The sequence below is a fragment of the Salminus brasiliensis genome, chromosome 16 (assembly GCF_030463535.1).
Source record: "Salminus brasiliensis chromosome 16, fSalBra1.hap2, whole genome shotgun sequence".
Classification (NCBI taxonomy): Eukaryota; Metazoa; Chordata; class Actinopteri; order Characiformes; family Bryconidae; genus Salminus; species Salminus brasiliensis.
In genome coordinates this window covers 13,805,192-13,877,280 of record NC_132893.1, presented here as the reverse complement: position 1 = coordinate 13,877,280, position 72,089 = coordinate 13,805,192, and positions in this window count along the sequence as shown.

Genomic DNA, 72,089 nt, shown 5'->3' with positions numbered 1-72,089 from the left:
CCTTATTGGCTGGTAGGTGTAACATAATGCTTAAATATGTAAAATAATCTAAAAAAATAAATAAATAATAATAATTATTTCTGGACTTAATAAAGTTTTTTTTTTTTTTTTTTAAAGTGTCTTTATTTACATTATTTTCTCAACTTAGCTTGGATCTAGTTTAGGTATTTATTATAAATAGGTTATCTGCTATTTATTTATTTTTTAATTAAGAATTAATTATTATTAGCTCAAATCTGCTTAATACTATTTACTTTTACTAAAAAAATGTACTTTAATCAGGCTTTTATAACCTGGGTTACAAAAGGCATCCGGATTAAAGTAACTCGAAGGTCTAAGAATATGGCAGCTCGTAATTCATAAGGCAAGCTGTCTAATTAATTTACTTATAGTCACCTCGGGTACAGAGTGTCGGAGTCAGTAGAGCGCCTGAATTGACTCAGAATCACTCATTGGGATGACGGCGGCCGCCTCTGTCTGTTTCTGATCCTGTCTCTGAAAACTCTGGACCCAGAGGAATATTGGGATCTTGGTGGAACCTCCAGAACTGTGGTAGTGGGATTTGCTTCTCTGCACTTAAAGAATCAACTCGATCAGTCAGTCTTAGGAATGTAGAGAAACACTTTAATCCTGAAGTAAACAACCGGTGATGAGGCTGGTGTGAAGTTGATAGACTCCATTGTTTCACAGTATCAAAAGCCACCATCTGTCTGTTCCTGAAAACAACGTATACATAGAATATTGAAATATCTGAAAAGATTCCCCCACAATATTGCAGCGTCGACGTACCAGACAAGAACACCAGATTCACCATTTGACTTTTTTTGTGACATAGATGGAATTTGGCTTCCCCCTGTAACTCACTCACACACACACACACACACAATGAGCAGCCAGGGCCTTGCTCAAGAGTGGCAGTTTGCAGAGCCCAGGTATCGAACCCACAACGCTGTCATCAGTAGCCCGGAGCTCTAATCGCTGAGCTGCCACTGCCCCCTACAGCTGCTTATCGTTACCAGATTTTCACCATTATTACTGGGCTTTGAACATCAGGGCTGTTCCTTTTTGTTCCACATGTTGCTCTTCTCAGAACTACCCATACCAGAATCTTTGTCTGACTGTTCACTAAACCAGACTGTGACACAGCAGTTTGCAGTTTGGAGAAGCCTTTTCACTAAATTAATTATCTATATACAGCTTGATGATGAAAATAAACATTCAGTCTACAACAGCAATATTCGTGGTGACTCCTCAAGGGCTTTATCTGTTCAAAAGGGGCTGGCTAAGGCTGCTTAGATTACTTAAAGAGAAAGAGGAAAACCCCTCCTACCTAAAATTGGGTGCAGTGGTGAATTTAATACTACTTGGCAACCTGTCTTGACTTAAATAGACAATATGGACTCTGAGGATTAATTGGCTCGTTAGCTCCCAGTCTGAAATCTGTTTCACTATTTAAAATTCTGCAGTCATTTACATTTACTCTTTTACCCTTTGCGTTTCTTTGGTCACTTGTATGTGCTTTTATAACTTCATATTCAGAAATTACCTGTATTTTTACAGTTAGAGTTTTAAGTTCATCATAAATGTAAAAAGACTTCGCTTCCAGGGGTCTCTGTGTGAACTGATTTTATGACCCCCACCAATGTAATAAACAGACCTACACCCTTGATTTAGTTTCACAGAGATCTAGTGAATTAAGGTGGTTCATTTCAGATGGGCCTGGACATGTACTGGCTTAAGCAGGGGGACACACAAGATTGGAGTCTGACTGTTTGACCCTGTTAAATGTATAAAAAACACCTGTCCACAGCCCCAAACAGGTGCCATTAATACAGGTAACGAGTGGAGGAAAGTAGAGCTTCTTAAGAAAGGTACAGGTCTGATAGGTTACATGTTAATACTGTTGGAGTCACAGGCAGCCTCAAGCCTCATGTTCCATCGGTGGAGTTTCGACTGCCTCTACAACAGCAGCTGGATCTGCCGTTCAGGAGATATTACTCCTCCGCGGCCACCATGTTCCTCCAGAGTAAACACAGAGACAGAAACGCAAACTTAAAAAGATTATAAAGTAGGGATGGCCGCTTGGCCAAATTGATACCATTCGAGTCACTATCGACGTTCACAGCTATGAGTAACCAGGTTCATACTGCATGTGTGGTCGTGTGGTCATTATAACTTGGTGCTAACTTTGCCTTGCTAATTTGTTTGACTCTGATTGAAGCAACATTTTCAAGGCAAGAACGGAGTACAGTCTGCAGATCATCTGTTACATGCTCTAGATCTTTAGGGGGAAATGAGATGGAGATGGAGAAATCTAGAAGTTTATTAATGAAAACACTTATTGTCCAGCATTTAGCTTCAGAACCTGAGGCTTGGGTTGTGCATAGAACTGAATCATAAATCGTGGTGACTCCGCCACGACAACTTCTGCATGAGTAACTGCAATAGCTAAACCTGGGAGTCGTCGATGCATTCAGAACAAAACAGCGACAGCCTCTGAACTCTCACCAAGGACGTAACAAACACAGCCAAAAATACGGTACCAAGTTCCCCATTAAAGAGTACAATCCTTGTTCACAGTAACTATGATGTTTCACATTATGCAGTAGAGAGCATGAAGATCAAGGGTAAGATTGATAAACTGAACTGTGAAGTCTGCAGACAAGAGAAATCTGCTCAGAGTAGAAACAGAACCTGATGCTCGAGCAAAAGCAGTACTTGAACTAGTACATACTGACCTAGCTGCTCCTATAGATCCAGTGTATGACACATTTACTCTGACCCCTCTCCCAGAAGCTGAGCATGCAGTGAGGGGAAGGTGGGTCTAAGATTTAAAACTGTAGATGGACCAGAAACGTGATCTAGATGAAAATGGCTTTACACTGAAATCAGGAGGATAATACTGATAATCTGGGTGTATGATCATTTACCAGTTTTCCTACCCTTAGGATGGAGGCAGCAGTAACACAATCCTCGAATATCATTAAGAGTCGCAGTATTGAATAATGATGTTGTAGCAAAAGAATTTATTTCAATTCTACTAAGATTTTTAAAGCAAATTTTCTGAAGCTCCAAATACAAACAAATGTGGAGGACAGACAGTCTCCATACTGCAGGGTTTTTCTGAGATACTATAAGGGACACTGATGGATTACTTTTTAAAACAAGCAGAGAAATGACAGAATAAATATAAAATCCAGTAAATCATGTAAATAACTTACCTGCCCACTATGTGACGCATCTGTCCCGCAGCCAGCAGTGGAGCTCAAAAAGCTGGGTAAACGGCTCGCTCACTCATCGATAGGTGGGCAGGGGGCAGAAGACTATGTCCAGAAGCGTGCAGCAGTGTTCCAGTAGAGAATGATGGTACTGAAGGATTCACGCTGCCAATTCAATTCTAAGTTTATTTATATAGAGCCTTTAACAACAAATGTCACAAAGCGCTTCACAGAGATCCGGGTCCACACCTCTTATGAGCAAGCACCACAATGGTCCAAGGAACCCATCTGCCTTAGGTCGACCCGCACAGCACAAACAAATAACATTACCCAAAGAACTAGACAGAGATAATGAAGAGCTCTAGATAATGTAGAAGCAGGTTATGAGGTTCATGTTAAAGTCCATACTGAGTAAAGGGACAGGCCTGATTCTGGAACATGGATAAATGGACACCTCCAGACAGGATGGCAGGGCATCTCAGTGAGTGCGAGAGTGAGAGAGAGACAGACGGACAGACATAAACAATAAAACCCACCAAACGTCACACACAAACAGCTAACTGATCATTTACCACAGCACACACAGCATCACCAACACGCCACACAGTCTGGAACTTCAGCAGTTTATAATATGCAAATTCCACACTGACGCGAGATCTGACCAGTGTCTTCAACAGCAGCACCGGGTCAGTCACACCTTCACCTCGAAGGCTATTCCGCCTTGTAAGCCAGATGGATAATTTTGCCTGTCCAAACAGAAAGTTCAGTAGGCAGGATCTCTGACGCTGAGAGACAGAGTAGGGTGGACCCAGTATGAATATGTCTAATCTGAAAGGGTCCCCAACCTTCGCACACACCCCTCAGCAAGTCCAGCAGGGGTTCCAGGCACATGCACCCAGCAAGCACGTGCTCTACCGTCTCAGGCCTCCTACAATATGGACATCAACAAGGAGGTTCAAGTGAGCAGCATGCTTGTTCGTGGCCAAGGCCCCATGGATTATCCTCCACTGCAGGTCCCGAATTCTTTTGGGCACAGGCAGTTTATACAAAATTCGCCACCTGAAATTTGCCATGCTGTGCTTACCCAAGAGACCCTGCCACCAGTGCTCTCTTACCTCCCTCAAGGCACCAAAATTCCTCATCTTCACAGCCACTCCATACAGTGCCTTACTGCTGACAGTCGAGAACTCCCCTCGGCTCGGAGAAGAGAAGGTCAGGAGGTTACCCCTACCCTCCTGCCAGTCACCAACAGCCGCAGACACTTGTAGCCATGGAAAGGGAGGACTCTTCTCTTTCGACAGTTGGTCCAACATCCCTCTGGATGCTGGTGACTTCCAGCAGCCTCAATGACTTCACACCAGTCTGCCGAGAAGAGCTGCAGTGTGTTCCATCCGCCTTCACCTGGAATCAGCAGGTGGCCCAACTTAGTGTCCCCCGCTGACATGAAGCAGTTCCTGAAGCTCGGTGATAGATCCATGTCCATCCTTATTTCAGGATTGTGAAAGATAGGTTACTCCCACCCCCAGGGGCCCACTCCTAGTCCTCCATCCCAAGAAAATTTGAACATCTCCAAGACATCGTCCAGCAAGGTTCAATCCTTCCAGATTCATGAGGAACAACTGGAGGTCCAGCCCCCTTACCCCCAATCCTCCTCAGCAGAGCACACGCAGACTCACTCCACTCCACATCATGGTACAGCAGCCTCTGTGCAGCCTTCAACCTGAAAGCCAAAACCCCACTTTCAAGGTCCACCAAACCTTGCCCACCCTCATGAGTAGGTAGATTGAGCACTGCAACCTTCATCCAGTGGTATCCAGTCCAAAAAAAAAAAAGTCCATCCTCTTCCTCTGGACCTCAGTCAGCAGACCAGATGGAGCATTTAAAACAATCAATCAGTGCCACAGTGTTGATGTCACTAGGTTCAGCACCCTACCAAGTATGACACTTGAGGGAGCAGCCATTTTCACTCCTCCAGCTTTCTAACCCAACCCCATCCTGAAACAGTGACCAACAGGCCGACTCAATCCCCTTCCCACCTGAACCAGACAATAAACATTAGAATACAACAGCTCAATGTAACTGACCAATTTCGGATTTGGGGAGCAGTTTGTCACGAAGTCTCGAAAAGGTAGTCATGGTCCACTCGATCAAACGCCTTCACCTGATCCAAGGAAATCAGGCAAAAGTTTACATCAGTAAGGTTGGAAAGATTGATCAGATCCTGTATTAAAAACATAATCCATAATCCATAGTGTCCATAATCGAGCGCCCTGGTATACAGTACGATTGGCCCGTGTGCACAATGGATGACTTAAGATGATTAAGATGATCTTTAAGGCGGTTGGCCAGAAGCTTCGAGAAGATTTTGTAGTCACAGCACAGAAGAGCTACTGGACGCCAGTTTCTAATGTCACACAGATCTCCCTTTTTTGGGAGAACGGACAGAACCGCCCAGAGGCCCAGAGGCAGTTCTCCTGCACAATGCATTCACATAACATTTCATACAGGTCAGAACCAACCAATTTCCAGAACGCTTTATAAAACTCCACAGGCAGACCATCCACCCGCCCTCTGGAATGTCGAGGTGTGAAGTTCATGTACTGAGATTGGTTGATCCAGGCTACACTTCTGATCCAAGGACAACTTATGCAGGTTTAACAGCAAGGATTTCATGCATGCAGTATCACCTGGATCAGCTGTAAATAAAGCAGAATGAAACTCAACCGCCCTCTCCTGCATTTCCCCCACATGGGAAGTTAGTCTCCCATCAGACATGTCCAACCCATGTATCTGTTTGGGTTCATTACAGCCAAAAACAATCCAAAAACAAAAAGACGTAGGGGCATCCATTTCACTGAACAGTTTAAAACAAGCTCTCAAGAGCACCTTTTGCTCTCTCTTGCAGAAAAGTTCCCAGTTCTCTGCGCAGCGCCGCCAAGTCAGCTTCAAGGTCCAAAAGAACCCTCCTCCTTCCCATGGTGGATAGGGCTGTATATTGTTGGCAGAATAGTTAGATTTGAGCTTTCCCAACATCCCACCCCTGTCTGAGAGAATCATAGTCCCCTTTCCTTAACCTCCACATTTCCCAAAACTGCTGAAAAGCAGAGCAAAAGGCAGCATCTTGCAAGAGCTGTAAATTAAGCACAGTTGCTCTGTGCTGCCGTACACAGTGGACAACTGAACCAACACAAAATGATGGTCTGACAAAACCTACAGGAAAAATTGAGGCTCTAAGCAAACTATTAACGTGGTCTTTCAGTAGATATAAGCCATCTAAACGAGCAGCACTGACCCACCCCATCCACCACTTTAACCCAAGTAAATTGTTTTAGAGGGGTTTTTCAGCCTCCAAGATTAAAGTACCTACATCTGTTAATATCCCAGCAGATGAAGCATGAGGCTCTCGTCCCGCTCTATCCATTACGCTATTAGTTGTGCAGTTCCAGTCACCACCTAAAACAATAAAAGCATCTTGGGAAACTTGACTTCTTTTTGTAAGGACGTGAAAACAGCCACTCTCCCCCCCCCCCCCCCCCCTAATTAGGTGCATAAATATTTATAAACACATACATACTCCACCAATTAATATCCACATCAACCCTTAACAGTCGTCCTTAACACACCTCCTTCACCAGAGACAAAACTAGGTGGGGAAGGATACAAAAAGCTTTCAGATTTCCGTCTCCTCCCGTTTATTTAAATCTAAAAAACATCTAAATTCGTAGGGCAAGCGGCCTAATTAATTTACTTACGGTCATCTCGGGTACAGAGTCTCAGAGTCAGTAGAGCGCCTGAATTGACTGAGAATCACGGTCATCAATAGCCCGGAGCTCTAACTGCCCCTACATCTGCTTATCGTTACCAGATAATCCCATACCAGAATCTTTGTCTAGCTGTTCACTAAACCAGACTGTGAAACAGTCCCTGAAAATCTGGCTGCAGTTTGGAAGAGTCTTTTCACTAAATGAATTATCTACATAGAGCCTGATGATGAAAAACAATGTTCACTACCTCTACCATTGATAAGGCCTTTTCATCTTGGAGAGAAAAAGGAGGAAATGTCTTAAAGGATCCGTTTATTGATAAAAAGTTTGTATCCTTTGAACTTAGAACTGAATTTAATCCTCAAGCTCATTTTTTCAGGTATTTGCAGCTACGTAGTTTTGTGTCCACAGACTTTCTCGTCATTATTAGATACGGTTCTGAAAGTCAACCCACAGATAAAAAAATGTAACTGGCACCATATCTGTTACTGAACTCATTTCATATTAAACCCTTACAAGTATTAAAGCAGCAGTAGGTGGAGGATTCATCTGTCCATCAATATATTTACTGAATGGTGGTAAAATATTGTAGATAACTCTCCTCATCTATGTGTTTAAAACACATTATAATTCAATTTAAAATAGTGCATTTCTTACTCTGGACTAAGACAAGGCTGTCAGAATTGGTTTAAAACATGAATCTAATGTGTGATAGATCTCAAACAGAATCAACACAGGCACACGTTCTGGTTTTGTCTAAAAATGACAGTCTTTTGGAATTATGTCAGGAGTCTTCAAACGGCCAACCCAGCCTTCCCCCACAACAGCAATATTCGGGGTGACTCCTCAGGGGCTTTATCTGGGGAAATCTTGTTCAAAAGGTGCTAGCTAAGACTAAGGAAACGCTTGTGGGAAATCCTTACTCCAGACCCGGTCCTTGGAGGAATCACTGTCTCCGTGTTTAGCTTGTTCTTTCTGCTTTCTATCACTTTCTAGCGCTTTTCCTCGTAACTGCTTTTAGATTGTGTTTACAGTCCACAGGTTTATTAAAAAAGCGGAGTACCCCACAACAACAACCTTATTTCGGTGCCTAAATCAGCTGAAAGCGGTAAGTTTGTATTTTATTATGGCTGTTGCTGGACTTTTTGAGTGTGAGAAGTGTGGCATGTTTAGTCTAGACCCTTTTCCCACCGCTAGTGATAATGATAGTGTTTGCACTAAATGTGAGTTAGTTAGCTCTCTGGTGGAAAAGGTGGACCAGTTAGAGGTGTGCATCATGGGGTTACTGAAGGATAGAGAGCAAGAGTTGCCCCCCGTTGCCTCAGGAAGAGCTAGCACCCCCCCCACTCCGGCGTTAGAGCCCTCACAGCGGGGCGAATGGGTGACGTCTCGGCGGCATAGCCGGAAAGCTAAGGCTAATGCTAGCGCAAAGGCCGAAGCTAGCCCACCGGAACACCACGCTCCCCCCCCCGATTCGCGTGTCAAACAGGTTTGCCCCGCTCAGCGAAACACCCGCTGAGGAGCCTGTTCACAGTACTCTGGTAATAGGAGACTCTATTGTTCGACACGTGAAAATAGCTCGTCCTTTAGGGGCTCCAGCAGTGACCGTTAGCTGTTTACCGGGAGCCAGAGCGCCGGACATTAGCGGCAACCTTAAGCGAACAGGAGATATTCGAGGATAGTGATTCATGTAGGGGCCAATGATATCCGTCTGCGGCAGTCAGAAATAACTAAGGATAATATTAAAGAGGTGGTTAAACTGGCCCAGACGATGTCCGATGCCGTAATTTGCTCTGGTCCCATCCCAATGAGGCGCGGCGCTGAGTCCTACAGCCGACTCACAGCGCTGAACCGCTGGATGTCCAAGTGGTGTTCCGAAAATCATGTGGGCTTCATAGATAATTGGTTAAAGTTTGAGGGCAAGCCTGGTTTTTTAGGTAGGGATGGTGTCCACCCCACGCGGGAGGGTGCTGCCTTACTTTCGTGCAGCATAGCCCATAGTCTGCTAGTTAGTCGGCAGAGGAGTGTAAAAGGCTGCTGACAATCCAGAGCCGAGACCAGGCCGCAGACAGACCGGCTAAACCGACCGTCTGCAAACTGCTTTGAGGCGTCACCCAGGTTTCACTGTATTGAGACTGTGTCTGTGCGCCGAATTAAAGCCAAACAGAGAACATCTAGATCAGCTCGTTTTAATAATTTAATCAGTGTTAAAATCTCTCATTTCAACGATAACAGCAGCACCTCAGACCTAAAGCTCGGTCTACTTAACATTAGATCACTATCCTCGAAAGCAGTGATCGTAAATGAAATTATATGTGATCAGAAACTAGATGTTTTCTGCCTAACCGAAACCTGGATTAGACCTGATCAATATATAGCTCTAAATGAAGCCACCCCCGCAGGCTATAAATATGTACATAGCCCTAGATTATCAGGCAGAGGAGGTGGAGTATGTATAATCTACCAGAATACACTAGATATTATTCATAAACACTGTAACACCTTCACTTCTTTTGAGCTTATCTACATTAATATATCAAATCCGGCCACAAATAAAAATGTTTTCTCACTGATTAATATTTATAGGCCTCCAGGGCCCTACTCTGAATTTTTAAAAGAATTCAGTAATTTTTCTGCAGACTTGGCAGTGTGCAGCAACAAAGTTATAATAGTAGGAGATTTTAATATTCACTTTGAAAAAGCAGACGATCCATTAACAAAGGCGTTTGTATCAATTTTAGATTCTGTTGGCATTATACAAAACGTAACTGGACCCACACATTACTGTAATCATACCCTAGATTTAGTCCTGACCCTGGGTGTTAGCATTGATCAGCTAAATATTCTACCTCAAAGCTCAGTAATATCAGATCATTATCTAATCTCCTTTGAGCTACATCTTAGGCAAAATGTAAATTCTTCTCCCCAACACTGCCTAAAGCGCACAATAACACCAATGACAGCTGTACAGTTTACTAAAAATCTCCCACCCCTATCAACCTTAGCTTACACTCCGTCAGACCAAACGGAGCTCGTCAAATTAAAAAACGATCTAGAGAATACCCTTCGATCAACCTTAGACAAAGTAGCACCGTTCAAAAATAAAATGATGAGGCAAAAAAGGCTCGCACCGTGGTACAGTGATCAAACTCGTACCTAAAAACAAACAGTGCGGAAACTAGAGCGTAAATGGCGGACGACCAAACTACAGGTGTTCCACTCTGCGTGGAAGGACAGCCTTAGTCAATATAGAAAGGCACTCATTAAAGCTCGCTCAGTGTATCTGGCCTCGCTGATCGAGAAAAACAAAAACAAAAACAATCCCAGAGTTCTTTTTAATGAGATCTCTAAACTTACTAAAAGCCAGGCAGATACTCAACCCCAGATCCCAACATCTTTAACTAGTCATGTTTTTATGGACTATTTTAATAATAAAATAGAAAATATTAGACAACAAATCCAACCCTGCTTATTAAATCAAACATGGCCGTCACCTGATGTAGTTGCTTTAGAACAAAACTTCGTTGTAGAACAAAGGCTGGAAGCCTTCTACCCACTTCCACAGCCTGAACTAGAAAAAATTATATCCTCAGCTAATTGTACAACATGTACACTCGACCCGATTCCCTCTAAATTGCTAAAAGAAATTCTCCCAATTATAATCGGACCTCTTTTAACAATTGTAAATTTATCCCTTAGCCTTGGGCATGTACCCCAAACCTTTAAAATAGCAGTTATAAAACCTTTAATCAAAAAACCAAATCTTGATCCTAGCGTATTATCTAATTATAGACCCATCTCAAACTTAACATTCGTATCTAAGGTATTAGAAAAAGCTGTGGCCCAACAACTCTGCTTATACCTGAGTAAAAATTACATGTATGAAAAATTCCAGTCTGGATTTAGACTCAATCACAGCACAGAGACAGCCCTAGTGAAGATTACGAATGATCTCCTTCTTGCCTCTTCTTGCCTCATCAAGGCTACGTATCTTTATTAGTCCTACTAGACCTTAGTGCAGCCTTTGATACAATAGATCATTCTATATTACTAGAAAGATTAGAGAAAATGGTTGGAATCACAGGGACAGCCCTATCATGGTTCCAATCATATCTAACGGGACGCTTCCAATTTGTAAAGATAAATGATTTATCTTCAAACTACGCAGAAGTAAGATATGGAGTTCCGCAAGCCTCAATTTTAGGACCACTATTATTTATACTATACATGTTACCACTGGGCTCAGTTATAAGCAGACATGGCGTTAATTTCCATTTCTATGCAGATGACACACAGCTCTATATATCAGCCAAACCTGACGATAAATTTAGATTACAGAAAATGGAGGACTGTGTAAAGGATATAAAACTCTGGATGTCACATAACTTCCTTCTCCTCAACAGTGACAAAACCAAAGTTCTCCTTTTAGGTCCAAAAGACTCATAATAAATAAACTATCAGACTTAATGTTAGACTTGGCTGATTCTTCCATCATTCCTGGTTTAGCAGCTAAAAATCTTGGCGTCACATTCGACTCAGATTTATCATTTGAGCAACATATAGCTAATATTAGTAGAACAGCCTTTATGCAGCTTAGGAACATTGCCAAACTAAATAACTCCTTATCACTACAAGACGCAGAAAAGCTAGTACATGCTTTTATTACCTCAAGGCTAGATTACTGTAATGCACTACTGTCAGGTTGTTCCAGCAGGAACCTCAATAAACTTCAGCTGGTGCAAAATGCTGCAGCCAGGGTCCTTACTAAAACTAGAAAATTTGACCATATCAGTCCAGTTCTATCAGCACTTCATTGGCTCCCAGTTAAATTTCGGATCGAATACAAAATTCTTTTATTAACATATAAAGCCCTACATGGCCTCGCTCCTGAGTACCTGCAGGATCTTATAGTATATTACGAACCATCAAGACTACTTAGATCTCAGGGTGCTGGCCTTACGCGTTCCCAAAATTCAGAAAACCTCAGCAGGGGGAAGAGCCTTTTCTTATAAAGCCCCCCAGCTCTGGAATAACCTTCCAGATAATGTTCGGGACTCAGACACAGTCTCAATCTTTAAATCTAAGCTGAAAACTTATATGTTTAGTTTAGCTTTTGGTAATTAATGTTTCTTAGATAAGGGCTGCAGGTCCAGGGGTTCGCGGACCCAGGGAATTGTAGTACACTGAGATGCTGGAGCTGTCGTCTCGCTGCTTACACGCGATCACTCAGGTTTGTTGACGGTGGAGCAGACAGATGCTGGTGTTCTCAGGGTACCCCCCCCAACCCGCCACCACCCATGGCTCACCCGCCAGCTGCTGCTGCCTGTTTGGTGGCCGTGCTGAAACCTAGATGGACTCGTGCCTGTCTGACACTATTAATATCACCACTATTAACTTTCTGTTGTATCTGCTTTGGTAATTTTTATCATTAATGTTTAAAACAGTCTGGCCAGAGGAGGATGGGTCCCCCTTGTGAGTCTTGGTTCCTCCCAAGGTTTCTTCCTCCAGCTCTGAGGGAGTTTTTCCTTGCCACTGTCACCTTTGGCTTGCTCACGGGGGTCTTTGACGCTTCATGTTATTCCTTCTTTCTTCTCTGTCTCTGTTCTTTATTAAGTACTAATTATGTGAAGCTGCTTTGTGACAACAGTTGTAAAAAGCGCTATACAAATAAATTTGACTTGACTTGACTATTTAGATTACTTAAATGGAAAGAGAAAAACCCTCCTACCTAAAACTGGGTGCAGTGGTGAATTTAATACTACTTGGCAACCTGTCTTGACTTAAATAGACAATATGGCCTCTGAGGATTAATTGGCTGGTTAGCTCCCAGTTTGAAATCTATTTCACTATTTAAAATTCTGCAACCATTTACATTTACTCTTTTACCCTTTGCGTTTCTTTGGACACTTGTATGTGCTTTTATAACTTCATATTCAGAAATTACCTGTATTTTTACAATTAGAGTTTTAATAAATGTAAAAAGACTCTGCTTCCAGGGGGTCCTGTGCGAACCGATTTTATGACCCCCACCAATGTAATAAACAGACCTGCGCCCTTGATTTTGTTTCACAGAGATCTAGTGAACTAAGGTCGTTCACTTCAGACGGGTCTGGACTTGTACTGGCTTAAGCAGGTTGGAGGTTTGGAGTCTGACTGTTAGACACTGTGGACAGGTGTCTTTTATACAGATAACGAGGTCAAACAGGTGCCATTAATACAGGTAACGAGTGGAGGACAGAAGAGCTTCTTAAAGAAGTTACAGGTCTGAGAGCCAGAAATCTTGCTTGTTTGTGGGTGACCAAATACTTATTTTCCACCATAACTTGGAAAACAATTCGTAAAAAAAATCCTACAATGTAATTTCCTGGATCCTGGACTTTGTTAGTACTTACTTAGTTGAAGTGTACCTATGATAAATTACTGACCTCTCTCATCTTTCTAAGTTGAAGAACTTGCACAATCAGTGGCTGACTAAATATGTTTTTGCCCTACTGTATATTTAACATCCCAAGCTCAATGCAGAAATGCTTGCACTCGGAAAGATGGAAGAAATTATATAAATTCAGATTTTTCAACATTACAATTAAAAAACATGCAGGGGCCAGAGTCTCAATACTGCAGAATGTGTCTATAATACTATGAGTAACACTGATATTACTTTTTAATACAAGTGAAAAGAATAAATAAGTCAGTCCTGGCCAGGCGGCTCAGGTGAAGCTCATCTGTGTTAGAGAATCGGACCCAGCCGAAAGCTCAGCACAGACTGACCTGTCCCACAGCCAGCAGTGGAGTGTGAAGAGCTGGGGAAACTGCTCACTCACTCATCGTTAAGTGTTCAGGGGGTAGGAGACGATGATCCTGGTGTCTGGCTTTTTCCAAAAAGTGTCCAGAAGCGTACGGCAGTGCTTCTTCAGGGCCACGCTGCATCAGTCAGAAAATAGTGGAGAACAACGGTGCCAAAGCCACCTGGTGACGCCCAGGATACGGGCACCTAGAAAACAGGAGACCGCGACATTACTCTTTAGGGTCGATACTTTTTAGTGTTTTACAAAAGAATCTCCAACAGTGAGAACACCACCCTGAGGAGTTGTCCTTGGTACCGGAGCAGGTGAAGGCAAAGTTGAAGAGTTGAGGACCTTTGAACCAGTTAGCCTCTGCTTTTCCTAGCCATGCTGACGCTTCCAGGTCATCTCAGGTGCGGGAGTGGAGACGCTAGTGCTGGAATTAAGATGGCCGCATTAGAGGAGTCACAGGCAGACTCCAGCCTTGTCTTCCGTCGGTGGAGTTTGGCTGCATCTACAACTGCAGCTGGATCTGCCATACAAGCTTGACGACCTCCGGGAGAGTTCGTTTCTCTGTGGTCGCCTCAGAGTAAATACACAGACAGAAACTCAGTAACACAGAGCAGAGAGCACAAGGATCACAACACCTGGATAAGATAAGAAGACAAAGCTAATAAAAAGAAGACATGGCCACAAAAATGGGACCAACTTTGTCATTAAAGAGTGCAATAGGCTTTATTACCTGAACGTGGTCAATGATCACAATGCTGATGGTTGCAGTGTGTTACAATATTCTAACAGCATGAAATCCTTGTTCACTGTAATTATGATGTTTCACATTATGCAGTAGAGAGCATGAAGATCAAGGGTAAGATTGATGAACTGAACTGTGAAGTCTGCAGACAAGAGAAATCTGCTCAGAGTAGAAACAGAACCTGATGCTCGAGCAAAAGCAGTACTTGAACTAGTACATACTGACCTAGCAGATCCTAGAAATTGTTGTATTGAAGGAGACTGGATTGAAAATGAGGCTGAAGCATGGAGCACTGGGCATTAGAAATATGACAGCGTTATGGGTGAAGGATGAATAAGTGAGGAAGAATTGAGGACAGGCTGAGGAATAAAGACTCTGAAATAAACAGAATACATGCACAATATTAAATAAAAGGTCAGAAAGGCTCCAGGTCTATATCGTAGTGCTACTAAATGACTTCATTCAGAGAGAGATGTGTATACGCTCAACAGGCAGGAGCTGATAATTACCACTCAAAGCTTCTAGCAAGACACCAGCTTTAACATGCCTCTGACCTTTTCCACAGGTTAAACTATGGGGTTTTAGCGCCCCCACAAGGACGAAAAGAGGATCAGCAACAGCCTCTGTGCAGCAGTTCAAAAAACACCAGGACGTTGACCAAGAACACAAATTTAGCACAAATCCACAGAATTACACCATCCATACTAACCTAAAACATTCAGTAGCGCAAAACATGAAGAAATAACAGAAACCATGAAGATTCAGTAATACATATGCAAACACTGAAGCTACATTGCTAAGGAGAAAGCTAGCATAGCAACAGAACTAAGCCATTCCCAAACTAAATGAACAGCAGCTTACTTTGTGTCTCAGACTCTAAATTAAAGGCACCCACAGTCACACAGCTTGAGCAGTTTCTAAAGCTCAGTCTTCCAGAGGAGCTACAGAGCTCGGTCACACCGGCTCGTTCACCCTGCACACTGCTACAAGACCACGCTGCTGATTGACAGCTGAGGCTCCTGATTGGCTGAGACTCCGCATTATATACTGACCAATGCGGCTGAAGCTTGGTGAATATTAAATGAGGTCACTGATTTAAGGAGCTTGTGGACAGATCCAGGGTTGGAGATCCACTCAGACATTTACTGAGGATTACTCAGATGCAGTCTGTGAACCTCCTGAAAACTAAGGGTGAAACAGTTAAAGCTACTGAGCGATGTTTGGCTGATTCTTCTCCATATGGATCAGTAAAATGTATTTGTTCACATAATGGTTCAGAGTTCACAGCAACACATTTACAGTTATTGCTCTGTAAGCAGGGGATAAGGCGTGAGACCTCAGCAGCTATATATACAGTGGAGGAAATAAGTATTTGATCATCACTGATTTTGAAAGTTTGTACTCTGACAAATAATTAAACAGTGTATGATTTTTTATAGTAGCTTTATTTTAACAGTGAGAGATGGAACATCAAAAAGAAAATCTAGAAAAGGAATAATATTTAAATAAAAATAATTGAGGGAACTAAGTCTTTGATGAAAAAACATGACTAATGTTGGCTCCCACAGACCACTGACACACCCTAATCTCAGTGAAGTCGTTACCTGCATGAGAGACACCTGTCCCAAATTGTCACCTGTGTAAAAGGCCAACTGCCAAAAGACTCAGAGACACTCCAACATCTCCACCATGGGCAAGACTAAAGAGCTGTCTAAAGATGTCAGGGACAAAACTGTTGACCTACACAAGGCTGGAATGGGCTACAAAGCCATAAGTAAGAAGTTGGATGAGAAGGTGACAACTGTTGGTGCAATTATTTGGAAGTGGAAGAAGTACAACATTACTGTCAGTCGACCTAGACCTGGAGTCCCATGCAAGGTATCACCTCGTGGCGTCTCACTGATCATGAGAAAGATTAAAAATCACCAAGAACTACACGGGAGGAGCTGGTTAATGATCTCAAGGCAGCTGGGACCACAGTCTTCAAAAAAAACATTGGTAATATCCTGAGATGTAATGGTTTAAAATCCTGCAGTGCACGCAAGGTTCCTCTGCTTATGAAGGCTCATGTCCAGTCCTGCCTAAACTTCACCAATGAACATAATGAGTCTGAGAGAGACTGGGAGAAGGTGCTGTGGTCAGATGAGACCAAAATTGAGCTTTTTGGCCTCAACTCAACTCGACATGTTTGGAAGAAGAAAAATACAGAATATGACCCTAAGAAAGGTATTCAATGAAATTAAAGTTAATTTTTATTTCTCATTTCATGTAATTTTCTCAGTTCTTTTGATATTATATGTGTCACTGTTAAAATAAAGCTGGCATAAAATTATGAGATGTTATATTTATTTTTTTTATTAAAACTTTTAAAGTAAGTGGGGGGTCAAATACTTATTTTCTCCACTGTACACACACACACACACACACACACACACACACACACACACACAAATTTCTGAAGCATGAGGAAAACGCATAGCCATCCTAGACTTAATATATTAAAGGTTACATTAAAACGCATGTGATCTATAAATGGATAAAAAGACTAAATGGCTACGCTCTGACTGGACTTTTAGATGCACAAATGACATGTAACCTACACACCTCAAGGACAAGAAATCTGACATTTTGTGGATTATACATGTTGACCGAAAGCGATTTGAGAACCAGCTACATGTGTATTAAAGCTCCCACAGTACCATGAAAAGCCTTAGGTATCTACCTTACCAGCTATCTACACTAAACGATTAAGAAACGGTTAGCAATGTGACTGAAATACTCCCACACTTTAGACGCATGCAGGCAATTTTTTGTAGATGCAGCTTTGGATAAATCCCGGGCTCAGTAGGCGCAGCCATCTTTGCGACTCATCAATGCATGTAATGCAAATCAACGTAATCTCGTAATTTAATGCCCATTACATCAGCGCGTCGCCCCAGCCCCACTCCTCAGCATCAGCCAGTGAGGACATCATAAAGGAGGAAGGGTTGTTCATGGGTGCATTCTCAATCACCACATGAGGAGCTGTCAAACCTGTAAGCCAGTTGCTCAATCCGGAGGCCGTTACTAAAAACATACAGACATTGTTCAGCAGTGCAGACACAGAATGAGGACATTTGACTGTGACTCTTTGTTCTAGTGTCTGCGGCTCACATGCCAACAGTGCCAGATAAGTGGCCTGTACTGCTCTTAAACATGTACCCACACAGGCTACAGAATCTAACTTAGCTGAATGATAAGCTACTGGACGCTGCATACCACCATGTTCCTGATTCAGACAGGATGTCATAAAACCAGTGCCTTCATGCCCAAAGACAGGCTTGCTTGGATCACAAAGACCAAGAGCTGGTGCAGATATGAAGACTGATTTCAAATTTGCAAAAGCAGTGGTTGTGTCTTCTGTGTGCATAAGAGGGGCATGTTGTCCAGGGATACCTTAAAGCAGATTGTATAGTGGTTGTGAAAGAGCAGCATAAGAATTCATTCAAGGTCTACAGTAGTTACAGAGGCCTAAGAAAGCTCACAATTTGTGCACTGCGGTTGGTAATGACACTGCATTAATTGCTGATCGTCTAGCAGGTAAAATTCCTCTGGAACCCTGGGTAACCCCCTGTCCTAAATATTGCACACCAGACCACCACAACTAAGCTTTGTCATGACTGGCATAGTGTCCCTTGCTACCCAAAAATCTCATTCTCACTGCTCAACAAAACATGATGATTCAGATGACTGCAAAATGTATCCAGCCTGTTTTGAAAACCGTGACACCCGTGTCCATTGATACTGCACATTCCCCACAGTGAATGCAAGCCATGGCTGGCTTTGTGATGCTAATGGAACTAACCAAACAACATTGGCCATATCAATGACAGAAGAAACCCTGTGTGCTATGGGAATGCCATCAAAAATGGTGGATGGGTCAGTAACTAATTGAGTTAGCTTGTCTATATGCTGATACTCTGTAGTCCACAGTTAGCCGCCAAGTTCCATTAGCTTTACGAACTGGCTACACAGGACTGTTTGAGATACTGTTTTGACCAAGATACCTCTATTCTTAAGCTGCTCTGTGATAGGCTTGATACCCTGCAAAGCTTCCTTGTTAATAGGATATTGTTTAGCACAAAGAGGTTGATGGCCTGTGAAAACAACTGGATCCATATCTAGAAGACCACAATCATCCTTGACAGACCAAATAGGGTGATGAGCCAAATCAGACAGTTTCAAAGAGGCAATGTTCCAAACACAAGAATCAGTATTAATAGACAAAGAAATGTTTTTAAACCTTTCCTACCCAAAATTGGTAAATTAGTTTAAAGCTGGGGCAGACAGAGATATTAAAAACCTCTGTACATTCTTGCACTGCCTTGATAAGCATGGACCATTGTTCAGGTGAAATACCCTGGAAAGATTTCCCCATTGTGTCCTCCTGTAGAAACCTGTCACTGATAATTACTGCTTTAGAGGCTAGAGATTGTATATTTAACAGCCCAAATTCAAAGAGAGAACTGCTTTTACTGAATTGTTTTTAAAAGCAAATTTTCTGGGTGTTACAATTACAAACCATGTGGGAGACAGACACAGAGAAATGACAATAAATTACTATAAAATCGAGTAAATCACTTACCTGCCCACTATGCATTTCACTAACCTGACTGGGAGGGCCAGTCAGTCCTGGTGTAGCACCTTCTTGTTGTTCCTGGAGAGAACGATTGATCCCAGGCAGCTCGGGAGAAAGCTCATTTCTGCGGTAAAGGACCAGCCACTCCCGAAAGCTCTCCCTACGAATTCAGCGCTGATACACCTGTCCCGCAGTCAGCAGTGGATCATGAAAAGGTGGGTAAACAGCTTGCTCACTCATTGGTAGGTGGGCAAGGAGGGCAAGGAAGACAATGATCATGGTGATCCTGCTCTTTTTTCAAATGATGTCCAGAAACAGAATAGTGGAGAAAGATAGTGCCGAAGCCATACAGGAAACGGGTGCCTGAAAAAAAGGAGATAGTGGTGTTACTCGTTGAGAACTCGTTTTAAAGCAGAATTTCCAACAATGAGAACATCGCTCTAAGGTGTTGTCCTCAGTGACAGAGCAGGTGAAAGAGAAGGCAAAGAGCTAAGGACCTGAAACAAGCAGAGGTGAAAACCAACTGTGGTGGAGATACCCTTGGCTTTTTTCTGGCCACACTGACGCTCCATCATCCATTGGTGCAGTTTGGACGGCCTCTACAACAGCAGCTGGTTCAAGCTTGATGACCTCCCCGCAGAGCTCGTCCTTCTCTGGTCGCCATGTTCCTCCAGGGTAAACACAGAAAAAGAAACAACGGTCAGTGAGACAGATCACTGTACTGTAACACAGGGAGCAGAGAGCAATAGGATCACAACAACTGGCTCAGATAGAAGAAAATCTAATATTAAACACTATAAAATAGGGGCAGAGAAATTCAAATTCTGCGTCACCATTGCCGTTCACAGCTACGAGTAACTGGGTTCATAATGCATGTGTGGGCATTATACCACAGTGCTAGCTTTTTCTAGCCAATTTGTTGGATTCTGATTGCAACATTTTCAAGGCTAGAACAGAGCACAGTCTGCAGATTCTGTTACATGCTCTAAAGGTAAAGGTAAAGGTGCATGTATTTGTCACTGTACAGTGTACAGCGAAATGTGTCCTCCGCATTTAACCCATCTGGTAGTGAACACACACTCACACACACACATGTGTTAGGGGCAGTGAGTACACACACACACCCAGAGCGGTGGGCAGCCAACTCCAGCGCCCGGGGAGCAGAGAGGGTAAAGGGCCTTGCTCAAGGGCCCAACAGTGGCAGCTTGCCGAGCCCGGGAATCGAACCCACAACCCTGTTATCGACAGCCCGGAGCTCTAACCGCTGAGCCACCACTGCCCCACCCCCTAGATCTTTAGGGTGAAATGGGAAAATTGAGAAATCTGGAAAGTTATTAACGAAAACAGTAGCTGTCAAGTATTTCGCTTTAGAATGAGTTTTGGGTTGTGCATAGAACTGAACCATAAAAATTGTGGTTATGCCCCCACGATCACTTCCACGTAAATTTTATCCATAAAAACTGTACCAACTTCCCCATTAAAGAGTACAATAGGCTTTATTACCTGAATGTGGTCAATGATCACAGTGGTGATGGTTGCAGGGTGTTACAATATTCAAACAGCATGAAATCCTTGTTCACTGTAACTATGATTCACATTATGCAGTAGAGGGCATGAAAATCAAGGGTAAGATACACTGAAGTTTACTGAGGATTACTCAGGTGCAGTCTGTGTACTTCCTGAAAATGAAGAGTGACACTGTAAAAGCCACTGAGCGAATCTTGGCAGACTCCTCTCCATATGGAACAGTAAAATGTCTTTTCAGATAATGGTACAGAGTTCACAGCAAGGGATTGTCAGTCATTGCTCAGTAAGAAGGACATAAGGTGTGAAACCAACACCTTCAATCACATCAAAATGATACAACAGAGAGAAATTGGATAAACACAGGCTTGTGAAATCTCTTATGTGTGTTACAGAACACCAAACCGAGACTGACCAGACAATGGCAGTGGAGGATTTCCATGGGAAAAGCCAACAGCTGTGTTCAGACTCCAAAAGAGGTTTTAGAATCTCAAACTGATGCTCAAGATGGTGCGCAAATAGAGGGAGACATCGCACATGTTATCTATAAGGGAAAAAGGAAAGCACCTCAGTACTTAGCTGACAGTTTCAGATATTGAAGATCAGACACTGATCAGTAATACAGGGTATGTAACGTACCACAGAGCTTTAAAGAGGCAAGGTGTTCACCATCACAGATATCTCATTGAAAATTACACATTTACTCTGACCCCCCCCCCCCCCCCCTCCCAGAAGCTGAACATGCAGTGGTGTTACACCACCACAACTGCAGATGTTACACCAATACACACTTTGATGCAGATGACCGCACAGTACTACCTTCACCTCCACCAGATGGACGTCACAACACACTCTGATTGTGAAATGTATGTGAAGCAATCAGAGGGATTTGAAAGAAAAGTCAAATACAGGTGAAAAGCTTGTCAGTTTAGATTAAAATGGCTTTACACAGAACCCAGCTGTGCACTGGTCTACAAACACACTGAAATCAGGAGGATAATACTGATGATCTGGGTTGAGGATTATTTACTAGTTTTCCTTCACTTCGAGTGGCACAACACAACACAATCCCGGAACATTGCAGAATTTTCAATGATGAATGTTTGCTTATTTAGATGTTCCATCATGAAGTACAGTAAGCCAGCTGTGATGCTGTGAACCGATTATGCCCCCCACCAACATAATACGCCATTGATTCGGTTTCACAGAGACCTAGTTAAATAAGGTGGCTTAGCAGTCATAACTTGATTGACAGTGACTGCTTTAGGTTTTGATTGGGTTTTACAATATTTACAAAAAACAAAAACCATCCTGAGCCCGGGGAAACAATGTGAGCTGTGCACATATAGACAATAGAGAAAGTTTGTGTCTCTCAGTGTAATACGTATAATAACACTTCCTCATTGTCAAATCCAAATACAAGGAAAACGGAATGTAATACAACAGGATGTCCAGGTGTAAAAATGAATATCTGTAAGGAAGTTGTGGTGTATTTATTGGCCATGCAGATGTTCATAGGCCTGAAGGAATGGTATGGAGTTGAGGAATGATATGGTGAGGCCCATGGGGTAGATGTGGAAAACTGTACATAAACCGAACTAACATAAGATGTTGTTTAGATTGGACATCTCTTTGGGTGTACGTGACATAGATTTAACCATGGTCCAGATGTGTCTGTGGACCATGTATGTAATGGTGGGGGCTAATGAGTGTTCCTTATGGATGAAATGCAAACATTCTGCATATGGGAACAATCCAACAGAATATGACGTGTAGTAGGGTATAAAAACTCAAGGCATTCCTATGTCGGGGAGAGAGAGATCGAGGGGCACTCAGAATTGGCAGACTCTCTCCACACTGTACATTTAATTGGAATAAAATATTTCATTGTTACAACTAAAAGACGGTGGTTATGAGTCTTCTTTCTTAAAAAAAAAAGACCTCCTTCGGAGAAAGACGAACCGAGACAACAAAGTTCAGTTCAGGCCTTTTCCAAGTACAGGGGACCAAATTCTGCTGAAGCGTTCTGAGTTCTGATGCAACTCACAGGTTAGCTTTTCCATATAGAACCATTTGGCAATCTGCTTCAACCACATCCTTCTGGAAGGAATATCTGATTTTGAGCAGAATAACAGAATACACTTTTTAACTAGATAAAATAGAATATGTAAAAGACTGATGGAGTCATCTTCCAGTGAGGGGTCTACAGCGTTTCAGAGTTACACTGCTGGAGACAAACTGTATGCCAGTTTTTTTTTTGTACGGGAAAATTAATTTCCTTCCAGTAGTTCTGCAACTTCACACACAACCAGAAAACATGTAAAACTGTGACCACTTCAGAAAAGCATTTAAAACACATGTTTGAAGTATTAGGGAATCTACTGTGCAGGCAGACAGGTGTAAAGAAAAGGTCCAATTACAAATATCCGAGACCCCAGACCTCAAATGTCAATCCTAGATCCCTCTCCCAAGTTAGTTTCAACATGGGTCCATGTTGGATAAAGTAATGTAAAGGGGTGAGATTCTACTTTGAGCTGTTTGAGGTGAGCTGTTCCTCCAATTCGTTGAGTTGAAATCTAAACTTGCCACTTTTCTGACAGGACTGGGTAAAGTCTGACTTGAAGAAAATGATAAAGCTCAGTATTAGGGAGTCCAGAAAGTGCTTTGAGTTGTTCAAATAAGTTTAAAACTCCTGCTGTGAATAAACTAGAAAAATCCTCTATGCCCCTTAATGTCCAATTACTAAGCCCAATGTCAAGCCCAAGCTGAAGGGATAGATCTGGATTTAAGGAGAGTGGTGACCATAAAGAGATACAATTAGGGACTTCAATATATTTTCTAGCGTCTCTCCAAGAAAGCAACATATTGTACACCACAACGTTATCAGAGAGAAACCCACACACAACCAATAACCCTAGGATATACATATAATTACAGCTAGCATCATTTATAACGTCCATGTTATCTGTTGTATTGTCATCGTTTGTGATAACCACCCCCTTAGTAGACACCTGGTCCACTCCAGGATGATGAGGGAGGAGCGTACGGCTTAAAAGGGCTGTGTGGGAGGCAATAAGGGGGTTCAGCTTGTACAGAATAGGCTGAAGCAGAAGTAGATGCCTGTGAAGCTTTGCAGCCCTCAGATGAAGGCCGCTGTACAAAGTGTGTAATCTAGCGCTTTGGTGTTTTGTTTTTGTCAGAAGAGGAGGATCTTCCATTTGCGTTTGAAGACAGCGAACGACTCTGCCGTTCGGACGCCCAGGGGAAAGTTTGTTCCACCACTTTGGTGCCAGAACAGAAAAAAGCCTGGACGCTTGTCTTTTGTGGATTTTGAGGGATGGCGGGTCAAGCAGAGTCGTGCTTGAAGCTTGAAGGGCTCTTGGTGCGGATCATCCTTTGACCACTGCCATCAAGTACGGAGGGGCTGGTCCGTTCTTGGCCTTGTAGGCCAGCATCAGGGTTATGAATCAAGTTAGTTTCAACATGGGTCCATGTTGGATAAAGTAATGTAAAGGGGTGAGATTCTACTTTGAGCTGTTTGAGGTGAGCTGTTCCTCCAATTCGTTGAGTTGAAATCTAAACTTGCCACTTTTCTGACAGGACTGGGTAAAGTCTGACTTGAAGAAAATGATAAAGCTCAGTATTAGGGAGTCCAGAAAGTGCTTTGAGTTGTTCAAATAAGTTTAAAACTCCTGCTGTGAATAAACTAGAAAAATCCTCTATGCCCCTTAATGTCCAATTACTAAGCCCAATGTCAAGCCCAAGCTGAAGGGATAGATCTGGATTTAAGGAGAGTGGTGACCATAAAGAGATACAATTAGGGACTTCAATATATTTTCTAGCGTCTCTCCAAGAAAGCAACATATTGTACACCACAACGTTATCAGAGAGAAACCCACACACAACCAATAACCCTAGGATATACATATAATTACAGCTAGCATCATTTATAACGTCCATGTTATCTGTTGTATTGTCATCGTTTGTGATAACCACCCCCTTAGTAGACACCTGGTCCACTCCAGGATGATGAGGGAGGAGCGTACGGCTTAAAAGGGCTGTGTGGGAGGCAATAAGGGGGTTCAGCTTGTACAGAATAGGCTGAAGCAGAAGTAGATGCCTGTGAAGCTTTGCAGCCCTCAGATGAAGGCCGCTGTACAAAGTGTGTAATCTAGCGCTTTGGTGTTTTGTTTTTGTCAGAAGAGGAGGATCTTCCATTTGCGTTTGAAGACAGCGAACGACTCTGCCGTTCGGACGCCCAGGGGAAAGTTTGTTCCACCACTTTGGTGCCAGAACAGAAAAAAGCCTGGACGCTTGTCTTTTGTGGATTTTGAGGGATGGCGGGTCAAGCAGAGTCGTGCTTGAAGCTTGAAGGGCTCTTGGTGCGGATCATCCTTTGACCACTGCCATCAAGTACGGAGGGGCTGGTCCGTTCTTGGCCTTGTAGGCCAGCATCAGGGTTATGAATCTGATGCGGGCAGCAACAGGAAGCCAGTGAAGACAACGCAGCAGAGGAGTGACGTGGCTGAAACATTGAAGGTGACCCGTGCTGTTGCATTCTGGATAAGTTGACAAAAGACTGAACAAGCACCCGGGTGTCCTCTCTAGAAGGGTCGAATTCTCTTGATGTTGTACAGGAGAAATCTGCATGACAGAGTTACAGTTGCAACATGGCTTGAGAAAGATAACTGCTCATCCAGGACTACACCAAGGCGTCAAGCTTCTGTAGATGGAGTGGCCGGTGAGTTCTCAAAGGAGATGGGAAGATCGTTTTGAAGTCCAGCAGTTCCCGGGATGTACAGCAGCTCTGTCTTGCTGGGGTTGAGTTTGAGGTAGCGAGCTGCCATCCAAGAAAAGACATCAGCGAGACATGCTTAGATGCGGGTAGAAACCTGTGTCAGACGGTGGGAAAGAAAGGATGAGTTGAGAGTCATCGGTGTAACAGTGGTAAGAGAATCCATGAGATTTACCAAGAGAGCTAGTGTAGAGTGAGAAAAGAGGACCAAGAACCCAGCCTTGTGGAACGCCAGGAGCGAGGTGTGGAAAAACAAGAAGCGGACGTGTCCTGACTAATGAGCACCAAGCTTCTATGTTACCCAAAGACAAGAGTTTTTGCAGAATCTAGTTAAAAGTATATTTAAAAACCAGCCTACCTTACAAGCTAAAGATGAAATCCAAGTAAAAAAAAAGGGTGTGAGGAGAAATCATTCAAAAGGTAAATAAGCGCTGAGCACAGATCATCATGGTCCAGTTGTGCAGTTAGATTGGTAGAAATCTGATGCCAATAAATAAATAAATAAATAAATAATAAACCCAAATCCAAATCCAATCCAAAATGTATGTAGAAAGGTGCTAAGGTCACCTAAGGAAGACAAATCCAAAGCTGCATATGGCTCATGCCATATTAGAGTTTGTTTCCCTAACAACTGTTAATGCCAAATTAATATATGGTGTGAAATTATGGGTCCAAAATATAGTTTACAGTATCTAGTGGAAACATCACAAAATAAGACCTTGTAATTTATATGGGGCTACAAGAACGGCATAAATTATGAGCACTTTGACTCAGGCATGTTGATCGAGGTTTTAAGGTAAATGTCTGAGCATACATTTCAAAATCTAGAAATACATGACCACCATCTTACTTACATCTCTGTAAAGTGGATCATTTAATTCTAGGTCATTTACCACTCCAAATATACATGGATAATACCTTAGAGTGTATCCCAATTTTTTTTAGGAAGGGCAAAGGTATCATAACAGAACTAAATAAATAAGATGCCTTGTCAGTGGACAATTGTGGCAAATCTAAGGAAAGGAAAAGGGGGGCAATATCTAAGGTTTCCTTTGGGACATCTGATTTATATAATTCTGAATAGAACCTGTAAAAAGCTTCATTGCTTTGTGCATGTTCTGTAAGTAGTTCTCCATCATGAGACCTTATTGCTGCAATATTTGAAAATTTCTCATTACTGAGTTTTAGCACCATGAGGTGACTGGGCCTGCTTCCATTAAAATAGACATTATAATAAGGTACATTAATTATAATACAACCCTTATAATAAGGAATTCTGAATAGAATAATATTGAGCTCATTTTTAAATAAAACTTTTTTTGTATTGCAATATCACCAGAAAGTGTTGATTGCACTTGAATTTCAACTTGAAGCACAAGAAAGGTCCAGATTTGTGTGTCTTTTCTGTCACCAAGATACAAAAGCAATATAATTATTCCTAAAGAAACCATTCACTGTTTCCAACAAACCTTTGATCGTCCACTGAACCCTGATTAAACAGAAGAAATTTGGTTAATTCACTCGTAAATTCAGAGCCGAAAGATTTGTGCTTGCAGATAAAGTATGTTGCTTAGTGCTCGGATTAAGATGTTGCAAGCAGTCGAGTAAAGACAATGTGGTAATACATAGCTTAAGCTCAGAGCTAGCGGCCAGCTGACTGAGAAATATCACCCCCTGACCTGTTTAATTAATAAATGATTATATATCTGCTCCCACCACTAACCGAAATGATCATATCTGCTCCTACCACTAACCGAAGGTCCAATATATTTGTTAGATCATCTAACAGAAAAGAACTGGTATCTCTTAGAGTTGGAGCGTAAACTGAAATAAAGGCAATACTTCCATTTCTTACTTTTGTTGTAATGTATGTTATTCTCCTTTCTTCACCCCTTCCTTGGTTTCAAATAGTAATCTCCCAATTCTTCTGTACATAGATAAGAACTCCTTTAGTTGTTATTTGCAGTTGCATAAGAAGCAACTCTATAGAATTTATTGCATTTGGAAATATCAAAATCTCTTAGATGGGGCTCTTTAATCAGACCAAGGTGAATTCATTTTATGAACGTTTAAACCATTAAAATATTTCAGCTCAAGACATTCAAAACCATAAAGATTAAAAATAAACTCAAGTATAACAAGACTTTTAATTTCCAGAACACAGCTTAAACATCAAATTATAAGTGAACTGAACCTCGCACCAGTTAGTTGAGGTGAAAACCAGCTGTGGTTTCAGCTTGTTTTCAGCTTGTTTTCATTTCCCTAGATTTTCATCATCTTCTTTGTCTTCATTAAACTTTTTCTTCTTTTTCTGCTTTGTCTTTTTGTTTCCTTTATCATTTTCTTCTTTGTATTTTCTATTTGTCATTTTATTTGTCTTATTTTATCTTTTGTCTTTATCCTTTTCTTTGTCTTTTTCTTTGTTTTCTTTGTATTTCACGTATATCAGACAGGCCTGATTCTGGATCCTAACAGAGTACGTTAGATTACCTAATAAAACATCTAGAAGAAGAAATGAGAGGAGAGATGAGTGAGGGAGAGTTCAACTCCACAAAAAAAAAAAAAAACAGGTTTGGACTCACAGAGCTGATGCCTCTGTTGGGTTTTGCTGCTACGTTCTTCAGTGTTCTCCCACTCTAACATACTGGTTCCAACAGCGACTGGAAGTTCCTCTAAACGGAGAACTATTTAAGGTCCTGCAGGAGGTCAGCAGGAGGACACCTACTGACCCTGACCTGCTGGAGAGAATGGCACACTGCACTGGGCCTCGCTGTGACGTCACGGATGATGTCATAAAGGAGGGTTCCGACCCAGGTCCACCGACGCAGCTGCACTGGGATCAGTGCCAGGAGTTCACTGCTGACTGGACTTTCCCTTACCAGCAGCTCTGCCTCTAAACCAGTACAGACCTCCCAGTAAGACCAGTGCAGGCTGGGGTCCGCTGGTTTAGTGGAGCAGAAGAGCTGAGAGAATTATTTATTTATTTGTCTATTTAGTCTTAAAGGAATCGTAAAAGCTAAAATCTCACATTGAGAGAGAGAGAGAGAGAGAGTGTGTGTGTGTGTGTCATTCTGCACTGTGATGCTTTACTGTGTGGGTTTAATAGTGCCCCCTACAGGAGCCTGAACTCACCTCTCTAAAAAATAAAAGCTTAAAATCTCACAGAAACCTTTGTGGTTCTCTCAGAAACAAACCTGGTTACAGAGTGAAGACCAGAGTGAGGAGTAAGAGAAGATCAAACCCATCAGATCTTTATTATAGAGAATCTGCTTTTCAGGACGTTCAGATTCAGCAGTGATTCAGAGAGCTGGACAGGTCAGACAGGGTCACTGCAGTGAAATTGTGCTTCACTGTAGAGAAACCTACCCACTCTGATTTCTTTGCAGTGATCTTGAATGGAACCAGAAGTTGGTCGCCATGACTACAAATCAGATGTAGCCATTTTATTTCCTATCCAAACCTACCAGAGAAGCTACACGTGTCTTCTGCGTTTTATATGGAGAGAGGATGATGATGGGGAAAAAGTGTCTGATCTGAGAACAGTACAATTTTCTTTCAGGACTATTTTTTGCAGCACAACACCCTGCAGCATGTATCCCTCCACCATTTTAGTGAGATGTAATGTTAAGGATTTTACACACGGAGCTGTGTGTAACAGCGGCCCCGGTGGAAAATCTTCACCTGCCTCACTAATGGAGATTTGAACAGAAGTTGATTTGTGATTTAAGATTATCTGTAAGTAAGTAAGTAAATGTAAGTAATATTATATTTATGTATGTAAGATTATATTTATGTAAGTAAGATTATCTGTATGTAAGTAATATTATATTTATGTATGTAAGATTATATTTATGTAAGTAAGATTATCTGTATGTAAGTAATATTATATTTATGTATGTAAGATTATATTTATGTAAGTAAGATCATCTGTATGTAATCTTAATGGGTTAAATCTAACTTGTACTTTAATATTGTTTAAAGTTTGCTTAGAAATCACCTTAGTTTTGCTCATATAATTGTTTTTAGCTTTACAGTGAAGTGACTGGCTAAAGTAAGTTAGCTGAGGCAGAAAGCATAAAGGTGGATAACATGTCAGTCTGGACAATTTATAATTTCTTTTTTTCTTCTTTTCTTTTCTTTTTTTACCATAATATATATTTTTCTTTTTTCTCAATTCAATTTAAGTTTATTTATACAGCACTTTTTACAACAAATGTCACAAAGCAGCTTTACAGAGACCTGGAAGAAAACTTGAGATGGGGAGCCCATCCTCCTCTGGTCGACATCAGATAGCACAATAATTGAATTAAGAGAATATGCAAATTTGCGGTTAAGCCATAAAAGATGAAGGTGAGTGAAATGTTAAAGTCCAGGCAAGTATTCATGGTCATGCAGTGAGAAGAGGATGAATCCATGCCAAACCCCAGAGCAGGACAGCGGGCAGCAGGGTAGTGGAGGAAAGAAAAGAAAGGAGGGAAAACACAAGTTAGGAGAAGCGCGGCAACATTGCGATGGGTGGATGAGGATAGTGGATGGGTGGATGAGGGTGAAGAGGGTAGTTGGGGGAAGGGTTACAGTGGGACAAGATCACGGTGAGCAGAAAACACTAAAGGATTCAAGCCAAATTAAAACATCTTAGAGAAAACAAGGACAGAATACTCTAAAATATAAAAGCTTAAAATCTCACAGAAACCTTTGTGGTTCTCTCAGAAACAAACCTGGTTACAGAGTGAAGACCAGAGTGAGGAGTAAGAGAAGATCAAAACCATCAGATTTTTATTATAGAGAATCTGCTGTTCAGGACGTTCAGATTCAGCAGTGATTCAGAGAGCTGGACAGGTCAGACAGGGTCACTGCAGTGAAATTGTGCTTCACTGTAGAGAAACCTACCCACTCTGATTTCTTTGCAGTGATCTTGAATGGAACCAGATGTCGGTCGCCATGACTACAACTCCGATATAGCCATTTTATTTCCTATCCAAACCCACCAGTGAAGCTACACGTGTCTTCTGAGTCACGGTGAGCAGAAAACACTAAAGGTTTCAAGCCAAATTAAAACATCTTAGAGAAAACAAGGACTGACTACACATTTATACTCAAAGGACTGGATACAATAAAATGTCCTTCTCTAAACACAGGCCTTCTTTGGCATGGGACTGTACAAATGACACAGGCAGAAAGAATCAGGGTCAACACAGTAGAAACAGAATTGTGGCCAAAATACACAGGAAAGAAACAGACTTATTTACCACTCAGATAATAAGGCCTTGAATGCACAGGATAATACAGCAGCCACCAAGCACAATCATTGCAATCCATATGATGAGACTAGAGAGAATGACCAAAAAACTTTCCCAGTTACAAAACATGGAATCCAACCATCCCATAAAGACTGCTGTACTCAACCCTAATTTCAGTCCTGAAGCACTTTGGCTGTAAAAGCTACATAGGACACCCACATGTCATTCCTTAAAGTAGCATTGGTAAGTGTCTTAAACATGAGAACAGCTCAGCCCGTTTGGACGCAACACCCAGAAAATTACAAGAGACATTGGTAGGATTGACAAAACATTTTCCTGGTGTGTGAAAATGTGGCCTGAGAACAATTTGTTTGATTGCTACAATTATTGTGGTTCCTATCAGAGTCCTGGGTTCCTGAAAGGATGCCAAGGGTGCACAATGTTCTGGGCCATATTCCGCAGAAAGTGTTCAAAATAGTCCAGAGTTAATTTCTGTTCTGGACACATCCCCAACCTAAAAGTCCATTTCTGTTCCAACTGAAAAAGCGTCCTGGATCAGATCTGATCGGATGGTGGGAAGCAAGCAACACAATCAGTCCAATGCCGTTGTTCAAATGATGCTGTGTCAAGACTTGTCCTGTCACAGTCTTTGCCCTTCAGAGTCATCGCAGGCAGCAAAGGCGGCACTACGCTCACACCTTATACTGTCGTCAACGTAGGATGGAGTCAGGATGTTTACCAGCCGTTGCCATTGACTCTTCAGATGGTCACATCTTCTGATCACACACATCTTAAAATACAAACAATAACAAGTGCCACTCCGGTCATTTGAAGAGAACTACACATTGATCAAGTACATAAGGAGTACATACAGTCAAGCCGGAGTCTGCACACTCCTTTCACCTTCTCCACATTTCATTTTGTTACACACTTATTCTACAATAGACAGTTCTACACAACTCTACACAATGACAAAGTCAAAGCAGGTTTTTACACATTTGTGGTAATTTATCATAAAATAAAGTAAAATCTCATATGTTCAAAAGTAGAAGAGGAAGAAACCCTGAGAGGAACCAAGACTCAAAAGGGGAACCAGTTCTCCCCTGGTCAACACCGGATAGCACAACAAATGACAGAACAAGAATAAAAATCAACAAAAGAAACAATAGTGAATTTTAAGCTGCTGCAAAGGTGACATCAAGCCAAAAATGAGAGTGAGCAATGTGAAAGTGCATGCAGGTAAATAGTCATATGCACAGCTATGCAGCGAAGAGAGAATGACTCAATATGAGAACCCAGAGCAGGACAGCATATCAGTGGGCAGCGAGAAAGAGGGGGAAGGAAAAACATTAGGATTAGGAGGAGCGCAGCAAAACAGGGGGATTTACTAAGGAAAGGAGGAGCGCCAAAGACTGCGTAGGAAGCAATAGGAGGTCAGGTTGTGCAGATTAAGCTGAAGTCATGGCAGAAATCTGTAAAGCTTCGCAGCCCTCAGATAAAGGTCGCTGAGGCCTCATCATGTAAAGAGTGCGACTTAGTTGGTTTGGGTTTCATTTTGTATAAACTTTCCCTTTACTTTTTTTTTTTTATTGAATTCTATCAGTTTAGTATCACTGGAACTGAAAGTATTTGGCTGTGTCATATTGACGCCACACTACCACATCACAGAGACAGCCAACCAGCTACAGACCTGTAGGCAGGTAAAACAGAATGAATTGCTGATGGACAGCCAGACAGCCAGATTTGCACACGGCCACTTGGACAGACAAACAGCTAGCCAGAACTGTTGTAGATGGATAGTCACAGTTTACATGTAGACAGACAGCCAGCCAGAGTAGCACACGGATGAACAGAAAACCTGAGTTGCACATGGGCATGCAGACAGTCACACAGCTGCAGACAAATATTCAAACTATTGAGACAAGGTAGCTCATCCCCAGTTTAAACAAGTATCTAGACTGGAAGATGATGTTAAATGAATTATTGGAAACTGGTTACATGTACTTTCTGCTGCAGTGAGTGTGAGAGGGGCAGAAGGAAGGCAAAGGGAGCCAGAATACCTTATCCTTGTTGGGCGGATCCACCTTCTCTTTGTGTGAATTAATAAAAGACTTGATGCACAAGACATGACCCGAAACATTCAGTACAACTTCATACTCGCAGCCCTTGGCAACTGGTCACACTTAAACAAAAATCATCTTTGAGAACTAAAATCAGACTGTTTCACATAGAGAATTGTCAGACAGAGTGCAGGTATATGGTCAAAGTCAGTCAGACAGCCACAAAGTTTTAGATGGAGAAACAGATACAGGGCTACAGTGTATAGGGCTACAGTGTACAGACTAGGGTTAGGTTTCCAGACACCATTGCAGATGGACATGGATAAACAACAAAAAAAAGCCAGCCAGCATTGCAGCCAGAGTCTTAACAGAATGAACTGCAACAGATGGATAGACAGCCAGACAGTAGCAGAGTGACAAACACATAGTTGCACAAGGACAACCAGCCTTCCAGACAGCCACACAGTTGTATACGGACATTCAGCCAGCCAGAGTTGCAGATGGACATGCAGACAGCCATAAACAGTTGTACAGTGACCCAGCCAGCCACGAAGTTGTAGACTGACATCTAGTCAGCCAGAGTTAAAGATAGACAGAAAGTTTGCCAAGTATATAGACAGCCACAGATGGATGGACAGCCAGATTTGTACACTAACAAAAAGACAGCCACCCAGACAAACAACCAGCCAGCGTTGCCCACAGAGAGACAGCCATCCAGTCAGCCACAGAGTTGTAGACAGCCAGTCAGACACAGCTGTACATGTATAGACAGCCAGCCAAAAAGTTGCACATGGACGGTTGGACAGACATCAATCTAGAATTGCACACGGATGGACAGCCACCCACCCAGCAAGAGAGTTGCACACGGGCATGAAGACAGCCAACCACAGTTGCAGACAGATAGTCAGGCTGTGATGAGGCAAGGTAGCTTTAAAGAAGTTTAAGTAAGACTCTAGTGTGGAAGATATGTTCAAATGTATTATTGTAAACAGGTTACATGTAGTTCTACTCCTGCTGCAGCGAGTGTTAGGGGGCAAAATGGACGCAAAGGGAGCTGGGATACCTTGTCCTTGTTGGATGGATCCACCTTCAGCCAGGGAGGTGGTCCTGAGAACCTGTAAGACAAAAAAGAAAGTCAATACATGTATAGAAACTGAATGATCACTTACCTGTTATGTCTTGAGGAATGTGTATGGTAATAGCGCTGAGGGTGTTTGCATGTTTAAACATAATTGACGTCATCCCTCTAAGGACGTACTGGTTTATTCTGGGGCTGGGCTTAAAACCTAAATTCTCAGCATGTGTATTTAGTGGCGGATGACTCTCTAATGCAGGTCAGACTCTACCCGTGCAACTGTGTCTGAATTGTCACACACAGTTGCAGATGGTCTTGGATGGGCAGCCAGACAGACAGCCAGCCAGAGTTGCGAATGGAGACCACCAACCAGAGTCGCCTATGAATAGACAGTCAGTCACACACAGTTGTCAGCCAGTGTAAATGAGTATCTAGGGTGGAGGACACCTTAAATGTATTATTGTAAACAGGTTATATGTACTTACCTTTTAATCCTGCTGTGGTGAGTGTCAAGGGGGCTAAATGGAGGCAAAGGGAGCCGGGCCGGGACCACTTGTTGGCCGGATCCACCTTCGGTGAAGGAGGTGCTACTGGAGTCCTGAGAACCTGTAAGACAAAAAAGAAAGTAAGAGTTGTCACTTACTGACGTAACCGACAGAAGTGTCTGACAGTGATGTGGATCTAAAACACACAGACAAACCCTTTTGCTGTATCTTGACTTTAGTAAAATTATGAAGACATTCATAACTTGCAGCTGTAGTTACACTCAATAATATACATTTGTATTGCTAATTAAGCTGGTTTAAAGCCCTATTTGGACCGGATTAATTTTACCTGGCAAACATCGATTGCCTCGATTTTGTGTGTTCCTGTAGTGACCACAAAATTTCTTTTTTTCAGTTTATTTCACAATTGGTGTTTGTAGTCTCAGGCTTAACTTGAGGTTTCTTACACTCCTTGACCAACAACAACAAAAATAAATAAATAAATAAATAAATAAATGCACCCAGCTATTGGATTATTAGAGATGTTGGATTATTGTAAAACATGATATGCAGTTAGGACGTCTTAACAGGCAATTATGTGAATGACGGACAGAGTGGCTGTTTTGCAGGCTTTTTTTGTCGACGAGTGTATAGAACATGCTTGGCTAACTGGGTGTAATAGCTTCCGCCACTTTTGTTTGGGTTATGCTATATAATATATTGTATAATTTTACCTAGTGGAAGTAAGAGTTAGTGTACAGTAGGGGTGTGCAATCTTGACAAAAACTTAGATCAATATTTTCTTGGATTCTGCCGACAATGTTATTTAGACAATACTTTGCATCTTTCAAAATGTATTTAGAAAAAGCTAGATCAAGGCAAGACTTTTACACTTATTTATTTAATAAAATAAACATAATACAAAACTGCACGTGTTACTGACATTACAAACTCTTTTTCTCTGTTTTACAAACTCTTTTTTTTACATTAAATTTATTTTACATGAATGTAATATATATATTACAATGAAAATGACTAACATGAAATAAATGTAAAGGTTTTAAGCGACTGGCGAATATGTGTGGTTTTGAGGGGTTTCTGCGAAGTGAGTGACCTACTCGATAATGTCTGCTTGCAATTTGTTATGACAACAATTAAGATATTACTAATAAGATATTATTAGCAGGCCATCAGCAACTTCAAGGACAAGAAGCTAATACCAAGCCAGGGAAGGACCTCGTTGGCAGCATTCGATTAACTTTTTCAAGGTTCATTTTATAGTCAGTCTAAGCTATGAAGAATCACTCAGCAGCATGTACAAATTTCTCCAGACAACAGTGTACAGTATTGATGTAGGCACCACAAGAGAGAACGGAGTTCTTTGAATATTGTTGAATAATGTTACATTTGCAGATCACTGCATGACACACCTGGCACCTTGATTCGGCATATTAAGTTGTTGCATGGTTCAGATGCAGGAAAGAAATTTGGTCTGATGTGCTCATGATAGTTGTTCTCAGCAGTTCCAAAGTTTTGCAGTCTTTAGAAAACACCTGAAAATTGTTCATGTGAGATATACGTTTGAAGTCACATCTACCAGTAGTCTACCAGTAGTAATCTACCAGTAGTGTCTCAGTGAAACTAAAATCTAGGGGTTTCAAGCACTTGTATAGAACAGGTGTTGCTCTTTTGATATGGAATACACTGTTATTTGAACACATCAGATATTTCTGATGGGAGATTTGTGATATCACAGGGAAAATAGAAGGATTAGTAGAAACACTATTAAATATATATACAGTGCCCTCCATAATTATTGGCACCCCTGGTTAAGATGTGTTCTTTAGCTTCTAATAAATTGAGTTTTTTTCTAAATAATATAGGACCACGATGGAAAAAAGAGTAAAATCCAACCTTTAACTCAAGTGAATTTATTCAGTAGGAAAAAAATCCTACATTAAGAAATAATTGTTTAACATCAAATCATGTGTGCCACAATTATTGGCACCCCTGATGTTAATACTTTGTACAACCCCTACAGCACCTAATCTTCTCTTATAATGTTATACAAGATGGGAGAATACAGATAGAGGGATCTTTGACCATTCCTCTTTGCACAATCTCTCTAAATCATCCAGCGACCTGGGTCCTCTCCTCTGCACTCTCCTCTTCAGCTCACCCCACAGGTTTTCAATGGGGTTGAGGTCTGGGGACTGAGATGGAACCATTTCTGTGTAGATTTGGCCATATGTTTTGGGTCATTATCTTGCTGAAAGACCCAGTGACGACCCATCTTCAGCTTTTGGGCAGAAGCCACCAGATTTTGTTTTAAAATGTCCTGGTATTTCAAACCATTCATGATGCCATGCACCCTAACAAGGTTCCCAGGGCCTTTGGAAGAGAAACAGGCCCACAGCATCACTGATCCTCCCCCATATTTCACAGTGGGCATGAGGTGCTTTTCTGCATACTCAGCTCTTGTGTTACGCCAGACCCACTTAGAGCATTTGTTGCCAAAAAGCTCTATCTTAGTTTCATCTGACCAAAGCACACGGTCCCAGTTGAAGTTCCAGTACTGCTTAGCAAACTCCAAACGTTTGCGTTTATGATTGTGAGTGAGAAAAGTTTTTTTCCGTGCATGCCTCCCAAACAGCTTGTTGGCATGCAGATAGCGCCTGATGGTTGTTTTGGAGACTTTGTGACCCCAAGAAGCTACCATTTGTTGTAATTCTGTAACAGTGAGCTTTGGAGACCTTTTTATTTCTCTTATCATCCTCCTCACTGTGCGTGGTGGCAAAATAAACTTGCGTCCTCGTCCAGGCTTGTTTACCACTGTTCCAGTTGTTTTAAACTTCTTAATAATTCCTCTGACAGTAGATATGGACAGGTGTAGGTGAGTGGCTATTTTCTTGTAGCCATTGCCTGACTTGTGGAGGTCAACACACATCTGCCTTACTTGAATGGTATGTTCCTTTGTCTTTCCCATGTTGAAGAGAAATGGCCTCTGTGTCACGTCATATTTATACCCCAGGGAAACAGGAAGTTGTGAATTACTAATGAAATGTTCCTACATACTCTGATCAACTTCGTAAACTATTGTAGAATTGACAGAAATACTTTAATTACATTTATTTCCAAAGAAATGTTAGGGGTGCCAATAATTATGGAACAGGTGATTTTATGAAGAATAATTATTTCTTAGTCAGGGATTTTTTTTCCCCCTTAAAATTCACTTGAGTTAAAGGTTGGATTTTGCTCTTTTTTCCATCGAGGTCCTAGATTATTTAGAAAAAAAACTCAATTTATTAGAAGCTAAAGAACACATCTTAACCAGGGGTGCCAATAATTATGGAGGGCACTGTATATGCCCCTCCGGGAAGTGAACTGAATTTCTATAAAAGATGGTTTGGTATGATGACTAGCTCACAGGGTACACTGATTTGTGGTGGGGGCTGGAATGTTTGTTTAAACCAAAGTTGATTCTTCTAGAGTGACTGCACAACAAAGTCCAGTAAATAAATAAATAAATAAATAGGATGATGAAAGAATTGGAATCAACAGATATCTGGAGGGAAATGTACCCGTCCGGTAAGGACTATACACATGACTCTTCTCCACATTCAACCTGCTCAACAATAGACTTTTCTTATTTTTAGCAGAGCTCGAGATAAGGTGGGGGCAGTGATAATGGTAGAATAGATCTTTCCGATCATGCCCCAATCTTGAATCATGAAATGAATTGAGATATATAGTTTAAAAACACAGGAGGCAGTTTTATACCTTAAACAAAGACATTACAAGGTAGGAGGAAGATAGCTAAACTCACAAGAAACAGGGAAACATCAAGCGGATAATATTATTGATAAAAGTAGGAATCCAAAAGACTAGAAGAGCTAGAATCTAAAACGCAGAAAATTCAAGAAAGTTTTGAAATATTTTATAAGAATAATGAGGAGTTGTACGTAGCCATTTTTAGATCAAAACCAGAAAAATCTCCAGGACTGGACGGATATACCTCTCTAAGTATTTGATCCCCTAAAAACCATGACTAATGTTGGCTCCCACAGACCACTGACACATCCTAATCTCAGTGAAGTCGTTACCTGCATAAGAGACACCTGTCCCAAACTGTCACCTGTGTAAAAGGCCAACTGCCAAAAGACTCAATGACACTCTAACATCTCCATCATGGGCAAGACTAAAGAGCTGTCTAAAGATGTCAGGGACAAAATTGTTGACCTACACAAGGCTGGAATGGGCTACAAAGCCATAAGTAAGAAGCTGGATGAGAAGGTGACAACTGTTTGTGCAATTATTTGGAAGTGGAAGAAGTACAACATTACGGTCAATCGACCTAGACCTAGAGCTCCATGCAAGATATCACCTCGTGGCGTCTCACTGATCATGAGAAAGATTAAAAATCACCAAGAACTACACAGGAGGAGCTGGCTAATGATCTCAAGGCAGCTGGGACCACAGTCTCCAAAAAAAACATTGGTAATACACTGAGACGTAATGGTTTAAAATCCTGCAGTGCACGCAAGGTTCCTCTGCTCAAGAAGGCTCATGTCCAGGCCCGCCTAAAGTTCGCCAATGAACATATTAATGACTCCGAGAGAGACTGGGAGAAGGTGCTGTGGTCAGATGAGACCAAAATTTAGCTATTTGGCCTCAACTCAACGTGTTTGGAGGAAGAAAAATATAGAACATGACCCTAAGAACATCATCCCCACCGTCAAGCATGGTAGTAGAAGTATTATGTTTTGGGGGTGTTTTTCTTTTAAAGGCACAGGCCAACTTCACCGCATTGAAGATGAACGGGGCCATGTATCGTAAAATCCTGGGTGACAACCTCCTTGCCTCTGCCAGGGCACTGAAAATGGGTCGTGGATGGGTCTTCCAGCACGACAACGACCCGAAACATACAGCCAAGGAAACAAAGGAGTGGCTCCATAAGAAGCATATAAAGGTCATGGAATGGCCTAGCCAGTCTCTTGACTTCAATCCCATAGAAAATCTATGGAGAGAGCTGAAGATTCATGTTTCCAAATGCACGCCTAAAAACCTTAAGGATTTGGAGATGATCTGCAGAGAGGAGTGGGCCAAAATTACTCCTGAAGTGTGTGCAAACTGCTGTGCTTGCCAACAAGGGTTTTTGCCCCCAAGTACTAAATTATGTTTTACCAGGGGGTCAAATACTTATTTCCTTCAATGAAAATCAAGTTAATTTTTATTTCTCATTTCATGTAATTTTCTCAGTTCTTTTGATATTCTATGTGTCACTTTTAAAATAAAGCTGGCATAAAATTATGAGACATTTCATTTATTTTTTTTGTATTAAACCTTTTAAAGTCAGTGAGGGGGGGTCAAATACTTATTTCCTCCACTGTATATGTTGTCAATAAATGTCAGCATTTGCATCCAACAAAAGAGTACAGACTCTGATGTAGAAATATTGAAATGCTCCTCTGCAGTCATATCTAGCATGATTTAAGCCACTGCAATGGCTGGCTGTGCTACAAAAAAAGAGAATGAAACAAGAATTGCATGCTTGGCTCCTGAGTGCCAAGGTAGAAGATTTTGTTTAGTTGGCAGTCGAAACTTTCTTCAGTCCTGGCATTCTAGTGAAGGAGATGAGTTTCACAGTTTGACCTACATTTAGCCAAAATCATAGGTTAATATATGCTCTAAATTCAATTCAAGAGAAGATTATAGAAAAAAAATAAACAAATACATAAGGGGTAAAGATAAATTTACCATAAAAGCGTATGTAAATTTGTGTTCAGTGAATGAATGTAGTATTCACTCCCTTAGTAAATGAATTAATATAAAGTCATTCGTAACTGTTATGCAACCAGTTGTCAATTACCATACTGTGACATGCTCTGGCCTGTTGTGAAAATCCTGTCAGAAACCTCTGTCAGCATTAGTGACCAGTTCAGGTTTAATATTTTTATGGCTATAAATGGCCTGGCATACTACAAAGAGACCAACTCCAACCACTAGAACACAACAACAGCAAATGTTAAACATATATAAGTAGAAAATAAGGGATTAAAGACTTCCTACATTGCTTCAGAATATAGAAGAGTATTTATGAAATCCAAGCCTAAACAGCCCTAGCTTCTCTTAAGTAGTTTTAGCATGAAACATTTTAGCCAGGAAGCGGAATACACTACATATTTCCCCCTTTGAGACGAGACAGAGTCTCAAACAAATAAAGAAAGCAACACATGTTTACAGTTGTGGCAAATTGCAGCTCCTCCTGCACATGCTTCCTTTAACAGAACCTGAACAATACAGCTACTTTAAGGAGTGTAAGAGTGAAAACCTGTCAGGCAGTTATCTTTCCTTAATGTCCATCAAACAATCTAGACAGAAAATTCTCTCACAGCCCCTCTGCCTAGGCGACCACCTACAGCACTCCAGATCAAATTATAATAGAGGATCTTTTACAATGTGTATAGGGATATGACTTAAGCAAATACATCTGAAACCTCATAAATAAAATAAAAAAATGTCCAAATTGCTGCTGGTCGATCCATCGGACCTTCCAATGGACCTTTCCCTACATAACAACAATTTCCTCTAAACATCAAGCAAAAACAAAACCAAACATCTGCAGTCCCAGTGTGTTTACCCCATAACAGAGTTTCCAACCAATGAAAACAAAAAGTGTTGTGAGTTTAAAGAGTTTAAATGTTACTCATACAGTAAAGAACCAACAAAAAATCAAACTAGTGTCTTACTAAGATTACCACCACCCCACAAACATTCTCTATCAATGACAAGAAGGGAACTCGAGGGCCTATGTGTCCAGAGCACAGCAAGTGTGGAGAAATGTCACAGGAAATGACCCGGACTTAAATCAGATGGAACAGTCCATTTTACAAGCTAAAATACAGAGGGGGCTGCCCCAACCACTGAGAAGTAAACTAGAAGTCGTAAGTCTTTGATGTTTGGCAAAGGATGTTTATATGGTAGAATGCTTTTTGATCTTTCTTTGTCTTTTTTTTTTTCCTTTTTAAATTTGATTTTCTTGGTCTTCATCCTCTTTGTCTTTTTGTTGTCTTCTTTGTCTTTTCTTTGTTTTCTTTATCTTTTTCTTCTATGTTTTTTGTGTTTCTTTTTTGTTTTCGTGTTCTTTGTCTTTTCTTTTTTCCCTTTTGTCTTCTATTTATTTCATCTGTTTTTTCCTTTCTTTGTCTTTGTCTTGTTTGTCTTTTCTTTGTTTTTTTTGTCTTCATTTTCTTTGCATTTCTCTTCATCTTCTTTGTCTTTGTGTTTTCTTTGTCTTTTTTGTCTTTGTCTTCTTTTTTGTTATCTTTCTCTTTTTCTTCTTTATCTTTTTCTTTTTTGTATTTTATCTTTGTCTTGTTTTATTTGTCTTTTTTATCTTTGTCTTCTTTGTTCTCTTCTTGTTGTTCTGTCTTTCTTTTTTCTTCTTTGTTTTTATCTTTGTCTTTTTTTTTCTTTGTGTTTTCTTAGTCTTCATATTTTTTTTTGTTTTCCTTTTATTCTTTTCTTGGTATTTGTCTTTTTTGTCTTCTTTTATCTTTGTCCTCTTGGTCTTTTTTGTCTTTGTCTTTGTCGTTCTTTTTTCTTTCTTTCTTTCTTTCTTTCTTTTTCTCTTTTGTTTTCATTTCCTTTGATTTTTTGTCATCTTCTTTGTCTTTTTTTGTCTTCTTTCATATTTTTCTTCTTTGTCTTTTTGTCTTCTTTATCCTTTTCTTCTTTGTATTTTCTATTTGTCATTTTATTTGTCTTCTTTTATGTTTTATTTTTATTCAAAGTTTTTCTTTGATCTTCCTCTTTTTCTTATTTATCTTCTTTTTCTTTGTATTTCATGTCTTTGTCTTTTTTGTCTTTTTCTTCTTTGTATTTTTGTTGTCTTCTTTTGTTTTTTGTTTTTTTCTTTTTTGAGGTTTTGACTTTCTCTTTTCTTTTCTTTATTTTTGTATTTGATTTCTTTGTCTTTTTCTTCTTGCTTTTTTCTTTGTCTTCTTGTTTGTCTTCATCTTTTTCTTGTCTTCTTTGTGTTTTTCTTTTTTATCTTTGTCTTTCTTTTTTTCTCCTTTGTCTTTTCTTTGTTTTTTGTGTTCTTTATCTTTTTCTTCTTTGTATTTTGTATTTTTCATTTTATTTGTCTTTTTTTTATCCACCTTCTTTGTCTTGTCTTTGTCTTCTGTAATATTTTTCTTCTTTGTCTTTTTGTCTTCTTGTTTGTCTTCATCTTTTTCTTGTCTTCTTTGTATTTTTCTTTTTTATCTTTGTCTTAATTTTTTTCTCCGTTGTCTTTTTCTTCTTTTTTTCTTTGTCTTTTTTTGTCTTCCTTGTTTCCTTTTATTCTTCTCTTTTCTTTTGTGGTCTTCATCTTTGTCTTTTCTTTGTTTTTTGTGTTCTTTATCTTTTTCTTCTTTGTATTTTCCATTTTATTTGTCTTTTTTATCTTTTGTCTTTTTCTTTGTCTTTTTTTTCTTTGTCTTTCTTCTTTGTCTTGATTTTCTTTGTATTTCTCTTCTTTGTCTTTGTCTTGTTTGTCTTTTTCTTCTTTGTATTTTCTTTGCCTTCTTCTTTTCCTTTGTTTTTGTTCTTTTTCTTTTCTTGGTCTTTGTCTTCTTATTCTTTGTCCTCATTGTCTTTTTGTTGTTTTTTCCTCTCTTCTTTTTTGTTTGTCTTTTCTTTCTATTTGTTTCTTTGGTTTTTTTCCTTTTCTTGGTGTTCTTTGTCTACCACATTTTTTTTTCTTCTTTGTCTGTCGTACTTGTCTTCTTTGTCCTCTTCTTTTTGTTCTGTCTTTCTTTTTTCTTCTTTGTTTTTTATCTTTGTCTTTTTCTTCTTAGTGTTTTCTTAGTCTTCATATTTTCTTTGGTTTTTCTTTTTTTTCTGTTCTTTGTATTTGTCTTTTTTGTCTTCTTTATTCTCTTTGTTTTTATAGTTGTCTTCTTTTATCTTTGTCTTTCTTCTTTCTTTTTTTCTTTTTCTCTTTTGTTTTCATTTCCTTTGATCCACCTTCTTTGTCTTTTCTTTATCTTCTTTAATATTTTTCTTCTTTGTCTTTTTGTCTTCTTTATCCCTTTCTTCTTTGTATTTTCTGTCATTTTATTTGTCTTCTTTTATCTTTTGTCTTTATCTTTTTTATTTGATCTTCCTCTTTTTCTTCTTTTTCTTAGTATTTGACGTCTTTGTCTTGTTTGTCTTTTTCTTCTTTGTATTTTCATTCTTTGTCTTTTTTGAGGTTTTGACTTTTGTCTCTATTGTCTTTCCTTTTTTCCTCTTTTCTTTTTTTCTTCTTCCTTTTCTTTGTTTTTCTTTTTTCTTTTCTTTGTCTTTTTATTCTTGCTTTTTTTCTGTCTTCTTATTTGTCTTCATCTTTTTCTTGTCTTCTTTGTCTTTTTCTTTTTTTTATCTTTGTCTTTATCTTTTTCTCCTTTGTCTTTTTCTTCTTTGTCTTTTTTTGTCTTCTTTTTGTTGTTTTTTCTTTTCGTGGTCTTTGTCTTTTTGTCTTTTTGTTGTCTTCTTCGTTTCCTTTTATTCTTCTCTTTTCTCTTGTGGTCTTCATCTTTGTCTTTTCTATGGCTTTTTATCTTCTTAATCTTATTCTTCTTTGTATTTTGTATGTTTTATTTTATTTGTCTTTTTTATCTTTTGTCTTTATCTTTTTCTTTGTCTTTTTCTTCTTTGTCTTGATTTTCTTTGTATTTCTCTTCTTCATCTTTGTTTTGTTTGTCTTTTTCTTCTTTGTATTTTTTTTTGCCTTCTTCTTTTCCTTTGTTTTTGTTCCTTTTCTTTTCTTGGTCTTTGTCTTCTTATTCTTTGTCCTCATTGTCTTTTCATTGTTTTTCCTCTTTTCTTTGTCTTCTTTTTTGTGTTTGTCTTTTCTTTCTCTTCTCTTCTTTATTTTTTTCTTTTCTTTGTGTTCTTTGTGTTCTTTATTTTTTCTTCTTTGTCTGTCATCTTTGTCTTCTTTGTCATCTTCTTTTTGTTCTGTCTTTCTTTTTTTATCTTTGTCTTTTTCTTCTTTGTGTTTTCTTAGTCTTCATGTTTTCTTTTGTTTTTCTTTTTTTCTTTTCTTGGTATTTGGTTTTTTGTCTTCTTTTTCGTCTTTGTCTTTCTTCTTTTTTTTCTTTTTCTCTTTTGTTTTCACTTCCTTTGGTTTTGTCATCTTCCTTCTCTTTTCTTTGTCTTCTTTAATATTTTTCTTCTTTTTCGTCTTTGTCTTTTTGTCTTCTTTATCCTTTTCTTCTTTGTGTTTTCACTTTGTCTTCTTTTGTCTGTCTTTATCTTTATCTTTATCGTTGTCCTTCTTTGTCTTTTTCTTCTTTTTCTATGTTTTCTTTGTATTTCACTTCTTTGTCTTTTTCTTCTTTGTATTTTCATTGTCTTCATTTTTTTTGGGGGGGGGTTGACTTTGTCTCTGTTGTCTTTCCTTTTTTGCTCTTTTCTTTGTCGTCTTCTGTTCCTTTTAAAAAAAAATTCTATTATTTGTCTTTGTATTTGATTTCTTTGTCTTTTTATTCTTCCTTTTTTTCTTTGTCTTCTTATTTGTCTTCTTCATCTTTTTCTTGTCTTCTTTGTCTTTTTCTTTGTTATCTTTGTAATTATCTTATTTAGTCTTAGTCTTTTGTCTTTTATTTGGCTTTTTTTGTCTTCTTTATCTTTTTCTTCTTTGTATTTTGTATTTTTATTTGTCTGATTTATCTTTGTTTTTATCTCCTTTTCTTTGTCTTTTTTTCTTTGTATTTCTCTTCTTCGTCTTTGTCTTGTTTGTCTTTTTCTTCTTTGTATTTTCTTTGTCTTCTTCTTTTCCTTTGTTTTTGTTCCTTTTCTTTTCTTTTTTTGTCCTCGTTGTCTTTTCGTTGTTTTTTCCTCTTTTCTTTGTCTTATTTTTTGTGTTTGTCTTTGCTGTCTTCTTTTCTTTTGTTTTTTTCTTTTCTTTGTGTTCTGTGTCTGTCGTCTTTGTCTTCTTTGTCTTTCTAGTTTGTTTTTGTTTTCTTTGTATTTCTCTTCTTTGTGTTTGTCATGTTTGTCTTTTTCTTATTTGTATTTTCTTTGTGTTTTTTGTCTTCTTTTCCTTTGTTTCCTTTTTCTTCTTTTTCTTTGTCTTTTTCTTTTTGTTGTCTACTTCGTTTCCTTTTGTTCTTCTTTTTCTTGGTCTTCATCTTCATCTTTTTCTTCTTTGTATTTTCTGTTTGTCTTTTTTATCTTTGGTCTTTATCTTTTTCATCTTTGTGTTAGTTTTCTTTGTATTTCTCTTATTTGTCATCGTCTTTGTATTTTTATTCTTACTGTTCTTGTTCATCTTCTTTGTTTTCGTCCTCTATTTCTTCTCGTCTTATTTGTCTTTTTCTTCTTTGTCCCTTATATTTGTCTTCTTTCTTTTATTTCTAAAAGAAATAAAGGACAATGTCTACATCTTACATCAGCCCAACCCCTTCAGTTTGCAGAAGTTTATCTCTGCCTATTCTGTCTATAGTATTTTAGTCCCGCCCATGTTATTAGGATCAGACAATCAGATTAGAGCTCATTTATTTAGCAAGTTTAGTAAGTGTAAAGGATGAAGAAAGGTTGGTGTAGAAAATAATTCTGATGAATTCTGGTTTAGAAACACAGACTAAGTGGAGCTCAGAGGAAAGATCACATTATGAAAAATTATGTTTTTTGTTTTTTTAACAGGACCTCTCCTTTTTAAATGGGATCAACTGGATTAGGGTGAACTAATGTTAATGTCTGCTCTCTGTTCTGATGATCAATGACATTATTAGACTCTTTCAGTGAGAGACAGGCACACACACAGTGGATCACATTCTGGATCCTAACAGGGTACATTAGATTACCTAATAAAAACATCTAGAAGAAGAAATGAGAGGAGAGATGAGTGAGGGAGAGTTCAACTCCACTGGAAACAGGTTTGGACTCACAAAGCTGACGCCTCCGTTGGGTTTTGCTGCTACGTTCTTCAGTGTTCTCCCACTCTAACATACTGGTTCCAACAGCGACTGGAAGTTCCTCTGAACGGAGAACTATTTAAGGTCCTGTAGGAGGTCAGCAGGAGGACACCTACTGACCCTGACCTGCTGGAGAGAATGGCACACTGCACTGGGCCTCGCTGTGACGTCACGGATGATGTCATAAAGGAGGGTTCCGACCCAGGTCCACCAAAGCAGCTGCACTTGGATCAGTGCCAGGAGTTCACTGCTGACTGGACTTTCCCTTACCAGCAGCTCTGCCTCTAAACCAGTACAGACCTCCCAGTAAGACCAGTGCAGGCTGGGGTCAGCTGGTTTAGTGGAGCAGAAGAGCTGAGAGAATTATTTATTTTACAAATAAATAATATATTTAGCACTGTGATGCTTTACTGTGTGGGTTTAATAGCACCCCCTACAGGAGCCTGAACTCACCTCTCTAAAAAATAAAAGCTTAAAATCTCACAGAAACCTTTGTGGTTCTCTCAGAAACAAACCTGGTTACAGAGTGAAGACCAGAGTGAGGAGTAAGAGAAGATCAAACCCATCAGATCTTTATTATAGAGAATCTGCTGTTCAGGACGTTCAGATTCAGCAGTGATTCAGAGAGCTGGACAGGTCAGACAGGGTCACTGCAGTGAAATTGTGCTTCACTGTAGAGAAACCTACCCACTCTGATTTCTTTGCAGTGATCTTGAATGGAACCAGACGTCGGTCGCCATGACTACAACTCAGATATAGCCATTTTATTTCCTATCCAAACCCACCAATGAAGCTACACGTGTCTTCTGCGTTTTATATGGAAAGATGATGATGATGGGGAAAAAGTGTCTGATCTGAGAACAGTACAATTTTCTTTCGGGCCTATTTTTTGCAGCACAACACCCTGCAGCATGTATCCCTCCACCATTTTAGTGAGTTGTAATGTTAAGGATTTTACACACAGAGCTAGCTGAGTGTAACAGCGGCCCCGGTGGAAAATCTTCACCTGCCTTCCCTGCATGACGAGCTGTGAAAATGCCTCACTAATGGAGATTTGAACAGAAGTTGATTTTTGATTTAAGATTATATTTATGTAAGCAAGATTATATTTATGTAAGTAAGATTATCTGTATGTAATCTTAATGGGTTAAATCTAACTTGTACTTCAATATTGTCTAAAGTTTGTTTAGAAATCACCTTAGTTTTGCTCATAATATCATTGTTTTTAGCTTTACAGTGAAGTGACTGGCTAAAGTAAGTTAGCTGAGGCAGAAAGCATAAAGGTGGATAACACGTCAGTCTGGACAATTTATAATTTCTTCTTTTCTTTTCTTACCATAATATATTTTGTGATAATTCTTACATGTATCAGTGAAATATTGTTTAACCTATAAAATATTTGGCATATTTTTTATTGTATTTATTGTATAATTTTCTAATGTATTGCAAGAGATATTTGAAAGGTGGATTGACATGTTTTGTTTCTCTTTTTCTTCACATTTTATACAGTTGGTCAAGTAGAGTTAGGTGAGACCCTCCATTCATTATTTAGTTTCATACTTAGTTCCGACACAATTTCAGATTCAAACAAACTCTCCTAAATCAAAGACAAAGGCAGCTTATTAGGTCTCATCACCTGGTGTCTGGAACCCTCTCCTCACTTTGGAGAGGCAGCCTTGGAGAGGCAATCTGCCTGCACCCTCCCTTGAGCCTTTGCAAAGTCTAGGCAACAGCGACGAGCTAGAGCGTTTTTCTTTAGTTCCAGTGCATTTAAACATACAGAGAGTGAATTCTACATATTGATCAATTCTTCTGTTTGTCTTTTCCCCCCTTTTGAGGACTAAATTACATCTAGGCTTAGTTTAGATTTTAGCCAAAATCATAGGTGAATATATGCTCTAAATTCAGTTCAAGAGAAGATTACAGAAAAAATAAACAAATACATAAGAGGTAAAGATAACTTTACCATAAAGGCGTATGTAAATTTGTGTTCAGTGAATTAATTGATATGTAGTATTCACTCCCTTAGTGAATTAATTAATATGTAGTATTCACCCCTTTAGTGAATTGATTAATATGAAGTAATTCGTAACTGTTATGCAACCAATTGTCAATTACCATACTGTGACATGTTCTGGCCTGTTGTGAAAATCCCATCAGAAACCTCTGTCAGCATTAGTGACCAGTTCAGGTTTAATATTTTTATGGCTATAAATGGCCTGGCATACTACAAAGAGACCAACTCCAACCACTATAACACAACGGCAGCAAATGTTTAACATATATAAGTAGAAAATAAGGGATTAAAGACTTCATACATTGCTTTCAGAATATAGAAGAGTATTTATGAAATCCAAGCTTAAACAGCCCTAGCTTCTCTAAAGCAGTTGGCATCATAACTTGGTTATATATGCTTGAAGTTTCAATAATAAGAAAAAAAAAAAAAGGAAAATAGTGTACAAATATGAACAATTGTTAAAAGGAAATAAATCATTAAAGATCAATTCAATTTAAGTTTTTATTTATACAGCACTTTTTACAACAAATGTCACAAAGCAGCTTTACAGAGACCTGGAAAAAAAACTTGAGATGGGGAGCCCATACTCCTCTGGTCGACATCAGATAGCACAATAATTGAATTAAGAGAATATGGAAATTTGCTGTTAAGCCATAAAAGATGAAGGTGAGTGATATGTTAAAGTCCAGGCAGGTATGCATGGTCATTCAGTGAGATGAGGATGAATCCATGCAAAACCCCAGAGCAGGACAGCAGGCAGCAGGGTAGTGGAGAGAAGTGGTGGTACCAGGATTGATCGGTTGGAACTAGGCATCTCAATATATGGTTGGTAGGTAGGTAGAGAGAGAGAGAGAGATAGAAGAAAAGAAAAGAAAGGAGGGAAAACACGAGTTAGGAGAAGCGCAGCAACATTAGATGAGGGTGGGGGTTGGGGAGGGGGGGGGGTAGTTGGGGGAAGGGAGTCCATGAGGTATGGTGGGAGTCATTTCACGGTGAGCAGAAAACACTAAAGGTTTCAAGCCAAATTAAAACATCTTAGAGAAAACAAGGACTGACTACACATTTATACTCAAAGGATTGGATACAATACATTTTCCTTCTCTAAACACAGGCCTCCTTTAGCATGGGACTGTACAAATGACACAGGCAGAAGTAATCAGGATCATTACAGTAGAAACAGAATTGTGGCCAAAATACACTTGGAAAGAAACAGACTTATTTACCACTCAGATAATAAGGCCTTGAATGCACAGGATAATACAGCAGCCACCAAGCATAAGCATTCCAATCCATATGATCAGACTAGAGAGAATGACCAAAAACCTTTCCCAGTTACCAAACATGGAATCCAACCATCCCGTAACGACTGCTGTTCTCAACCCTAATTTCAGTCCTGAAGCACTTTGGCTGTAAAAGCTACATAGGACACCCACATGTCATCATTCCCTAAAGTAGCATTGGTAAGTGTCGAACATGAGAACAGCTCAGCCCGTTTGGATGCAACACCCAGAAAATTACAAGAGACATTGGTAGGATTGACAAAACATTAGGCAGTGCATTGTCCTGGTGTGTGAAAATGATAGGAACCACAATAATTGTAGCAATCAAACAAATTGTTCTCAGGCCACAGAGTCCTGGGTTCCTGAAAGGATGCCAAGGGTGCACAATGTTCTGGGCCATATTCCTCAGAAAGTGTTCAAAATAGCCCAGAGTTCATTTCTGTTCTGGGCACATCCCCAACCTAAAAGTCCATTTCTGTTCAAACTGAAAAAGCGTCCTGGATCAGATCTGATCAGATGGTGGGAAGCAAGCAACACAATCAGTCCAATGCTGCTGTTCAAATGATGCTGTGTCCAGACTTGTCCTGTCACAGTCTTTGCCCTTCAGAGTCATCGCAGGCACCAAAGGCGGCGCTAGGCTCACACCTTATACTGTTGTCAACGTAGGATGGAGTCAGGATGTTTACCAGCCGTTGCCATTGACTCTTCAGATGGTCACATCTTTTGATCACACACATCTTAAAATCCAAACAACAACAACAAAAACAAGTGCCACTCCGGTCATTTGAAGAGAACTACACAGAATACATTGATCAAGTACATAAGGAGTACATACAGTCAAGCCGGAGTCTGCACACTCCTTTCACCTTCTCCACATTTCATTTTGTTACACACTTATTCTACAATAGACAGTTCTACACAACTCCACACAATGACAAAGTCAAAGCAGGTTTTTAGACATTTATGGTAATTTATCATAAAATAAAGTAAAATCTCATATGTTCAAAAGTAGAAGAGGAAGAAGCCCTGAGAGGAACCAAGACTCAAAAGGGGAACCAGTTCTCCCCTGGTCAACACCGGATAGCACAACAAATGACAGAACAAGAATAAAAATCAACAAAAGAAACAATAGTGAATTTTAAGAGCCGCTGCAAAGATGACATCAAGCCAAAAATGAGAGTGAGCAATGTGAAAGTGCATGCAGGTAAATAGTCATATGCACAGCTATGCAGTGAAGAGAGAATGACTCAATATGAGAACCCAGAGCAGGACAGCATATCAGTGGGCAGCGAGAAAGAGGGGAAAGGAAAAACAAACAATAGGATTAGGAGGAGCGCAGCAAAATAGGGGGATTTACAGTGGGAGTCTGACCCAGACGGTAGTCACCAGCACCCAACCTTGAAGGGACTCATGTCAGCAGCGAGCGGCTCAGCACAAGGGGAGAGAGAAGAAAGGAGAAAATGAAGAAAGGGCTTTTGGAGTAAGAGTAGACTGGTGTACAGCCAGTAAAAAAGCAGATTAGAAAGACAACAATAATGATCAAAACTGTAAACTGGAAAACTCCGTAATCAGAGCAGTACACAACAGTGTTCGTATGGAAACATGCTACAGCAGCACTGAGTCCCAAACAGCAACAGGAAGCTGCACTGCAAAAGATAGATAGACCTCAACTATGAGAGACAAAATGAGAAAATAAATTCTGAAAATCACATTGTCTGATTTTTAAAGAATTTATTTGCAAATAATGGTGGGAAATAAGTATTTGGTCACCTACAAACAAGCAAGATTTCTGGCTCTCACAGACCTGTAACTACTTCTTTAAGAGGCTTCTCTGTCCTCCACTCATTACCTGTATTAACGGCACCTGTTTGAACTCATTAACAGTATAAAAGACACCTGCCCACAACCTCAAACAGTCAAACTCCAAACTCCACTATGGTGAAGACCAAAGAGCTGTCAAAGGACACCAGAAACAAAATTGTAGACCTGCACCAGGCTGGGAAGACTGAATCTGCAATAGGCAAGCAGCTTACCGAGCTACCGTCAGTAACACACTACGCCGCCAGGGACTCAGATCTTGCAGTGCCAGACGTGTTCCCCTGCTTAAGCCAGTACATATCCGGGCGCGTCTGAAGTTTGCTAGAGAGCATTTGGATGTTGTGGAAGAGGATTGGGAGAATGTCTTATGGTCAGATGAAACCAAAGTAGAACTGTTTGGTACAAACAACTCGTTGTGTTTGGAGGAGAGTGAATGCTGAGTTGCATCCAAAGAACACCATACCAACTGTGAAGCATGGGGGTGGCAACATCATGCTTTGGGGCTGGTTCTCTGCAAAGGGACTAGGACGACTGGTCCATGTACATGAAAGAATGAATGGGGCCATGTATTGTGAGATTTTGAGTGCAAACCTCCTTCCATCAGCAAGGGCATTGAAGATGAAACGTGGCTGGGTCTTTCTGCATGACAACAATCCCAAGCACACTGCCAGGGCAACAAGGAGTGGCTTCGTAAGAAGCATTTCAAGGTCCTGGAGTGGCCTAGCCAGTCTCCAGATCTCAACCCCATAGAAAACCTTTGGAGGAAGTTGAAAGTCCCAAAACATCACTGCTCTAGAGGAGATCTGCATGGAGAAATGGACCCAACATACCAGCAACGGTGTGTGCCAACCTTGTGAAGACACGTTTGACCTCCGTCATTGCCAACAAAGGATATATAAAGTATTGAGATGAACTTTTGTTATTGATCAAATACTTATTTTCCACCATTGTTTGTAAATAAATTCTTTAAAAATCAGACAATGTGATTTTTTTTTCTCATTTTGTCTCTCATAGTTGAGGTCTACCTATGATGTCAATTACAGACCTCTCTCATCTTTTTAAGTGGGATAACTTGCACAATTGGTGACTGACTAAATACTTTTTTTCCCCACTGTAGACAGCCACAGATGGACGGACAGCCAGATTTGTACACTGACAAAGACAGCCATCCAGACAAACAACCAGCCAGCGCTGCACATGCACAGCCAGACAACCAACGTTGCCCACAGACAGCCAGCCATCCAGTCAGCCACATGCAGTTAGGACATCTTAACAGTCAAATATGTAAATGACGGACAGAGTGGCTGTTTTGCAGGCTTTTTTTGTCGACGAGTGTATAGAACATGCTTGGCTAACTGGGTGTAATAGCTTCTGCCACTTTATGTTTGTGTTAAGCTATATAATATATTGTATAACTTTACCTAGTGGAAGTAAGAATTAGTGTACAGTAGGGGTGTGCAATCTTGACAAAAACGCAGATCAATATTTTCTTGGATTTTGCAGACAATGATAATTAGACAATACTTTGCATCTTTCAAAATGTGTTTAGAAAAAGCTAGACCAATGCAAGACTTTTACACTTATTTATTTACTAAAATAAACATAATACAAAAACTGCACGTTATTACAAATATTGACATTACAAACTATTTTACAAAATCTTTTTTTTACATTAAATTCATTTTACATTAATGTAATATATATTTTACACTGAAAATTACAATTTCAACTTCATTTCACTTAAACTATAAATTGTGAGACTACACAGTTTCTTATAGAAGTATACAGGGGTCACACTTTCTGGCAGTGTCACATGGCAGAATGTCAATACTCTATTTCTATAAGAAACAGTGCAGTCACATAATCTGATAATGGCCATCTGTGACTGCACACAATAAATAATCTGCATAAAATGCCCTTGCACACAAGTAGAAATCTCAAACCATTTACTGAGGTCAAAGAATTAGACTGTCACAGATTACGGTCCAACAGCTCCTTGGTTGGTTTCGGCCTGTAGTGTTTTTTTAATTATATATAATCTTCATATTGAGCACAGTGGTCAGTTTGCAGATGGTGAAATATGAATGTCAAGCTGTCTTCAATTGCAACCGAATTGTGACCTGATTTGCAGAAGGAGAAACCTCTGTGTTTTCAAAGCAAAACCACCTCCAAGCTAATGATGAACCATGTCTAGCGACTAGCGAAAATGTGAACTCTTAAGGCGTGGTTTTGAGGGGTTTCTGCGAAGCGAGAGACCTACTCCATAATGTCTGCTTGCAGATTGTTATGACAACAATTGAGATATTATTGTAGATGATGCAGATCACACACCACTGGTCTATGGTCCATTTTTTCTGTGATTCGCATTTTAAATTATAAATCTTGTGATTTGTCAATCAGAGCAACATGATTTTAAAAGTGCAGTATAGGACTCAAAGAAAAGTACACAAAGATTACAGAGGCTTATTTGAAAGATTTCAATTGCAGAAGGTAGGGTTTCTGTAAAATGCTTTTCTGTACTATGAAATTTGAGCTATAGTGTTTTGTGGGTAATTTGAGAGATTGTTTTTCAGTTTTATTTCTTTCAGTGACAAATTTTCTGTACCTCGTGATGCACTTTGGAAAGTGACATGAGAATGGGACAGATGTGGATCAAGAGGTGTTTGCTGATCTCACAACCTCAAAGGACATCTGCTTTGTCATCCAGGATGACTGTGATGGTAATTATACGTTTCATGAATGGAAAAGATAATTACAGTATCGGCTTCTAACCACTTAAACAAATTAGAAGAGAAGAAGAAATGTTGTTCAGCAGTTCAGCAGCCTAAGATGCAAAATCATCTTTAAGCCCTTAAATAAGATTTTCTTTTTGGATGTTTATGTTGATTTTGTGACATTTTTTATCTGTTCAGCTGAAAAAGAAGATTCTTCTCTCCAAGCTTGGAGGGACAGCAGTGCCTAATCTGTAGCCCGAATATGGGCTACAAATCCGTCACTGAATATCTAGCAGTATATCTGAAGCATTACAGGTCCAATATTAGAAACCAACATACCATATTAAAGCTTAGAATCTCTGCTTTTCATTGTTTTTTTCATTGATTGATTTTCATGCCATTTTATCTTTAGTTTATTTTAGAAAATATATTTCGGTTGCAAAATACCTTGCCTACTTTACAGTAGTGTTAATAGGGTTTCATTTAGATTCTAATTGTAATTTTATTTTAAATGTAAACTTCCATGAGACAGTATTTTATGATGCATGTAATTTGTATGTTCAAATGATAAATAAATAAATAATATAAATATATTTATTATAAAAATCCCCCAATAGATGCCACTTACAAGCTCTATGGCCTGCCACAGAGTGAGTGAATGGGTACTTATTGAGGTTTTAAACCTTACTCCGCCATCGATGAATCCATCTGGAGATGACCAGGATATTGGCCCTCTGGAACCCATAGTTAACCATCATGACCATTACTATGTACAGCCAAATGTAGAGGTACTCTACAAATCAATCTCTCTCTCTCTTTGAAAACAATAGCTGTTATTTTACAAACTGAAATTGTATGAGAACTGAAATCAGAACTGAAAACAAGTCAATCCTGTTTCTTCATTGATGTTATGAAATAATTAATTTGGAATATGATGAAAACATGAATATATATTAAAATGCTTTTTCTGTGTCAATTTCTTGTCCTTTTGCTGTAGAAGTTGGTGTAACCAGTATCTGGTCTAAAATACTAATATTGTATAACAAAATGAAAAAAATTGGAAGCCACTGGCGGCCCAACAGCAACATTAGCCACATTAACAACCAGCTACCAGATGAGTTCTGGAAAGAGGCCAAAGCTCTAATGAACCATACTACTGACAGAGACCATACAACTAAAAATGCATGAAAAGTTGGAGTACAGGCAGCGACTGGTCCATAATTCTGGGACATCTACAGTCCTCTCTGTATTTCCCCCGAACGTTAATAAAATATTTTGGAAATTAAACATCATGAAAGAATTTGGTTTTGTGCAGTAAACTTTAGAAATTATTTGGCATCATTTTGTGTTTTTTTAGATACTTCAGGATTTTTTATTTTGGCACTGAAACAGTAGCTATATTATTGGAGAAGTGGCCTGAAATCAGCCAGGGACCAGCAAGGACAGCAGTCATTAGCAGATGCTCCAGGTATGCTTGAGCAAAAATGATTATATAAAATTAATTTGAGAATTGCATTTTTTGCCTTTATCCATGTCATGTTTGGTGTTTAATGACTTTGCTCACAAATTGACAATTTAGTTATACAGTAGTTGACTCAAAGTCATTTCAGGATAAAGCCTGTTTTCTATCAAAACTAAAAAAAAAAGCCACATCAAAGCAAACTGAACTAAGAACAATTACAGTAACATTTGAAATACTTACCGGTACTTAAACATAGTTACAATGAGGAACAGTAGGTACAACCAGGAACTTTGTATAATTGTTAATATTTTTTAATGCATGGGAGTTCTGCAGGCAAGCTTCACCTACTGAATGCATTATTGTGCCATTAAAGATAATGTAAATATGAAATAATGTAATATACATATTTATCATCAGATGACCGTATAAGCCTTTCAAGAAATACACCTTTTTTTCTAGAAACTAATTCTAAGCCCCCAGTTGTTACTTCCTTGTTCCTCCTTGTACCTACACAAGTACCAGTATGAACCAGTAAGTACTTTATATGCACTAATTCATATGGGGTAGTTACACCATAATTACATTTGGGATTACTTTTTTGCAATATCCATTGCCATCTACAGACTGGGACAGTGATATGGCATCACTTCTCCTTTTGTAGTACATCTTGCCACCTCAGTCTCCTGGCAGGAAAAAAACCCCAGATGATCAGTGAACACCAGGCTACAGACCATCTTGTAAGGTTTCATAAAGCATGGCAGATCTTTATTGCAAATCATGGCTTTTTTTTTTAATTAGTAGAGTGTCTCTGATGTTACTGGTATTTGTAGTCTTGCAGGAGCCTGGATACGCACAGAGGCAGATGGACCATGTCAGCCATACCTCCTTGCTTTAGGATCCTCCCAGCAGGCCATCAGCAACTTCAAGGACAAGAAGCCTAACAGTAGTCCACCAGTAGTAATCTACCAGTAGTCTCAGTGAATCTAAATTCTAGGGGTTTCAAGCACTTGTATTTTTCCTTGTATAGAACAGGTGTTGCTCTTTTGATATGGAATACACTGTTATTTGAACACATCAGATATTTCTAAAAAGGGAGGGTGATTTGAGATGTCACAGGGAAAATAGAAGGATTAGTAGTAGCTCACAGCGTACACGGATTTGTGGTGGGGGCTGGAATATTTGTTTAAACCCAAGTTGATTCTTCTACAGTGACTGCACAACAAAGTCCAGTATGTTATAAAAAAAATTAATGGATTGGAAGATGAAAGAATTGGAATCAACAGACATCTGCCCTCTTCATTAGACCCCCTGCAATTTGCATATCGTCCCAACCGCTCCACGGACGATGCCATCACCACCACCCTTCATCTCTCCCTTACCCACCTGGAGAAGAAGGACACCTACGTCAGAATGCTGTTCATAGACTTCAGTTCAGCATTCAACACCATCATCCCACAGAACCTCACCAGGAAGTTAAGCCTGCTGGGCCTCAACACCCCCCTCTGCAACTGGATCCTGGACTTTCTGACAGGGAGGCCCCAGTTAGTCCGGTTCGGGGACAGCAGCTCCTCTGTTGTTCACCCTGCTGACTCATGACTGTGTTGCGAAACACAGTTCTAACAGCATCATAAAGTTCGCCGATGATACAACTGTGCTGGGTCTCATCAGCAAAGGCGACGAGTCAGCATACAGAGAGGAGGTGCAGCAGCTGACAGACTGGTGTACAGTCAACAACCTTCACTGGAATGCAGAGAAGACCAAGGAAATGGTTGTTGACTTCAGGAAATCAAGACCGGACCACTCTCCGCTTAACATCAACGGCTCCTCTGTGGAGATCGTTAAGAGCACCAAGTTCCTTGGTGTCCACCTAGCGGAGAACCTCACCTGGTCCCTGAACACCAGCTCTACAGCCAAGAAAGCCCAGCAGCGTCTCTACTTCCTCCGGAAGCTGAGAAAGGCCCGTCTCCCTCCACCCATCCTCACCCTCTTCTATAGGGGAACCATAGAGAGCATCCTAAGCAGCTGCATCACTGCCTGGTTTGGGACCTGCACAGCCTCTGACCGCAAGTCCCTCAAACGCATTGTGAGGACAGCTGAGAGGATCATCGGAGTCTCTCTCCCCTCCGTCATGGACATTTACACCACCCGCTGCATCCGCAAAGCAACCAGCATTGTGGATGACTCCACCCACCCTTCACACAGACTGTTCTCCCTCCTGCCATCAGGAAGAAGGTACCGCAGCATCCGGTCCAACACGACAAGACTCAGCAACAGCTTCTTCCCCCAAGCCATCAGACTCCTCAACACAACTCAACTTCTGAACTGATATCTTTCTGGTACATGTACACTCTCCCTCTCTCTCTCTCTCTCTCTCTCTCCAACCATTTACCCCAGGAAAAAAGGGGAAGCATTTTTGCACAAAGCATTGCACTAATTACTTTACTACCTCACTGGACTTGCACTTGTGTCTTGTATGCACTGTCTATGCTGCACCATGGTCCTGGAGGAACATTGTTTCGTTTCACTGTGTACTCCGTATGTAGTTGAAATGACAATAAAACCCACTTGACTTGACTTCTGGAGGGAGATGGGAGTACCCGTCCGGTAAGGACTATACACATTACTCTTCTCCACATTCGACCCACTCAACAATACACTTTTCTTATTTTTATAGTTATAAAAATAAGTATAAGTATATAGTTTTATATAGTTTAAAAACACAAGAGGCAGTTTAATACCTTAAACAAAGACATTACAAGGTGGGAGGAAGATAGCAAAACTCTTTATAATTGATGTTTCCCTGTTTGTTTTATGTTTATAAGCATATAAACATAAAACAAACAGGGAAACATCAATTATAAAATTAGAAATCCAAAAGACCAGAAGAGCTAGAATCTAAAATGCAGAAAATTTTAAAAAGTTTTGAAATATTTTATAAGGATTTATACTCCCAATCACTAGCACCAAATGATCTACAGATTGATCAATTCCTAGACTCCTTAAAATTGCCCAGAGTAACAGATTAACAAAATGAAAGGCTAATACAGATGGTCACTGCTGAGGAGTTGTATGTAGCCATTTCTAGATTAAAACTGTTAAACTGTTAATGCCAAATTAAAATAAAGTGTGAAATTATGGGTCCAAAATATTAGTTTACAGTGTGTAGTTGGAACAAGACAAAATCAAAAATCTTGTAACTTATATGGTTCTACCAGAGCCCCCACTATTGAATGTTATTAATTATGAACAATTCTAGAAATGCAAGACCACAATCTGACTTACACCTCTGTAAAGTAGATCATTTAATTCGAGGTTGTTTACCATTCCAAATACACAAGGATAGTAACTTAGAGAGTGTATTCCAATATTTTAGGGAGGGGGAAAAGGTATCAAATAACTATAGAAATTCAGTCTAGGCAAACAGTTCATTTTTACCACTACGTTCCTGGCGTGCAGCACGATAGGCAAGGCCAATAGAGTGTATGAATTTCAATTTGTTTTAGTGTACCAAATCTTTGAGGACCGTCATACTCAGAGGGATACAAGTCTACACCCAAATACCTAAAGTGGTCCACCACTGGAACATAAGTGGGTAGCATGCTTTGGTCTAACTGAAAATGTATGGGAAGAAGTGAAAATTTATCCAAGTTTATCTTGTGGCCTGACATTTCAAAATCAATAAATAAACTAAGCAGAGGTGGAATTGATGATTTATCTAAAAAGAACAAAACATTGTTGCATCAAAGGAAATATGTTGGGATTTCTTTACTATAATGGGGGAGCTAGGCATAAAGTTTGTGCCACTGCTTGAGCTACGGGTTCCAGCGATATAGTGAAGAGGGGGTCTGACAAAGGGCACTCTTGACATGTGTGTGCTTCAAGTTTAAATTCAAGGGCAGATACTTGCGGTCTACGTCATTTCTGCCACAAAGCAAATGCAATAGAATTATTCCTAATGAATCCTTTCACCGCTGCCCACAAAACTCTGATCGTCCCCTGAACCCTGATAAAACACAATTCGATTCATTTACTCAATTGAGAGCCGAACTCATTGTGTAGTAAATAGGTGTTCAAGGCACACAGCCATAATTTGTAGTCATGTTTATCCCAGTAACAAATACTATCGTGGTCTGAGAAAGACATTGGGCAGATACTTAACGTGTCTATCCCTGAAAGAACAGTGCAGTTTCTCTTGTGGAGAAAAGAAAAAAAAAATGTTGCTTAGTGCTCGGATCAAGATGCTGCCAGCAGTCGAAAAAAGACAAAGACAAGGCGGTAATACATTGCTTAAGTTCTGAGCTAGCGGTCAGCTGACTGTGAGAAATATCACACCCTCATCTGTCTAAATGAAGATTTAGGAGTTAGTGGTGGGAGCGGATATGAATACAAAGATTTGTTAGATAATCTAACAGAAAAGGGAAACCCCCTAAAGCAGTTTTCTGGCATTACAGTTACAAACCATACAGGGTGTCGATACTGCAGGGTTCATCTGAGATACTATGAGTAACTACTTTTTAATACAAGCAAAGAAATGACTGAATAAAAGGCTATAAAATCGAGTAAATCAATTACCTACCCACTGTCCAGGTCACGAACCTGACTGGTGTAACTGGGAAGGGCCAGTCAGTCCTGAGCGGTGTCCAGAAGCGTGCAGCAGTGCTCCTTCAGGGCCTCGCTGCATCGGGAAGAGAAGACTGGAGAACGATGGTCCAGAAGCTGCCTGGCAACATCCAGGACACGGGCACCTGGAAAACAGGAGACCATGAAGTTACTCTTTTGGCTCCGATAGTATTTTACAGAAGACTCTCCAACAGTGAGAACACTGAGGAGTTGTCCGCAGGTGAAGTCGAAGAACCGATAACCTCAAACCAGTTAGCAGAGAAAAAAGAGGAGACGAAAACCCTCTGTGTCCGCCATGCCGGTAGTGCTGGAATTAAGACGGACGTGTTGGAGAACTCCTCCTCCGTCTGTGGAGTTTGGATTGCCTCTACAACAGCAGCGGTCGGTCAAGCTTGACGACCTCCTTGCAGAGCGCTACTAGAACAGCAGTTGGTGTGATGTGCAGAACCCACCAAGGCCCCAACTATCAAGGTGATTTCAACAATTTTCTCCTTCACCATGATCCAATCGTCGCTCTGTATGGAGTGTACAGAGTCTGTTGGCACTGAAAAGGCTACTTGCACCATGGAATGACTCTGCCCAAAACCAAATTGGAGAATTAAGTGTTCTAAGACCTTCGGACACTTGGATCCCTGTTCGGATAACCTGGATCCCTTTGATATGGAGTCCCGTCTCCTCCAGTGTGTTCTAAATTCGTAAGGCAACCAATTGTAATAATTGGCTTACAGACACCTCGGGTACAGAGTCTCGGAGTCAGTAGAGTGCCTGAATTGACTCTGAGAACCCTGAGAATCAAAATATTCCAACACAATATCCTAGAATTTTCCAATTTAAAACAAATCTGGTTCCCGAGAAATTCCCAGTTCAGACAACTGTGAGAATGAAATGATCTTAAGGCAATGCACATCTTCGTCCTTCGAGTCCGGATCGCTGCAAAAAGTCAATGTGAAAATTAAAATATCAAAAGGGATCCGGGTTAAAGTAACCTGAAGGTCTAAGAATACGGCGTCCCGTCTCCTCCAGTTTATTCTAAATTCGTAAGGCAAGCGGTCTAATTAATTTACACAGTCACCTCGGGTACAGTGTCTCGGAGTCAGTAGAGCGCCTGAATTGACTCAGAATCACTCATTGGGATGTCGGCGGCCGCCTCTGTCGGTTTCTGATCCTGTCTCTGAAAACTCTGGGCTCAGAGGAATATTGGGATCTTTGTGGAACCTCAAACTGTGGTATTCGGATTTGCTTCTCCACAAATATATTCTCCTCTGCTTATATTGCTTGAATGTAAAGAACAAAACACTCCTAGCTTCAAAAATTGGGTGAACAACTTGATGCAGTTTATAGAATAATAAAAAACATCGGATACTCTTTGGCTGGCTGCAGTGATGAATTTAATACTACTTGGCAGGTTGTCTTGACTTAAATAGACTTGATTAATCGGCTGGTTAACACCCGGTTTGAACTATTTCACTATTTACATTTACTCTCTTTTACCCTTTGCCTTCCCTTGGGCACTTGTATGTGCTTTATTATCATATTACCTGTATTTTTATTAAAGACTTTATAAAAGTTCAAATTTGACCCAAATGTGGCAAGGGTGTCTAAGGTGGGGGACCTCAGGGGGCTGTTTTCACAATTAGTGCTTTCTGTATGATACAAATGTGAATAAATAGACCTTAATTAAAAATGTAAGAAAAATAAATAAATAAATACAAGTCTCAGCTTTAGTCTTGAATCAACTCACACCAAGGACTTCCCTGGTTTAGACTGGTGGATGTTCTGTTCAGTGAATTTGTGGTACAGTAAACTAAATATAATGCTCACTGTTACCAGTGGATGGTGCTCTCCTCGTTACTATTCTTTTTATCTGAAGAGGAGCTGCAAAGCCACAACCATTACAATGTAAAAGACCTGATCCAAGTTGGACCACCAGCAAATTATCACAGTACTTGTCTGAGTCAAAAGAACAACACTAGACTGCAGTCAAGCCTGTAACAATGTACTCAAAGGGTACAACTGATCAGGAACTGTGTTACAAGAACAGCTACTCTATGGCATGGTCTGTGATCAATATACACCTGTGAAAATATCTGAAGACAACAAAGGAAAAATTGCTCTTTCTAAGAAGCCTGCATGTCGAAAACATTCACATCATGAGAAAACCTGCAGCTAAGCTCAAGCTGGAGAAAGTTAAGAGCTCTGTGTTTGGGATGGAAACAGGCGAGTTATGCTGTGGAATGCCATGTGCAATTTAAGAGCAAGTGGAGTGTTGGCAGTTTATTCAGGTGTGCTCTCATTAGTGCGACCTTACTGTGAGGGTCTTATTTTGGGGGGCTGTAGCTGTGGAAAGCAAAAATCCTTCAGATCCGGTTCGAATAAACCGATGGTAAGCACACTAACTTTTCCCTCCATTAAAATAGTTAGGAGTCATGGGGTCCACTCTGGCATTTACTGAGGATTACTCGGGTGCAGTCTGTGAACTTCCTGAAAAATAAGAGTCTAATTGTAAAAGCTACGGAGCGATTCTTGGCTGATGTTACCTCCATACTGAACAGTAAAATGTATTTGTTCAGTTACAGCAAGGGATTTTCTGTCATTGCTCAGTGAGAAAAGTACATGCATGAGAATGTGGCACCTTCCTCACCACATCAAAATACAGCAGAGAAAAATCAGAGAACCCTATTTGATAGGGAAAGGTGTGTACTAGAATAGAGCAACTTGCCTAAAGAATTCTGGATGGGCTGTAATGACCATTGCAGTAATTCGCAACAGGGGCTTCAACAGCTGTTTGAAACTCTGTACAACATGTTGACAGGACAAAAGCCTGAGAGAATGAAGCTAGAGTCAAAATGTTAAAAGGGAGTCTTTGTAGGGTATGAAAGAACAGTTGTTTTGTCAGATTCCACTTAAAACTGAGGGAGAGAGACATAGTACATGCCATCCAAAAAGAGATACACGCACAATAAGCACCTCAGTACTTAACTGACTGTGTCAGATATTGAAGATCAGACACTGACCAGAACTGACTACTGCTACAGGATCTGTAACGTACCACAGAGCTTTAAGAGGCAAGGAGTTCAACAAAATCACAGTTTTGGGTTGACTCTGAAAGAGGAGAGGAGATCTCTCATTGAAAATGACAAATTTACTCTGACCCCCCCTCCCAGAAGCTGAACATGCAGTGGTGGGAAGGTGGGTCTATGATTAAAAACTGTGTAGATGGATCTGAAATGTACCAAGTCTGATATGTTGCTAAGGATTACAGTCAAGCAAAGGGGAGTGGATTACATGGAGACATTTTCTCCAGCTGCAGTTATACACTCTTTGATGCAGATTACCACACAGTCCAACCTTCTGCTCCACCAGATGGACGTTACAACAGCCTACTTGAACGCTCCAATTAATTGCGAGATCTGCATGGAGCAAGCAGAGGGATTTGAAGGAAAGTCGAATACAGGTTAAAAGCTTGTCTGTGAACTGAATAAATCATTGTGTGATCTCAAACAGTCTGGAGGAACCTGAACATGTTGCATGATTATCTAGATGAAAATGGCTTTACACAGAACCCAGCTGACCATTGTGTCAGCAAGTATAGTAGACAATGATTATGCCGAAAGAGTCCTGGACACAGGCCCCTGAAAAACAGGAGACTGCGGCGTTACTCTTTTCGATACTTTTAAGGGTTTTACAGTAGAATCTTCAACAGTGAGAACACTGGCCTCAAGGACGTAGCAGTCGGCCACGCTGACACCCCCAGGGTCTCTCCGGTGCGGGAGTGGAGACGACGCCCCTCTGTGTCCACCACACAGGTAGTGCTGGAAGAAAGACAGCCACGTCGATGGAGTTTAGACTGCCTCTACAACAGCAGCTGGATCTGCCGGTCAAGCTCGTTCCGGTCACCATGTTCAAGAGTAAACACAGACAAACACAAACGACAGTCAGTCGAGACAGTAACACAGGGAGCAGAGAGCACAACAGGACTACAACTGATAAAGAAGACAAAGCTAAAATGAAATACTATAAAGTAGGGATGTCATCTTGTTCACAGCTACAAGTGATTGGTTTCAGAGTCCATGTCTGGTCATTATATCACGATGCTAGCTACATTTTAATTTCCAATTTCTATCTAAATTTGTTTGATCCATGACCAGATACGGAGTAAAACAAGAGTAAATACTGGTGATGCGTCTGATCAATGGAGACAGCTTAGAGCCCAGAAGGACTTCAAGACGGACGGCGAACTGGACGATTTTCTCCTGAACAGGTGAGCACTGATCTTCAGCTAAGCTTAGCTAACCTCAGCAAGATCATTTAGAACAACCACTAGCGGGGATGAGCATTTTAAGTCATTTAAACATTCGAGTGCTTGGATTTATATTTAGTGGTCCGATTTCAGCTAGGTTATCAAGATGATATTTGAGATGGCTAGTGCTAGGAAAAGCTATCCAGACTAGTGCTGGCTAACGCTAGAGAAGCAGATGGGCCACAGCAGTTTACTCCCTCAGCACCAAAGAGCGTGACAGATTTTTTTGCCAAATAAATCAAAAGTTTGACTATTTTGACTCAAATGTTTGTGATATGTTGAATGACTTCTAGCGTCCAAATCGAGTAACACTACTCATGCCCATTCCTAGCTACTAATGTGAGTGGTTTCTCCGTTGTAACTAATAAAATCCATATAGCTACACATTTACAACAGATTACTCGGATTTGTGACTGAATCGGTGGATATGGTCAGATTTCACTTTCGTGATTTCATATTTTAGTAAAATGATGTGACTTTCCTGTGTACATGAGTTGATTATGGTATATATTTTTTTTAGCTTTGAATGTCCAAGCACGTCCAACCCTAGTTAGAGGCAGAAGATTAAGCACCTTTTCCAGTTTTGGGTGTTCAGGTGGAAGACTTTCAGACCGGTCTAGTATGTTTTCATCCTTTCATCAATTCGGAATTTTAATATTGGTGGCGTACAAGTTCACAAATTTCATCTGTATAGAGAAGATCTAGCACATCTAGAAGAAGGGACTGCAGCTCTGGAGAGCACCACGGATGCCTCTGAAGCTCTAGAGAATAGTAATAAGCAATATTTACCTCAACATGAGACACAAAAATAGCAGCAATTAGTTTGATTCTTACAGCTGCTGCTGCTTTATGGGGGGGTGGTGGTAGGGGATAGTTCTGTTAAACTGAGCATGTTGTCGGGATCTGTAACTCAGTAACTCCAACTCTAGAGTGTATTTTAGGAGCAGTGGGCTTGATACTGCAGGGTTTGTCTGAGATACTATGAGGAATATTGATATTACTTTTCAATACAAACTGAGAAATTACAGAATAAATGGGTGTAATCAATTAAATCCTTCACCTGCCTACTATATTTACACTTACATTTAAGGCATTTAGATATATTATATACTGTTGCATGCTCTAGATCTTTAGGGGGAAATGGGAAGATGGAGAAACCTCTTCCTCAGTGTCAAATACAAGGCAAATGGGATGTCTAAGGAATTTCAGTTTTGGTCCTTTTCCAAGTACAACTGTAAAGGGGATCAAATTCTGGTAAAGCCAGTCAAGTCAAGTCAAATTTATTTGTATAGCGCTTTTTACAACTGTTGTCGTCACAAAGCAGCTTTACATAATTAGTACTTAAAGCGTTCTGAGGCAACTCCCAGGTTAGCTTTTCCATACGTAACCATTTAGCAATCTGCTTCAACCACATCCTTCTGGAAGGAATATCTGATTTTGACCAGAACAGAATACACTTTAACTAGACAAAATAGAATATGTAAAATACTGATGGTGTCATCTTCCAGTGAGGAATCTACAGCATTTAAAAGATACAGAGAACAGAATGAACTCCTGCTATGAATAAACTAGAAAAATCCTCGATGCCCCTTAATGTCCAATTACTAAGCCCAATGTCCCCAAGCTGAGGGTGTAGATCTGGATTCAAGGAGAGTGGTGATCATATAGAGATACAATTAGGGAATTATGTTATATATTTTCTAGCATCTCTCCAAGAAAGCAACATATCGTACACTACAAAGTTATCAGAGAGATATTTTGTCAAAATTATAAATAAATGGTAGGGAAGTTAGGGATCTAGGATGACATGTGATGAAGTCAGTGTTAGCTGATTCATCTCCAGGCCATACACAGTAGAGACTTGTGACTCTGACAAGTGACCTACCCGGTGATCCTGGAGGAATGAAGGGGGCTGGTGAGTGGGTCTTCTAGGAGCCGGCAGGATACACGGTTAATCTAGAAGGAGGAAAACACACAACCAATAACCCTAGAAGTGTGGTTCAGGTCAGAGGTAATTGTTATCCCAAGGTATCTAAAGCCAGTATTTGTCAACTGGAATAGTAGATTTAGTTTAATATAATTCAGGACATTCAGCTGAATAGCTGAAGACCTGCCAAAACTGATTTTATAGCCAGATAGCACACTATAATTAGTGATGAAGTTTCTGATTTCAGGAACAGAGGTCACTGGATTCTTTAAATATAGAAGTATATCGTCTGCAAATAATGATACGATGGTCCGCTTCTCCCACTAAAACTCCAGATATAATGAACCTAGATGTAAATGTATTCAGCAAGGAGTTCCATTACTAGGGCAAAATGCAATGCTGAAAGAGAGTAGCCTTGTCTGCGGTGTCTTCCAATTGGCACAACATCAGAGATAAGATTGTTTGCATTAATACAGGCTGAGGGGTCTAAATACAACAATTTAACTATATTTATAAAATTATTCCCCAATATGATTTTCTCCAGTAGTGCAAAAAGAAAATTCCATTCAATCCTGCTGAACACTTTCTCAGCAGGTAGGGTCTTTTCTTTTGGTAAGAAGATTTATGAATATTAAAGGTGGCGAATGTTATCGGATCCATATCTGGATTTAATGATTCCCATCTGATCAGGTTTAATGATCTATGGAAGAAATGTTTCCAGTCAGCGAGACAGTGCTTTAGTTAGAATTTTGTGATCTACATTAAGTAGACTAATGGGTCGATAGGAAGCACATTCTGTTGGGTTTTTGTGCTTTAACAGTAGAGCATTTCAATTTTCTTCAGAACTATTATTAATCATGGGCATAAAAATGGGGTATAAATCTGACCAAAACTTCTTGTAAAATTCGACTGGATAGCCATCAGGGCCAGGTGCTTTTCCCGAGGGCATGGCCCTGATAGCATCCCAGATCTCCTCTGGTGTAAAGGGGGCATTCAAAAGAGCCTGATCAACTTCTGAGACTCTAGGGAGAATAATGTTACCCAAGCAATTTGATCTATCTAAAATGTGAACTGCTGCAGTCTGAAGTGTAAAGCGATATTAAAAAGTTACAGAAAGGATCATTAATTATGCGAAGGTCATAAGAAAACTCTCCAGAGGAGTTTTAATAGCTTTTATAGATCATTCAGTCTGTTGTAATTAAGATGGTGAGCTAATAAACAACTGGGTTTATTTCTGTTTAGAAAAAAGTAATAACTTAGAAATATGAGGAGTGTATTCAGGGTTAAGTTTTAATTTAGCATTTACTAGCAGAGACCAATTTGTAACAGACTGTGTGTGTTCTAGTTGCAGCTTCTCAACTTCCAAATTTTCTTTGGTTTTTGGCTCAGAGTTCTTTCTGAAGAGACGCAGAAGATCAAATGACCTTGCAAAGTGTTTTTGACGGCATCCCATTTAACTGCACTAGTAACTGGAGAGCAGCAGTTGTCTTGCCAATAATCTGTTATTCTCTTTAACATGGAAACAAAAGCTTCTTTATTTAGTAAATGTGTTAAATCTCCACTGAGGAGTTTTTAATGCTGTTAAATTTACCATTACATCCAAATACACTGGACTGTGGTCAGATAAAACCAATTTGACAGACCTTCAACATATGTATACGGTTAGTAGGAATAAGAAAGTAATTTTGGACCTTCAGCCACCAAGTTTTCAACCTATTCCAAATCTGCCTTCTGTGGCGGTACCTCGTGTAAAGTGGATAATGAAGCCTCCACCGAGGAGACAGCCTGCAATATCTTGAAGACAGCCCTCCATATTATCCTAAAATCAGCCGATAGATCTGAGTTCAACATGAAGAATAACCATGTTTGGTTGAGTATTAGCAGGAATGCTAGCTTCATCCCCCTCAGCGGATTCCAGAACTTGTTTTCTTGTCTTTAAGTCTCTGGGACTGCGTAGATAAAGAAATGGGAAAATCTTTATCCCCAGAAGTATCAGTCATAGGTATATCAAAAGTGGGACTGCATTAAAGAGATTAAACCGAGGTGGAGTGTGAATAAAGACAGGTGTAAAAACGGAGTAAAAGTCTAAGCAGCCATCTCGGACCCGGTCACGTTTTTAAAGCAAATTCTTTTTTTTGAGAACAAATGTTTATTAACTATTTTAAAATGTATGCAGAAAGGTGCCAAGCTTACCTAAGGAGCACAAATCAAAAGCTGGAGATTGGAAAAGCTGCATATGGAATCATCTTAATGATGTCAGATAAAATTTAAGTAGAAATATCCAGTGGATTATTTGGTGATCAGGATTCCTCAAAGATAAATCGATAATTTCCCATGCATGGTCCTCAAAACATAAAGACTCAAGATCCTTTGACCACACACAGTCCAACCCGTCTACAAGAGGCTTAAAGTAAAAAACAATACAATACAGGAAGGAAAAAATACAGGAAGCCGAGCAAGGCTGGAGTAAAGCACTGTAAGCATTAGGTGGGGATGTAATTTGGAGTTCAGTGAGTCTCTGAGACCAAAGGGCTGATTTAAGCTGCAGATCCCTAAAGAAAGAGGTGCTGGGCACATTACATTACTCTTTGATAGCCTGGAAAGATCTTAACCCATTTTCACTACAGATATCACCTGGAGGTTAAACTCCTTTGCTCTCCCATTGGGGGGCAATGAAACGGAGCATTCCCTATCAGTAAATTATGATTATGAAAGAGTGGAGAGAGCTCATGCCATATTAGAGTATGTTTGCCTAAACAACTGTTAATGCCAAATTAATATAAGGAGCGAAATTATGGGTCCAAAATATAGTTCACAGTATCTAGTGGGAAAAAACACAAAATATAAGACCTTTACTTTACACAGGGCTACCAGAGCCTGTACCAGAGCCTCCTCTATTGAGCAGCATGAATTATGAGCACTTTGACTTGGCATGTTGATCGAGGTTTTAAGGTAAACGTCTGAGCATACATTTCAAACTCTAGAAATGCAAGACCATCTGACTTACACCCCTGTACAGTAGATCATTTTATTCAAGGTTGTATGCATGTGTATTGGGAATGGTCATATCCCAATATTTTTTATAGGCAGGAGCAAATGTATCATAACTATAGAAATTCAGTCTAGACAGAATATTCTTTTTTACCACTACGATCTGGAGTGCAGTGAGGGCAAGTTTATCCAATTTAGTATCTATTTAATTTGTTCAAGTATACCATTTTTGAGGACAGTCACTCACTGCGGGACACACAATCCAGTGGTGGACCACTTTAGGTATTTGGGGGTAGACATAAGTGGGTAGCATGCTTTGGTCTAACTGAAAATTTAAGGGGAGAAGTGAAGATTTATCCCAGTTTATCTTGTGGCCTGACATTTTTAAGCAGAGGTAACTGAATCTGTTGATTTATCTAAAAAGAACAAAACCTCGTCACATAAACTGAAATATGACGTTGGGCTTTCTTTATTATAGGGAGCTAGGAATAAAACAGCGCACTGCTTGAGCTAGAGGTTCCAGCAATATAGTGAAAAGGCATTCTCAAGGATGCCGTCCAAACCAGGAGACTTTACTTTTTTCATCTGACAGAGGGTCCCTTTCAATTTTAGAGGAGAAATCTCCTGATCTAAATAAGATGCCTCGTCAGTAGACAATTGTGGTAACTCTAAGGAATGGAAAGAGGCAATATTTAAGGTTTTTTGGGGACTGGTCTGATTTATATCATTCTGAATAGAAGCTGTAAAAAGTATAATTGATTTGTGCATGTTCTATAAGTAGTTCATCATTGGGACCTTATTGCTGCAATATTTGAGAACTTCTCATTACTGAGTTTTAGCACCAAGAGGTGACTGGGCCTGCTTCTATTAAAATAGTCATTTTGTCTAACCCTTATAATAAGGAATTCTGCTTTTTCTCTTAGAAGAATATTAAGCTCATTGCAATACAAATCATTTTATTTAAGAATATTACCAGAAAGGTCCAGATACTTCTCTTTTCTGTCACCAAGAACCAAAAACAGAATTATTCCTAAAGAAACCATTCACTGCTCCCAATAAACCTCTGATTGTCCACTGAATCCTGATTAAACAGAAGAAATTTGGTTAATTCACTCCTAAAATCAGAGCCGAAAGATTTGTGCTTGCATGTAAAGTATGTTGCTTAGTGCTCGGATTAAGATGCTGCAAGCAGTCGAGTAAAGACAATGTGGTATTACATAGCTTAAGCTCAGAGCTAGCGGCCAGCTGACTAAGAAATATCACCCCCTGATCTGTTTAATTAATAAATGATTAATGACTTTTCATATCTGCTCCCACCACTAACTGAAAGACCACTAGATTTGTTAGATAATCTAACAGAAAAGAAAAACTGGTATCTCTTAGAGTTGGAGCGTAAACTGAAATAAAGGCAATATTCTCATTTCTTACTTTTGTTGTAATGTGTGTTATTCTTCTTTCTTCACCCCTTCCTTATAATAGTAATCTCCCACTTCCTCTGTACCAAGATAAGAACTCCTTTAGTTGTTATTTGCAGCTGCATAAGAAGCAACTCTATAGAATTTATTGCATTTGGGAATATCAAAATCTCTCAATTGGGATTCATAATCAGACCAAGGTCAGTTCGTTTTTGATAGAGCAAGAACAAAGGAAAAAAATGTTTAAGAGGCTTATTTGGACCATTAAAAACATTCAAAATCATAAAGACAAGGGTCTTGTTATACTTAAATTTCCAGACTTTCAAACGAGTCAAATAACAAAAAACAAAATAAGTGAACTGCCCAAATACACAAAAATACAAATATAACCTGCTATATAAAAAGTGCCCTGCTAGAAGTTTATTCTGCTGTCTTTGCTCACCCATGAGATAGTCTAGCTTTGAACACATCCTGAAATGTAGACATGTGCGTAAAGAATTCTTCCCGCATTGCTGAGAGCCACGCCATGATGATCTTCTCCAGTGCACCAGAGGATCCACCATGTTGGATTGAGGCGAGGAGAAGACAGATATGACCTTTTTTGCTGGTGACGAGTTTGGAGTAAAAGGCAGAGGTTTCCTGCTGAGAAACATCCTTAACTGCACTGTAACCAAAAAGAAGAAATGAAATAAGGACCAAATTTGGGAGCTCTAGCCAGCTGCAACTGAATGAACCGATGAATTCTCAGCAGATATTGCATCCCAATAGTTGCTGGATTAGGTACAATTGGACCAGCAGGATATACTGCTGCACTTACCGCTCTCAGAGGACTATTCACCAGTGAAGATTCACATGCAACAATGACTTCATTTTCCAAAAGGGAATTCATTTCTTTATAACTTCTGCTTCCTTGGACATGGGACATTTAGTCAATAAGGGGGGCATCTCTGGTTAAAGTGGTGCAAGAAAAACAGCTGATTGGCCTTACCATGCTCAATATCATTCATTCTGAGACCAGAAATGTTTGGGAAATGTTTGGTAAGTTAGTCTCAGTCTTGTCATTCTCACTTGGCAGCTCAGATCTTGACCGTGTAAAATTAGTATCAATTATTTGCCCCCTGTCTTGACTAGGATTTTCCCATTCAACCTCTGACAGAGCTCCATGTGACGCATCAGGTTCTCTGCTCTGTCAGATCCCAAGAATATCCTACTGGGCCTATTAGAAGTGGAAATATCCCTATACTAGGACTAGCAGCAGAAAAACCTGAACCTTGCTTTAAAA